Source organism: Mustela lutreola, chromosome 2, assembly GCF_030435805.1.
Source record: "Mustela lutreola isolate mMusLut2 chromosome 2, mMusLut2.pri, whole genome shotgun sequence".
Taxonomy (NCBI): domain Eukaryota; kingdom Metazoa; phylum Chordata; class Mammalia; order Carnivora; family Mustelidae; genus Mustela; species Mustela lutreola.
This window is the reverse complement of record NC_081291.1, coordinates 213718072-213789795: the sequence shown is the minus strand read 5'-3', so window position 1 is coordinate 213789795 and position 71724 is coordinate 213718072. Positions and strand designations below refer to the sequence as shown.

Genomic DNA, 71724 nt, shown 5'->3' with positions numbered 1-71724 from the left:
CAAATAAAGCCACTTTCACAGGTTCCAAGGAATTAGGACCTGGATATCTTTGATCGGGGGGGTGGGGAGTGGGGAGATGGGGGGGGAGGTGGAGGAAGCATTTTCCAGGCTACCACACTATTTCCATCCTACTGCCTGATTAATTCCATGATGTAATTAATACATGATGCTTTTGTGGTCTAAGAGGAGAAACACAGCCTCCATGATGGTCCAGTCATGGAAAGGCTGAGAGGCACAGAAATCATAGACTGTAAGAAAGCCAGTTGTAATGTTTTAGTCTAAATTAAGGCTGCCACTGAGGCATGGTGGTCAGGAAGAGGTGCTAAGAATTGAAATTCTGACTATATAGTAACATGTAAAGGAGAAGGAGGAATGTCATAAATAAACGTTTACCCACTAAGGTTTTTTGAGCCCAGACTCAAAGAGGATCCATTCTAAAGATTCTAAGTGGGCACACAGCCAAAGGCAATTGTTTTAGAGCAGCTAGAACCTTCTAACAAGAGTGTTGAGGGAGACTGCAGCACCAGAATGAGCCAAGAGTCTTTTATGAGCTCTTGAGAAACAAGAAGAACAAAGAGGGGCAAGCCCATTGTTCTGGATAGAAGGTGTATTGTAAGTGGAGACCCAACAGGAAGCAGAACTATTCACCTGCTATTTCTATTTCTGGCTCACCATCACAGAGAGTGGGTCAGACAGGAAAGGACAGATGGGACTACGTGCTTCCAGGCAAGTCCAAAGCCAGAGATGGGTGTAGCGAAGGGGCTGTTGGAATGAGCCCCCTCTGAGACTAGAAGACTTTGCAAACCCACCTACAGAGCCAGCTCCTGTGATTCATCTGAGAAATTTGGGGATGTGGGGCTCCTGGAGAAGGGCTGGTGTGGAGGCTGGGGTGGTGAGGACAAAGGAAACTGCAGATCAGGGTCCTCATATCATTAAATTCTCTGGTTTGATGCATAATGCAGAGAATCCATTAACCATGGCCCAGAGAATAAGTATGAGTTTAAAGAGACTTGCTGGAGATGGAGACTTTGAGTTGAGAAAGCACTCATGAGATTTATCCAATACTGATATATTGAGCCAGCTGGACAGCCAGCCATACTTGTCTTTCGGTGTTTATCCTCTGCCCTTTCCTCTCCCTGGTCCATCTGTGCAGGTGTGAGCCAGTGGTTGAGTTCAACAGGGTGGGCCATTTGAGCTCTTCTTGTTTGCCTCTCAAAGATGAAGTTACCATTCCCGTGAAGAAGGAGAGGGTGGTCAGTGGGGTCTTGCTGGTAATAGGTTTAACCTCATTAACCTTATGAGGCACAGTTCAGAGAGACTTAGAAAGTATGAAATTGCTTTAGAAAACAAGCTGGCAGTTCATCAAACAGCCAAACAGAAAATTATCATATGACCCAGCAATTCCGCTCTTCTGTATCTGCCCGAGAGCACAGAAAACACATGTTCACACAAAAATCTATACACAAAGGTTCACAATGGCTTTATTCATGGGGGTCAAAAAGTGGAAGTGACTCCCATGTTTACCAGCTGGTGAATGGATAAGCACCATGTGGTCTATCCATATAATAAATGGTGACCAAGCAATAAATGGCAATAAAGACAAATGAAGCTTGGCTACACACTGTATGGCATGGGTGACTCTTGGGAACATTCTTTTAAGTGAAAGAAGCCAGTCATGGGGTGCCTGCATGGTTCAGTCGGTTAAGCGCCTGACTTCTGCCCAGGTCATGATCTCGGGGTCCTGGGATTGAGCCCCACATAAAGGCTCTGTGCTCAGTGTGAAGTCTGCTGGTCCCTCTCCCTCTGTCCTTTGCCCCACTCATGCTGTCTCTGTCTTTGTCTCAAATAAATACATAAAATCTTTTTTTTTTAAAAGCCAGTCACAAAGGCTTACAGACTGTATGGATTCCACATATGTTAAATGCCCAGAACAAGCAAATCCACTGACATCTAAAGCAGATTAGTAGTTCTCAAGGGCTGAAAGGGGAAGGAGGAATGGGAGGGACTGCTGAATGGGTAGAGAACCTCTTTTTGGGGAGATGAAAATGTTCCTCAAGTGGATGGTGGTGACAGCTGCCTAACTTTGCGAATACACTGAAAACGTTTGCCTAGTCTGCTTCAAATGGGCCCATTGTGTGGTAGCTGAATTACATCTCAGGAAAGATGCTATTATTATTAGTTTTTAAAGTACTGAAGTTGCACTTTACACAGGATGCTGGGCAGGACGGAAGAGGGCCATGAACTCCCTTGAGGTTAAAAGGAGCACTTCCTGTGTTTTTTGCACTGATATTAGTACTGCATGTCTCTGTGGCTTCTTGGAGGCCCTCCTGGGCTGTGATCAGCCACAAAACCATCCTCCAGTTTCAGATTGGAAGCATTCAAATATGAGCATTCCCTGATTTTATTTGGCAAATGCAATCTGTTGTCACTTTTTAAGACTGTGTTAATTTCTGGAAGGTTAGAAAAAGAAAGGCAAAACAGCGATTTTTGTTTAACTTAAGTTTTCTTCCACAGTTATTTGATCTACCCTTATTCTATCTCTGCATTTGTTTCTTCCTCACCTTTTGGTGAGAAAGAGAATCTGAGAAATTAGATGTGATTTCCTATGACGGAAGCTGCAAGCAGACACCTAGTGATGGAGGTAGCCTCAGGAGCCCATCTTGACAGGAACAGGCAAAGCCAGTCTTTGAGGGAAAAAACAAACCTGGGGGCATAGGAACCCTTTAACTCTCACATCTGCCTCTAAGGATGATCAGAGAATTCAATGAGCACTGAGAACATTGGACCAAACTCTGGATCTAGAAACACCTTGATGCTGGGCTTCTCTAAATAGCTAGCCAGCTATTTCAAAAGCTCATTCCAAAAAATACTCCATGATTGGTCCTTGGGCTCCAAGATGGCTTTTAACATGAAAACGGAGTTTGCCATTAAGGGGCTGATTCCCAATGGGCTCTTCCACTGCCAGCTAAAGTAGAGGCTACCTTTTAGTGATGAGAAACCAAAATATTAAGAATGGGGAATGGATGGAGATGCAGTAACATTCTGAGTAATTCTTGATGTATGGTTGGGTCTGAAAAGCAACTTCAGCTCAATTAAGGAGTAGTCAGGATTGCCTTACAGAATAGAACCCTTTTTTCTTTTAGCTGGGAATTTTTCACTGGATTTGTTGCTCTCTTTCCTGTGTTTTAGTGGTGTTTTGTGAACTTACTGAATCTGAGCAGAATCTGCTCTGTTTGATCTATACATGTTAATGACTCTTGTTACCATCCACGTGTGCCATTGTTGCATGTTCTAGAAGGCTGCAGTCTACCATTTTGTGTTAGCTATTGATTCAATAGACATTTCTTAGCACTAGGCTCTGTGACAGGTGTTGGCCCAGGGAAAGGGGTAGCAGCACCCACAACTGCTTCCCAGATGGCCTGTGGTGAGCATGTCAGAAGCCTGAAGCAGTGCTGGGGGAAGGGGAAGATGTCGGCCACAAAAATACTTCCCAGAGATGCTTACAACCCCGGGTGACCTCTGACTTTCCTAGAAAAGCACAGGATGGTGGGTGGACCGTGTTAGCTGGGCATTAAAAGCAAGAGTGCCTCCTTTGAAGGCTGGAGAACAGGAAGACCCAGGGAGTGCCATTAGCAGGTACTCACAAGCTACTGTTAAGTAACAAAAACCCAACCAAGTAAATTTGAAGATCTTACTAGCTTTATTCGATGATTCGTGAATGTTGCCGCATCCCATCTAGAAAGTAGAAGAGTGCTCTGAGATGTACCAAATGGAAGGATTTTTTGGAAAGAGGGTAGGGCACAAAAATTATTAGCAGGAGCAAAGAACTGTTCCATGCAAAGCTTTCCCTTGAGGGAAGAGCAAGGGGTCTTATCAAGCAGATGACCGCATCTTCCCTTGGGGGATGGAAGGGGAGCCCTGTGGCAGACTCCTTGGCACTCAGGGAAACACCTGTGACTGACCAGTTAAGACTGCATTTCTAGGGGCAGTCGAAACTGCAATTAGATTATGTATCAAGCACCAGTTTGGCGACTTGGTCTCAGAGGCACCATTTTGGGCCCGCTCATGGTTGTCTTCTGGACGGCAGCATAAACACTCAAAGAGAGCCATGGTTCTCCATTTTGGTTGCCCACTAGAATCACGTGGGGGAGCTTTAAAAAGAGTGATGCCTGAATCCCTCCCCCGGAGAGCCGGAATTAATGGGTCAGGGCAAGGCCAGGACACTGGCTTTTCTAATGTTCCCCAGGTGGCTACAATGGGCACCCACAGATGTGAGAAGGGAACCAGAATGCCTTGGTAGCTAAGGGCATCAGGAGAGGGGCCCCATGAGGATGTGTGGTGAGTTCCTTTCCCATCAGGCTAGACTCCCACGAAGAGTCTCCAAGAGGAAGGACCTGGAAGAGGGGAAGTTGGCTCAGCTGACTGCCCTTGGAGGGACCCTTCATGTTTCTGCCAGAGTCTTAGCGGTGACCCCCAAGATGATCTGCTGAATCCACTCTTGTCCCAGAAGTTTTGGACATTTTCCACATAAGTGGGGTCCTTGCCTTTCTTCATAGCTGCCAAGTTTGTAGGCTCTGCAGGCAGTTGCCCACATCCTCCTCAGTATGGCAGGCCTCCAGACATTCCACGAGGCAGCAGGATCCACCCTATCACTCTTCACAGATCCGGGATGAGCTCCTTTTGTTACAAGGTTTCAGAGGTTCCTGCTGAAGGAACCTCACAAAGAATAGGTGAGATAATGAATCACAAAGCTCGGTACCCAGCACAAAGTTAATAGATGATAATGCTGTCAATGTTGTTACTTAATGGAAGAAAAAAAAAAAAGGCGACCCGCCCTCAGGGGCGGGGGGAGTGGTTGTGAAGTGTCTGCCTTCGACTCTGGTCATGATCTCAGGGTCTTGGGATCAAGTCCTGAGTGGGGCGGGGGTGGGGGGGTCGGTGGGGGGGTGGGGGTGGGTAGGTCCCTGCTCAGCGGGGAGTCTGCTTCTCCCTCTCCCTCTGTCCCTTCCCACCGCCGCTCGTGTTCTCTCTCTCTCTTTCTCAAATAAATAAATAAAATAAAATAAAATAAAAAGAGAAGTTTCCAGCACATTTGAAAGGAAGATACCTCAAACGGTTCCATCATGTAGAGAAAGGGCTTTAGACGGCTCTGGGGAGAAAAACCTCTGAGTGCCGAAGCAGACAAAGCAAGAAGGCAACTGAGAAGGAATCAACTTGACAGTTAGCTGGGACAAGGGTTGGTGGCCTCATGTCCTTGCCAGTGTCCCTGCATGTGGTGTGGATGCCATTAGCCCTCCTGTTTTCGTGTGGCTCTGTGACTCAGCCCCGAAGCCTCTGCAGGGACACAGGCTCAGCCTGTTCCACTCACCACCAGTGTGGACACTACATACCAGGGTGTGGTGTTCTCGATCTCCCTCCTGTTTGGGGGCTACCTCTCAGCCCAGGCAGCATCCCCTCAAAGAAGTCCCCCAACAGCATCCCCCTGCCAAGGGGCAGTGGAAATGTCACCTAATAGGAAGATACCAGGACAGAGCCATTTATAACATTAGAGCAGCAAAACAAATATGAAAACCCCTGCACAGGTTTTTTTTTTTTTTTTCTGAGACAAAAATCCATTACCAACTCATTTTGAGAAAAATCCTATGTATTTTGAATGCATATGGGAATTGAAAAGTGTTGGAATGAGGACTATTTGTAAGCATCTGTATATTTATTACAATTTCCCCCAACTAGTTATTGTGAGAAGTTTTCCCAAAGATTTATTTATTTGTAAGAGAGAGAGAGAGAGAGAGAGAGAGAGAATCCTGGAGCTCCCCAGGAGCTCTGAGCGCAGAGCCCGAAGCAGGGCTCAATTCCACCACCCTGAGATCAGGACCTGAGCTGAAGTCAAGAGTTGGATGCTTAGCCGACTGAGATATCCAGACGCCCCTATCTTGAAAACTTTTTAAGCTTTAAGAAGTTGAATGTCTAGATACCCTGCATTTAGAATCATTATTAACACTTTGTCACAGGTACTTCCTCTCTGTCTCTCTCTCTCTCTCTACACACACACACACACACACACACACACATTTTTAACATCCCTGACATTTAGATTTTGTCTGACAATCAATACTGAGGCAACTTCCATCCTAATATTTATTTCCTTCGTTCGTTCGTTCCTTCCTCCCTCTCTTTCTTTATTCCTCTCTCTCTTTCTTCCTTTCTTTGCTAACTTTTTTTAAAGTAGGATCCACACTGGGTGTGGCTTGAACTCTCCACCTGAGATCAAGACCAGAGCCGAGATCAAGAGATAGATGCTTAACCAACTGAGCCCCCCCAGGAGACCCTCTTTCCCTCTTTCTCTTTTCTCTGTTCAAATATTAATGGTTCCTCTTACAACTGATGGCATTTTAGAGTCAGCAGACAACAGAATTGGTGATGTGCCCAGCACAGCGTCTGGCTCATTGTCGGTGCCATACAAGTGGTGGCCATTATTACTGTCTTAATAGGACAGTGGATTTGGCAGGCTCTCCTTGTGGTTCTACCCATTTTGATCTATTTTGAAGCTGTGCCACGAAGTGTGTGCTTGGTTAGAACTGTTTTACCTTCCTGATGAATCGAAACTTCTACACAGATGCTCTGTGCCTTAACGTCTTCTTTCTTTGATGTTAATGTAATGAAATCCGCTTTCTTCATGAGAATTTGCCTGGCATATACTTTGCCCTCTTTTAAAAAAATTTCCAGTTTTTCTAGATCTGTATGTTTTCTCTGGGTCTCTTAGAAACAGTTAGAATTTTACCATCATTTAAAAAAATATACTCTGACAATTTTATCTTTTACTGGATCGCTTAGTCCATTGACTTGTTGATCTATTTCTATTATATTACTTATGTTTCCCATTTGTTCTGCCTTTTATTTTTTAAGGTCCCTTCTTTTTGGTCAGAGTAATCTCTTGAATGAGTCATTTTCCTTATTCTGCTTTTTCCTTTTGGTACAGTTTCCCAACCTCTCCCCTATTGATATTTTGGGCTGAGTAATTCTCTGTTGCATGTTGGCTTTCTTGTGCATCATTGATTGGCTGCTTTGCAGCCTCACAGCTTCTTTACCCCAGAGACCAGTAACACCCCTCCAGTTCTGATAACCACAAATGTTTCCAGACATTGTCTCATGTCCCCTGGGGTCAAAACTGTTTCCCTTCCTTGACCCAGATGGAAACCACTTCTCTAGTGATGAGGTGACTCTAGGAATCTGTATATGCTTAACTTATCCATGTCTCAAATGAATCAGTGTCTTTATTCTTCTCTGAAACACAGCAGGAACATGAAGTCACTTTCCCTACAGTTCTTCCCCTCTGTGTTTCAGTTGTTGCATTGATAACCCAGAATAGATTATTACTGTCGTATATAGTCAATATTTGTTTATATTAACTCACGTATTTACCAGGTTCTCTCCTCTTTTCTTCTTAGTTATCGTAACTTCCACATGGGAAGGGTATCCTTCAGCCTAAAACACACCCTTTAGATCTTTATCTGATCAAGACCTTTTGATGTCAAATGCTCTCAACTTTTGTTTGTCTAAGTCTTTTTGTCCCTTTTCCTGAAGGGATACACATTTTGTAGGATATACAGGTCTAAGTTGACTGAGAATTTTTAAATGATTTTATTTATTTATTTGGCAAAGAGAGAGGGGGAGAGAGAGAGAGAGAGCACACAAGCAGGGGGAATGACAGGCAGAGGAAGAGGAGGAAGCAAGCTCCCCACTGAGGAGGGAGCCTGACACAGGACTCGATCCCAGGACCCCAGGATCATGACTTGAGCCAAAGGCAGATGCTTAACCAACTGAGCCACCCAGGTGCCCCTGACTGAGATTTTTGATGCACTTAGAACTTATTTTTATCCACTTTGGGTTTCTGTTACTGCTGAGAAATCATCCATAAATTTAATTGTTCTTCCTTCGAAGGTAATCTATCTTCTCTGTTTTTGATGTCTGGTAGTTTTACCATGATGTGGTTTCTCCTTATTTGTCCAGCTTGGGATTTGCTGGGATTCCTGAGTTGGTAGACTGGTGTCTTAAACAACTGTTGTCTTTTCAAATATTCAAAGTGGCATCCTCATTTCTCACCTGTCTTCTGAGATTGTGATCAGACATGTAATAAATCCTCTCACTCTATACATCATATGTCTTATATATTAACCTCTCACATTTTCTTTTTTTTTTTTTTTCCTCTCACATTTTCTTATCCTATGTTTCTCTATATTGCCTCCTTGATGTTCACTTCAGATCTACCCTTCTAGTGGTTAATTTTATATGTTAACTTGGCTGGGCCATAGTACTCAGGTATTTGATCAGATGCATCTGAATATTGCTGTGGAAATATTTTTCAGATGAAATTTACATTTCAATCGTAGACTTTGAGTAAAGTAGATTATCCTCCATAATGTGGATGGGCCTTATCCAATCAGTTGAAGGCTTTAAAAGCAAAAAGACAGAGGTATTCATGGAAGAGGTAATCCTTTCTTAAGGCTGCTTTTGGACTCAACTAAATGTCAGCTCTTCCCTGGGTCTCTAGCCTATCAGTCTGCCTTATGTATTTTGGACTCATAAACCTCCATAATCTTATGAGCCGATTTGTTAAAACCAATCTCTCTCTACATATAAGTCCACACATCCTATTGGTTTTGTTTCTCTGAACCCAGACAAATACACTCTCCCTCCTGCCCAATTTTCTTATTCTCTCTTCAGCTGTGTCTAATTGGTGGTTCAACCCATCTTTTGACTTGTACATTTCAGTAATTAGAGTTTTCATTTCTACAGGTCTATTTGCACCCCACCGCCCAAATCTATTTGGCAATTTCTCAGTCTGTAGCAGATTGTAATGATTGCTCCCAGTGATTCTCTCTCTTCCTTGTAAGAGAATTCTACATTCCTCCATTTGTCACTACATGACTTGCAGTTCCTCCCCAGGGGAGGAGTACTTCCTCATTCATTGACATTGGCCTTGACCATATCTTTGACCAAAGGAATATGGCCAGAAATGGCAGGTCCACGCCCAAGCAGAAGCTCTAAAAACTATTGTGGGGGCTGACATTTCTCTCACCATTTAGCATGCCCTTCAGCCTTGATCCTAGAATGAGGAGGTCACTGGGATTAGAACAGACTGACAGTTGACCTTCAGCCACACGCAAAATGAGTGAGAAACAAATCTTTGCTCTTAGTCACTGAGATTTGGGATTCATGTGCTGCCACAATAAAGTGGAATGATCCAGCCTCTTGTGCCTTCCTGACATTATCAGTGCCCCTTACATGCATTTAACTCTGTTAAGCATGCTGTATATTCTGTGCACAGCAGGGTCCCAAGTCTTGGTGGGTCTGACTTAGTTGCTTGTTGTTTCTGCTGGCTCTTGCTCTTGAGGCTTTCCCTTTGGGTTTTGTGATTTCTAACAGTGAACTCTGAAGTTTTCGTTGACCACTCAGACAGTGTGATTTTGGGCTGCACACCTTTCATTTGAGACAATAACTTCTCAGGAAGGATATATTTTGCCATTTCACTCTGAAAACACAACCAAAACCAAAAAGGTGCCCTTGTAGTCCCAGCTAGGGATGTGTGGTAGGCTGAATAATAACCCTCCAAGATTCCAGGTCCTAATCCCTGACACCTGTGAACATGTTTATTTGGAAATAAGGTCTTTGCAGATGTGCTTAAACTGAGGGTCTCAAGATGGCGAAAATTTTCTGGATTATCTTGGTGGGGCTTACATGCAACCATAAATGTCCTCAGAGGAGCGAGGCAGAGGGAGACACACACAGAGGGTCGAGAAGGTCTTGTGAACACAGAAGCAGAGACTAGTGTGAGGTTGCCACCCACCAAGGGACAGTCAGAGTTTGGAAGAAGAAGGAACACATTGTCTCCAAAAAACTCTGAAGACTTTTCAAACACCTTGAATTCAGCCGGGTGATACTGATTTTGGATTTTTGGCCTCTTGAACTGTGGGAGAATATGTTTCTGTTAAGTCATCACGTGTGTGGTACTTTGTGAGGGCAGCCCTAGGAAACAAATATGGTCGCAGGATGGGATTCATTTATTCCTAGTAGTCCTTACACAGAGGGGATGGCTCTTTGAATTTTCAGATTTATGAAGAGGGCTCCTTGAGACCCTGCCTTAGGTGAGAACTGGTCTTTGTCTTCTGTACCCTCAGAACTTGTGAGAGACTGATACCCACAGGGTTTGTCAAATGCCCTCAAGGTGAATCGTGACACTTGGTCAGCTTCTGTAGATTTTGGCCTCTGGATATTCCTTCCTTCCTTGTTAGGAAATAACTACAATTTTTTTTTTTTAAGCATTACTCCAACATTTCAGTTGATTTCATCTAAGGGTCAGGAAGGTTGTCTAGTCAGCCATGTTGTGGAAAACGGAAGTCAAATCGGCATTCCTTATCATCAAGATTGCCAAAGGATAGATGTGTCCATTATTTACTGTGCTGAAGGCAAGAGCAGATCGCATCATTAAAGAGGTGGTTAAGAGATGAAAGGAGTACTTAGGGGGATGGGGAATACAAGGAGAGGGGGCTGCTTCTCAGCACTAAGAAAATGTCTGTCAGCAGTGGGAGTTGGGGAGGGTGGGCAGTGTGAGGGGAGCAGACAACAGTGCATTTCTCAGTGTGTTTTGAATCTTTGGTCGCTGAGGTGATCCTGGTTCCACCCTTACCACACAAAATACCTGGGGTCTTTCCCAGTAGGGCAAGGCATCAGTTGCCAGCTCTCGGCAGGGGAGGACCCATAGTTTTCTCTCCCTTTGTCTTCGCACCTCGTGTCTCCGATCCTCGGTAGGAGGCTGTTAGTCCCTCAGGCTCCAGTTAGCCAATCTTGGGCTTCAACTCCTTTTCCCTAAACCCTTCAGGACCTCCCACCTCTGAAGGGAAGGTGTTTCTGTCAACTCCTTCAAGTAGGAAACCAAGCAGAGAGATGTCTCATGCCCACCTTCCTCCTGCATGTGCTTTTTTAGGCCTGGGAAATCCACATCCATGCCGTTCCACTCTTGGTGGCCTGCTCAGAGTTTTATTTTTAATATTTAAAGATTTTATTTATTTGAGAGAGAGAAAGAGGGAGGTAGGGAAAGGGAGAGTGTGTGCACACGGACACATGAGTGGGGAGAGGGGAAAAAGAGGCACAGGCAGGAGAAGCAGACCCCCTGCTGAGCAGAGGGCCGAATGCAGGACTCGATCCCAGGACCCCAAGATCAAGAACTGACCCACAGGCAGACACTTAACTGATGGAGCCACCCAGGGGTGGCTCAAGGTTTTAGATGCAAAGATGAGAACTGATCGGGGCTGATACAAGCAGAAAAGGAGTTTGGAGATGGACATGGAGAGGAGCTCACAGATTCTCTAGAAGAGTTGGAGGGAAATAGCTTCAGTGGGGATCCAAGCAGGAGCAATGTTCAAATCAGACCCCTTCTGGTGGGGACGTCAATGTGCTGGTGTGAGCCCCGGTTGGCCATTGGCTACTTCTCCCCAAGCTCCTGCTTCTGCTGCTGGTGCCCACCTTCTAAGTCAAAGCTGGGCTGGAGCCTCTAGGCCAGCAGTGAGGGGTCTGGGAAATGAGAATGCAACATTTGGAGCCCCCAGAGAGAGGGAGAGTTTCACATCTGCAAGGGGGGAGATTCCTCAGACACACGCAGGAGAGTCAGGTGCGAGGGGAGCAAAAGAATGCTGAGAGTCCACAGCGGGGAGAGGGTGGGTGATGGGGTGTCTCTTTTCTTCTCTCCTGAGCCAGATGCCTCCCCAAGTTGAGTGCCCCTCCCACGTCGATGCGTGTTTAGGAAGTAAGAGCTTAACTGGGGAAGAGAATCAATTTCTCTCCCCTGTCTCAAGATGAGCCCCAGACCCCAATTAAGATGTCTGGGGGCACAAAAAATTGAAAATATGGTGATCCCTCCCTCACAGTGTTACTGAAAATAATTTAAAAATACTGAAATGTAAAATGAGTGCAAGGAAGGTCAACGATCTTCTCGTCTCCAGCCCTACCCCCACCCGGCCTTTCCCCCACTTCCTGAGCCCATGACATTTCATTTTAAGAATGTCAAGTCATTCCAAGAAGTATTTTCCCCCATTTTTGTGGCCTTTGAGGAATCTGTTTTATTGGGCAATCTGACACAGAGGAAGGGACACTGGTTGCTGACCAGTGTGTGGGGTTAAGGTCATACCCATGAGATTGTATTGCTGATATGAAGAGCTACCGTTTGTTGAGTGCCTACTGAGTGCCTACTGGAGACAGCACTTTTTTTTTTTTTTTTAAAGATTTTATTTATTTACTTGACAGAGAGAGACACAGAGAGGGAGCACAAGCAAGGGGCTTGGAGAGGGAGAAGAGGCTTCCTGCTGAGCAGGGAGCCCAATGCAGGGTTTAATCCCGGGACTTTCGCCATCAAGATCTGAGCTGAAGGCAGACGCTTAATGACAGCCACCCAGAAGCCAATTTTTTTTTTTTTTTTTAAAGATTTATATATTTTAGAAAGAGACAGAGAGAGCATGAAGGGGGAGGGGCAGAGGGAGATCAAGAGAGTGAATGCTCAGGCAGACTCCGCCCTGAGCGTGGAGCCCAGCATAGGGCTCGATCCCATGGCCCTGAGATCATGACCCCAGCCGACTGAGCCACCCAGGCGCCCCCGGGGGTGGTGCTTTTCATGGAATATGACTAATCCTTAGGTCTTTTGATTTCCATGTCCAGATGAGGAAGCTGAAGGATCACACGCTAGCAGGTGCCTGAGTGGAACCCAAGGCTTCCTGGACTGATCGCTCCCAGATACCATTAGACCCCCCCCCCCCCCCCAGTCACACACCGTCCTCCCCTGTGTGACGGAGGAAAGGACCAAGGAATACCTGTGGAATGGACACAGGAAATAGCAAATGAGAGCCTCACGCACTATCTGCCAAGTACCCAAACGTGGCACCGTTCATGCATACAGATGAACTAGAGAATAAAACTGTACTAGAGCACCAGCACTATAAAGAACATGTACAGGTAGCAAAATAAATCCAGTCCAAGTATCCCTGAGAATCCCAAAAATTCGTTCGCCACCGTGACTTGAGGCTGCTTTCCGGATCCGTCTCTTGGCCATCTGGCTGGATTTTGCCGCATCTCGTTTTTTTATCCCTCATTTTAAGTATTTTTGTTTCTTCTAATTAAAAATTGTTCCTCATAGTAGTGAGCAGAAGAGGCTGGAAATTATACTCCTCAGTGATCAAGAATTTTTTTTTTTTAATCGTCGAGGCCTTTATAAAGCAACACATTTCCACCGTGGAGTGTTTTTTTTGCCAAGCGAGCCTTTAAAATCTAGCTCTTTGGTTGTTCAGATCTTGTCCTGGAATCTGAGAGTTTTAGATGTGGGGTTTGCTCAGGTGGTTTCCCGCTGACCCTCACAGGTGGGCGAGAGGAGGAGGGGGGTGCTGTACCCCTCGGTGTGCACTCCCTCCTCGGGGACCAGCTCGGAGGACCCCTGCCCAGATGGGGCCTCGGGGGGGCTGCCATCGCCAGGATTCTGCCTGCTGTTTTCCGAGACTTGTGTAATGACACTCAGTTTGTCGAAGATTTCATTCTCATCAGCGGGCGGGAAGGAGAAAATCAGAAGCGTACTGTGATGAGGATGGCCTAAAAACTGTGAGGGGGATAAAAAAAAGAAAAGAAAAAAACCCACAGAGTCAGTGATCAAAATTTCCCCATTCCTTTTTCTGGGCTTACACAGATTTCATATGGAACTCCTGGCTGGAGAAGGCTGGTGTAAAGCATGTGACAATCACAGCATCAGAGTTCCTCAAAAGTTTAAAAATAGAATGGCCATACAGTGCAAAATTTCACTTCTGAATACATCCCCAGAAGAACAGAAAGCTGGGTCTCAAAGAAAGAACCGGAAGGTAAGGGCAACGCAGGTGTCCGTCAGTGCTGGCATGGACAAGGAAAATGTGACCTATCCATACTGTGGAAAACTATTCAGCCTTGAAAAAGAATGGATTTCTGACACCTGCTACGCAGGGTGTTATGCTAGGTGGAGTAAGTTAGACATGAAGGGACGAATGTTGTATGACTCTACTTAACGTGAGGTCCCACAAGGAGTCAAATTCACGGACAGAAAGTAGGAAGGATGGGGGGGCTGCAGAGGGGGAGAGGGGGAGTTCTTGTTTAATGGGGACAGACTCTATTTGGGATGATGGAAAAGTTCCGGCGATGGACAGCGGCGCTGGCTGCCCACCAGTGTAACCCAGCGTGAAGGCACTTAACACCACGGAACTACGCACTTAAAAATGGTCGAGATGGCAAATTTTACGTTCTGTGTGTTTTACCACAATTTCTAAAAATTCAACCATGAATCTTCATCTCAGACCACCCTCTGATGATGCAATCAGGTCCCCCTCTGATAATTTTTCTTGTAAACTGGGAGGGACATTTTTTTAGACCGATCCCAATGCTGTGGCATAAATGTGGCCCGAGCGTCACCTCCTCTAGGAAGCAGCACGTTGCAGGCATGGGATGAATACGTCTTGGAAAAAGAACAGAATCTCCCACGTGTCCTCCGGCTGGTTTAAGGGTCCTCTTTGGGGCTCGCCAGCACCCGATGGGTCCGTAACCCTCAGCCCTGCACCGTGGAGAGCCACGAGTCACGTGTGGCTTACTCACCACCTAAAATGTGGCTAGTCAGAATCCAGATTCCGAAGGCTTTGTAGGAAAAGAGAAGGTCAGTATTTCAAGTATTAAAAAGGCTATTCATTACGTATTGAAATGATTATTTTGTATATACTGGGTTATATAAAATATATCATTAATGTTAATTTCGTCTTCCCTTATTTACTTAAAAAAAAAAACAGACATGGCTACTAGCCAATTTAAAACACACGTGGCTCGTGCTAAGTTTCTGTCTAGTGCATTTTATGGGTACGGCCTTGTCAGTTTCCCTCCCCGGAGCTGGGGGTTGGGGGTTGGTTACGGGCCAGAACCTGAGTCTAACCATCTGGGTCTCTCCCGCTCTTTGAACCATGAAAGATGCCCAGCTGTGTTTCCCCGAACATCTGCTGACTTCAAGTTTGCCAATTTCCCTCCTTGGAGCTCCACCAGTGTCTTCAGGACAAGGTGGAGACAGTCTCAGGGCACTGTGTCTTTCCTTCTCCCCTCCGCTGCTGACTTGTAGCTTCACCCCGACAGTCTGCTGCCCTCGTAATGTCATCTCCACACTCAGCCCTTTGATGGGACTTCATTTAAGCCGTTGGCAGTGGCACTGCCCCTGGTGTGGACCTGTCAGGATTTCCACCTCCCACCTTCTGGGTCTCCAGCAGCTGATGGAAGGGGGGGTGGTGGCAAGAGGAATTAGGTCCAAAGGAGGACACTGGGGGCAGAAGGAACTTCCCCAAATCCTTGGGTCCAGTGGATTCGTAAGAATGGACTAGAGCCATTCTCGATTCTCCAGGGCAAGGGGACAGGAAAGAAGAACAGAGGAAGACGTGTTGTAAGTCTCAGGAAAGCAAGGACCAGGCTGGTCTCCGGGTGGGAGACACACACACACACACACACACACACACACACACACACACACACAGTCTCAATATATCCTATTGGATAAACCTCCCTATGGCTTCAGTGCAAAGTCTCCATCCCCACTAAGTCTCCCAGAACTTTCAAGTATTCTCTGGGCCATGGTGAGGGGACCCTTACATCGTGCATCAGGCTAGTGAATTTCATGATGCAATGATCTCAGTCTACATAGTTTCCTGGCGCCTCCCTCGTTCTCACCACCCCCCTACCCCAACTCTCCCCTTCTCCAGCACCTGCCGGCATTTCTCAGATCGATCACAGTGGCTGGCTCTGCAGGTGGGTCTGCAAAGTCTTCTAGCCTCCGAGGGGGCTCATTCCAGCCACCCCTTCGCTGTGCCCATCTCTGGCTTTGACTTGCCTGGACGCACGTAGTCCCATCTGTCCTTTCCTGTCTGACCCGTCTCTGTGATGGCGAGCCAGAAGCAGAAACAGCAAGTGACTTGCTGTGCTTCCTGCCCCATCTCAAGAGACTAGCTGTGTTTCCTGCTCCATCGCCACTTAAAACACTTTCCACCCAAACAATGGGCCTTTCCCCCTTTGTTCCCCCTGCTTCTCAAGAGCTCACAGAGGCCTCCTGGCTCATTCTGGCACCGCCATCCTGGTGAACACCTCCTGTTAAAAGGTCCCTAGCCACTCAGAAACACTTGCCTGGGGTCACGTGTCTCACTTGCCACCCACCGTGGCTGCTGCATGGCCCAGACCAGCCCTCACTGTGGAGGTGCTTGTGCCCTAGCCTCTGGGGACCCTGGGGCTGGCCTGGCTTGCAGCAGAGTAGTCTCAGAAACTGTGCTATAGAGAAGAGAGGGGCCTTGACCGTGCAACTGTGTCCTTCCCGGTGGTAGTCTATAGCCCCCAACTGGGTGGTCTGGGGACCAGGCCTGGCATCAGCTATCATGACAATGTGACCACAGGACCAGAAGGGATAGAAGTGACAAGGCTGTGGATGGGCACATGCATCTTGGAGCGTGGGACACTCCCTGGGACGCAGGGACCTGCTGTATCAGCAAAGTTGTAGGGGCTCCGTGGGGGAGGCGAGCTGGACGTCCTCTCCAAGGTAAAGAACCAACGATGCCCCCCCCACCCCCAAGAACTAGCGTGACGCTAGGTGGGCCTCATGGGTCTGGAGGCAGCATGTTCTGCCCTGGGAATGCAACTCACAGAGTGACACAGGACAGCTGCCACGGGCAGGAGAGGGCCCTGCAGAAGGTATGGGCCACGGAGCAGGGTGCCCTAGCCACATCTCGTGGCTGGTTGGTGCAGGGCTATGAAGGCCCAGCATGATCCGCCAATGATGACACATCAATTGAATGTGAACTGGCTACGTGCTGTGGCAGGTCCCCAAAGGGTCTGTGATGGGAAAAGATGCTGGCTGGAGTATCCGTCAAATCCTAAAAGTTGAATCACGGTGCAGATCACTACAGTTTGGGGACTAGGTGAGGCCATCACACAGCAGGGAATTAGACCCTGTTGGAAAAACAGCTCCAGGGAACTGGGAGAGACAGTCCAGGACACTGGGAGCCTGGGCCACCCAGAAGTGAGTCACCCTCATAAGGCCTGCTGAACCCACCGGGTCCTACAGCGAGGTCTCAGGAGACATAGGCATGGGGCCCAGCCTCCCACACTATGCACTCCTGTGGTACCAGCACGTCTGCCTCTGTTCACACCATGACCACAGGGGTGGGGGGCGGGCAGTTGAGGGAGTGGGAAAAGGTCAAACATGGTTCATGGGAAGTTGGGCACAGCACATGTGCGCAAACCCAAAATGGCCTGTGGTAGCACCAGGGGCTGAACTGGACGGCCCTGAATGGCAGTGGAGAGGAGGAAGCCCTCCACTGGTGCTCTTCTTGTGTTGGAAGAAAAGTGGCCCAAGATTGGGCTCCTCCTGAACTCACAGGCAGAGGTTAATGGCTAGGCTGGTGCGGTCAGGGGACCCGAAGAAGAGAGACGGGAGGGTCAGGGAAGAGGAAGTCTGTGGGAGAGGCCTGTGTGTGGACTCAGGGAAGCGGCTCTGTGTTTCTGTGTCATTTCTGAACTCCGAGACGGCCCCGGGGCCCCCGGGGCCAGTCAGACCTCAGTGGTTCTGACCAAGGGCCTGTGGAACCGGGACGGCATATCATTCCTCAAACAAGCTTCAGCTCCAGCCAAGGGGCTCTGCTGCCTCTCCCAGGGTCGCCAACTCAGAATGTGACTTATTTGGAGATAGCGTCTTTACAGAGGTAATCGAGGTAATCGAGGTAAAATGAACTCCTTCGGCCTCAAATCCAATATGGCTGGTGTCATGGTCATATGAGCAGGGTCAGCAAACTATGGTGAAACCCAGGAATTCAGCGTGGTTTTAAGAGTTTTAAATGCCTACATTTAAGCGGTTTTATAAGTACTTATACAGTATCTTGATTTTGCCTCTTGGGCTACGAGGCCTAAAATATTTGCTCTATCTGGCCCTTCAGGGGAGAGTTAGCCGACTGCCGGTCTAGAGGGTTCCCAGAGGGAGGGCCTTTCCCACAGGAGTCCTGGTAGACTTTAAGTTCTGGTCGTCCCCTCTCACGTCAAGAGCTGGCTGGCAAGGAAAGGCCTCCTCTCCAGCACCGGCCCATCCCAGGCCTACCTCCTTCAGGTGCTGCGGCAGGCAGTTCCCCGGGCAGAAGGCGTGTTTGGTCTTCTTGTACAAACACCACAGCAGGGCCGAGCAGCCGAGCAGCAAGACGGCCGCGCACAAGGACGCTGCCAGGACCACGGCCACAGTCCAGGGTGGGGTTGTCTCTGTGGGGACAGCAAGGGGTGGGGTGCTGCGTTAGGCTGCAGTCAAGGACACCTGGGTCACCCGACCTCCACACTCCGTCACCATGGCAATCCGGTGGGAATCCCTGAAAACGGGGCCAGACGCCCATCTCAGGAGGGGCCGGTGAGGAGGAAACACGGGACACCTGCTCAAGGATCCAGGGGTTTCCAGCAAGTGCCCCCTCACCAATCCACCACCCCCTTCCTTTTTCCAGCTTTGGTTTCGGGCATGACTGCTGACATACCCGAGGAGAACACTTAGCAGGGGCTCTGAGCAATGAGCCTCCCCAGGTTTCTGGAGAAGCCTCTGCTGCCTTGACGCAGGAAACGGGACCCCAGAGCCCCAAGGAAATGCATGCGCTGTGGGGCTTTGTACTGAGAAGGGCAAAAGCTCTTGGCATGACACCACCATCCGAGCCCTCCGGCCACTCAGACACCCGCCCGAACTCCAGTGTGGCCTCTAGTGGCCTTGCGGCTGGCACGACCTAGCACCCACCGTGGGTTTCTGTCTGGAAAATGTCACAAAAGAACTCGCCGCCTCTTCTGCCAACACCTGGCCTTCCTTTCCTAGAGCCTTTGCTATCCAAAGCTCATGCCTGTGAATCCTTCCTCCGCCCCTTCAAGATGCACCTGTGTCTCCTAAAACCCAGGGCTACCTTTCTCAAGGACCTGCAGCCATTCCTCTAAATTGCGATCTTCGTGAAGGAGACCCCCTGTCCCCCAGCCTTGGCGGGAAGGGGGAGCCTGACTTGATAAACACCAGTTGGCATTCGACGCCGATGGAGCAGCGTGGACGCTGCCCTAGGCCCCTCTCAGCTGCTACGTGATGTGTCCGTTCCCCGAGCCCCTCTTCTCTGCCCCTCTCTTGCTCGTCCTTTAAAACACCCGGGTAGCTCTTTCCCTCCTGCAAGTCCTTACTGAATAAAATCTGTTTTTACTGCTCTACCCGCCAGCTTTGTCTCTGACCCGGGCGTTTGTGGTCCCGGCTCCCCTCATTCAGCACCAGGCGCCTTCTCCTGCTGCCCGGGGCCACCCACCCTCCCAACGCCAGGAGCCTGGCAACCGGCACCACCCTCCCGATTAAAACCCAAAGCTTCTGGGGCCCAGAGAGGACAAGCCAATGAACCCTGCCCTTTAAGAGTGAGTCTTTTTAGAAGGGAGTCATTTTATTTGCGGAGAAAATGTCGATTCCTACTTGCCCAGGGCAGACCGAAGTTCGCCGGGGCTGGGTTGGCTGCCGGCCCCCCAAGCCCCGCACTGAGCAGTGCGCGCCCACAGGCGTTGCATGTCTGAACCCATGTGGTGTTTGTGGTGGGGGGCTGGGAAGCAGGGGTTGGGATGGGCCTGCCCTCCTCCCTCGCCCCTCCTTGTTTCCATTCATGCTGGCAGTGGTCTGGTCATCACCATCTTTCCGGCCTGGGCCCTGAGCTCAAGGGACCTCCTCCCAGACCCCCTGCAAAGTCACCTCACTTGCTAGAATTGAGGAGGGGCACCTGCCAGCCTATATTTTCAGCACATTCAACCCAAATGTGTCTGTTCTTGGTGAACGCAGGGTCACAAGGTGAGCGAGCCAGACGGAGGGGCCCCCCCACTCAGCGGACAAGGATTAAGCCCCTGAGCCCACCACGGTCACTGACACTATGCTGAGTCCCTGGAGGGCAGTGCTCGGTCCCCTTGTGGTCGAGGCAGGATGTGTTGCCATCGCTGGTTTAAGGATGCTTGACAGGTACACCTGGTCAATGGCAACAAAGTTCAGACGATGCCTTTGTGAGTTACCCCAAGAGAGAACGGGTCATTGCTTCATAAGGGCTGGGCCTTAGGGGAGGACCTAGGTGGATGACCTAGAGCTCCCCAGAAAGCTCTCTGACTTCCTTCAGTTCCACTTGACGGTGTGGCCCGGAGGACTGCCTCTCCCTGTTTTCACCCGCAGGGAAATTGTGCTCACCTGGGGAATGAGTCCAGGGGCAGTAAATTACGGGAAAGGTAACCTCCTCTGTCCCCATTCATTTACCAGCTGAGTGACACTGGCCAAGTTGCTTCACCTCTCTGAACCTTGCTTTTCCAGTCTGTGAAAGGGGCAGATCCTTACAAGGCTCTCACGGAAAAATGGGTTGTGAGGTTCAAACGAGATAGCTATGTCTACACAAACCTAAAATGTTTGACAAAAGCAGGTTTTCCATGGGTTATGCTTTCCTTTTATAAAATGCTTGGGTTTTGTCAGTTCCTGGGTGATCGTTTAGAGTCACAAAATATTTGAAATATTTCTCTCATAGGCCAAATTGTAGCTCTCAAAGCATGTCTTGTGACATAAAGGTCTCAGGACCATTAGGGATCCTTCACAATGTGACTTTAAGAATGTCATTACTAATAATGACGGAGCCACCCAGGCACCCCACAAAAAGGATAATTCTAAGACCAGGGATTCTCATGATTCAAGCAGCTTGGGGGCTCCCAAGGTACAGAATTCTTTTTTTTTTTTTTTAAAGATTTTATTTATTCCTTTGACAGAGACAGATCAGAAGTAGGCAGAGAGGAAGGCAGAGAGAGGAGGAAGCAGGCTCCCTGCCAAGCAGAGAGCCCGATGCGGGACTCGATTCCAGGACCCTGAGATCATGACCTGAGCTGAAGGCAGAGGCTTTAACCCACTGAGCCACCCAGGCGCCCCAAGGTACAGAATTCTGATTTAAGTAAGAATGATTCAAGAGAGGACTAAAATGAGAAAAACAAAAACAAACAAAAAACAAAACAAAACAAAACCAGAGAGGAATGCTGTAGAAATAACGTGTGGCCTGGAAAATAATGCAGCCCACGAAGGGAGGGCTTTCCATTATTTAAAGGCATTGCAGAGAGGCTCGGCCAGCCCAGACGCGGGCAGGTCCCCTAGGACACTGACCTTGGCCTTCCAGATGATGCGAGGCACTGAACTGGGGGCCACAGAAAAAGAGAATGACAGAGAAGTCCCTCCAGGAGGACAGCATGGTTTTCTGTGTGGCTCTGTAGCCCTGAGAAAATGTGCTACTACGATTACAGAAGATTCACGTGCCTGTGTCCGTGAGACGGGAAAGAATCCCGGATTCAGGCAAACACTTAGTGCATTTACAAAGCAAGGAAGCGACAATAACATAATTCAGAGGGGTGCCTGGGTGGCTCAGTGGGTTAAGCCACTGTCTTCGGCTCAGGTCATGATCTCAGGGTCCTGGGATCAAGCCCCGCATCGGGCTCTCTGCTCAGCAGGGAGCCTGCTTCCCCCTCTCTCTCTCTGTCCACCTCTCTGCCTACTTGTGATCTCTATCAAATGAATAAATAAAATCTTTAAAACAAACAAACAAAAAAACATGATTCAGAAAACTCCAGGCCAGTGACCTTGAAGCGGATCTCCAGAAAAAATGACAAACATCCTGGAACAGATAATTAAGTGGCTAATTACCAACACATAAAAAGGATAAGGATGATAACCGAAAACAACATTAGGGCTTTGAGAAGAAATGAGCTCAAAATGGCTGCTTTCCCCCTTTTTTTTTGGACAGGGAGGATTTGTTGTGAGAGTATGGCATATGAGGGGCTGGTTTTTCCCAGGCTGTGATCCTTGGAATGCTGATCCTCAAAAAGGGTATTGAGACATCAGATATGCTAACGGGGCTCATATACGGGGGGATTTTTCCGAGAGGCCCCATCATTTCTAAGCACACCTGATTACGGGGCTCTTATTTCGAGAAATATCCAGACATCGTCTCGAACACAGTTGACACAGCTTTGCACTTGGCACTGGCTGTGTCCATTTTAGCTGGTATTTATCAGTTTTTTTACATTTACATTTACAGCGACTTTTCGGACAAAAAACCAGCACCGCTTATATAAAAGTCTGCTCTCTTCTGATGGGTCAGGGATCAGCAAGCAAGCAGCTGAACAGTATAATGGAAGCTGTATCCTGGAGCACAAAGCAACGATGGGTAAAGATCCTCAAGCTCTTTCTGGCAAACGAGACGAGACAGAGCAAAGCTGGGTGAGAAATACTTCAATAACAAAAAGCAACACTCAGGAACTTGCTAAGTGGAAATGACGAATCAGTGGAATCGGAGCGTTGCAATTTTCGTCGAACTGCACTGTGACACAGAGGACGAAAAGTTTTGTTCCCTCTGGAAGGAATTTCTGCAGCCCCCAGGTCTTGCTTCCAGGAGGGCCTCAGTAATGAAAAATGGCCAGGAGTGGGCCTGCGTGTATTCATCCTTCCACGGTCTGAGCTGGCTGAGTCTCCCGAGGATGTCTTTAAATAATAAAAAAGCCTGTTGTGGGGTGCCTGGGTGGCTCAGTCGGTTAAGTGTCTGCCTTCAGTTCAGGTCTTGATCCCAGGGTCCTGGGATCGAGTCCCACATCGGGCTCCCTGCTCACCAGAGAGCCTGCTTGTCCCTCTCCCTCTGCAGCTCTGCCTACTTGTGCTCTCTATCTCTCTGACAAATAAATAAATAAAATCTTAAAAAAAAAAAAAAAGCCTGTTGTGTGGGTGCAGACATCCAGGGGGCAAGACCGTATCGTCCTGTGTGCAAATGCAGTATGTCTGTATGTAAATGATCGCACTGTATGGCCAATGGTACTCTGCCCACCTCTCTCTTCTTTTCCTCCTTCTCTCTCTCTCTCTTTTTTTAAGAAATAGGGAGCAGGGGCACCTCGGGGCACTCAGTCTGTTAAACGTCTGCCTTCAGCTCAGGTCATGATCCCAGGGTCCTGGGATCAAGTCCCACATCCAGCTTTCTGCTCAGTGAGGCACCGGCTTCTCCCTCTACCTCTGCCTCCTGCTCTACCTACTTGTGCTCTCTCTCTTTCTCTTTCTTTGCCAAATAAATAAATAAATAATCTTAAAAAAAAAAAAAAAAAGAACTAGGGAGGACTATGAGCAATTGTGTTGAGGTCTTGGAAGCCAAGACAAGTGGCCCTTGGCGGGGACAGTGATCAAGGCCTCTAAGCTCTCCCTCATATGTCTGAGGGGCTGGAGACATGCAGCCCAGCGAAGGGAGTCTTCTGGGTAGTGTGGTGGGGCTCGACCTTGCTGGTGATCTTGGAGGACTGATAAGACTTGCACCAGGAGAGCTGAGCGGACAGAATGAGCACAGCGCGGATGAGTGAGAGGAGGTAGAGCCCAATGAATGGAAAACACGTCCATCCATCCCTTTGGTCTAAGAGGGAACGAGCTGCCTCAGAAGGGGGTGGTCTCCTTCCAGCAGGAAGTTGATCAGTGAGAGCCGACCTGGCTTGCAGCTGGAGCCAGATGGGTTTCTGTCTAAGGGACCTTCCAACGCTCACCCTGGGTGGGGGTCTCCGGAACGATCTGAAAGGCTCGGAGGAGGCAGAATTACAGGTGGTGCGTCTCAAGACTCACCGTTGTCGGCTGTTCGCTCACACACAGGCTGGCTCCATTCCCCACTTTTGTTCCGATCAGGAAGAAACCCTTGAACTCGAACACAGTAAGTCGTCCATGGCTCAAGATCTCTGAGGATCTCAAAGTCATATTGACAGGTCTTCGGCCACTAGGAACAAAGACAAAAGTAAAAACAGGCCTCTGTACCTCCTCTCCCCGCCCAACCTTCCCAGTTATGATCTTTACTTTGGGCTCAAAATAGGAAGCTAAAGGAAGCAGGTGTTCCTCCCCGTTCATCTCCAGGGACCCTGAGATGACTCTGGTCTTCACAGACCACTTCGTTTCCTGAACTCTCTGGTTTAGATGCCATACAAGCCACCCCACTCCCTTTTGAAAAAGAATCAGGTTGTTCAGGTTGAGTTGGGTCCCCTCCCCCATTCATATGTGGAAGTCCTAATTAGTATTTGGAAAGGGACTTAGTTGGAGGGAATCATGTGAAAACGGGCTTGTGAGGATGAGCCCTAAACCAACATGGCTGGTGTCCTGGTGGGAAGAGGAGATCTGGACACGGACACATAACCCCCATAAAGACGAGGTGGAAATGGGGTTGTTGCTTCCAAGAGCCAAGAAGCCAAGAACTGCCAGGGACCCGGGAGCTAGGAGACAGGCATGGAACAGAGCCTTGCTCACAGCCCTTGGAAGGACTCTCGCTGCTGAACCCTGGATCTCAGATTTTGAGCCTCCGCGACCTTGAGACAACATGCTTTTGTTGGGTTTGGGGAAATCTGGTATAGCAGCCCCAGAATGGTGACTCCGGACCCTTAGCGTGGGGCTCCATGTGATTTTCCTCCTAGGTCAAAGGCAGGTTTCTGACCCTGGCAGCCCAGCTTTCTTCTTTGAATTGCTTTTCCACGTGAGCCCCTGAAATGTCCTCATCTGGCAGGATCCAGTCTCCTCTGCAAGGAACCCGCCACGGACTCCCTGACTCAGCTTAGTGGGAACCTAAGCCATCCTCACTGATGATCTGTTCCTGAGTTTGGAAAACCAAAACAGTTCCCGGCAAAGTAAAGGGAACTAGAAGAGTATATGCACCCACGTTTCCATCATGGTTCTTGGTTCTATTTTCTGATAGAAGGGTCCTATTTAAAATGTGTTACATGAGGGGCGCCTGGGTGGCTCAGTTGGTTAAGCGTCTGCCTTCGGCTCAGGTCATGATCTCAGGGTCCTGGGATAGGGTCCTGCATCAGCCTCACTGCTCAGCAGGGAGCCTGCTTCTCCCTCTCCCTCTGCTGCTACCCCCCTGCTCATGATCACTCGCAAATAAATAAATAAAATCTTCAAAAAATAAAATATGTTAGGTGAATAGGAATTTCAATGGAAAATGAGCACAAGCTTTTTTTTTTTTTTTTTTTACTTTAGTAATTGGTTATTTTCCTTTTGGCGTTGGGTTTGTTGACAGCTTGTCTCTCTCTATTCCTTTATTGTAGGAGAAAGCCAAGCTCATTGACAACAAGAATTTGATTATACCATTGACTGCATGAAGAGTATGGTATAACTTCCAATAATTAAAAATAAAAAAAATCCTGGCTTTCATTCCTAGGGACCCAATGCCCCTACAACCTTGCAGTGCTATTTTGTGCAGAGATTAAACTCAGGGTTGATCCACACTGGCAGGCAAGGAAGGACAGACGTGAAAAGCCCTGTTCAAGTCCCCTCTGATTGCCTTTCTAGCCAGCTTTCACACCCTGGAGAATTTCTGATTTTATTTGCTCACATGCTCCCATCAGGAAGAAACAGCATTTCCTGAAGCCTTTTATGCTACGAGTTTACGAACTGGATACGGCAGCCTTTTAACACTGCATTCTAGAAGGGAACCCTATTGTCTTACTCTTTGCAGGCTGTTGTAACAGAACACCACAGAGCAGGCGGCTTCTAAATAAACATGTAATTTCTCACAGCTCTCGAGGCTGAGGGTCCAACACCAAGGCACCAGCACACCTGGGGTCTAGGGAGGGTGGCTTCCTGATTCTGAGCCAGCCGTCTACACGCTGTGTCCTTGGCACAAGGACCTGCCAAGGGATCTCTCTGGGGTCCCTTTTATAAGGCTGCTAATCCCATGCCTCCCAAAGGCCCCAACTCCTAACACCTGCACATTGGGGATTAGGTTCCCACATGTGAACTTGGTGGGGGACACAAACATTCAGTCCAGAGTGAATTTAAACCAGTCCTGGTGACTTTGCAGACACTCGAGAGGGAGGACCTGGGAAGCAGGTGGCCTTTCCAACACTTGGCATGCCACAACAAAGTCTTCCACACGACGGGCACAAGTGACAGGACCAATGTGTCACCAGATGCCTATCCTGTGGGCACATTCTAGATAAGAAGCTAAAGGTTAACTGGGTGTTGCCTTTCAGGTTTGGTGTGGGAGGCACTCAGGCATGGTAGGCTATGGAGACAGAGCCTTAATAAAAGTACACAGCTAACCTTTGAGTGGGTCAAACCTGTCTTACCTTTGCATCCCAGAGCTTAGCGGAGATACCTTTTGTAAGTGACTATAAAACTCATCGTTCTTTATTGTTTTCTAGGCACACCCCCCCAGGGCTTGACTATAAGCTAAATCATCTATTTTGTGAAGGAGGCTGATATCCTGCATCATTTAATGGAGGCTTTTGGAGGGGGTGATTAATTTGAGATTTTGGGGGCCTCTGCAGTAGGTACACATACACTTATCACATCATTCCTATGACAACACACAAGGGTGACACTATCCTCCCCAACTCTTGAGAATGAAGTGACAGAACCAACATTTAATATAGAGGAGGTAACATACATGTAACTTAACTTAACTTACGTAACATACATGGATGTATCTATGCACCATAGATGGCATTCAGCTCGGAAGCACTATGTATAAGGAAAAGCTTCACCATGGATGAATAAAAACAGCCCAATTGTGTCTATATAAGGGGAAGGAAAACCCCTGTATCAACCACAAATGTTGTTCAGGTAAAGGGTCAAGTTTATTTTTTTCATTATGTCATTAAATCCCCCAAATCCTGGGAAGTAGGTAATTATTTCCACTTTATTAATGAAGTGGGTTAAAAAAAAAGATTTTATTTATTTATTTATTTATTTATTTATTTATTTTAGAGAGAGAGAGAGAAGGAGAGAGCATGCATGCATGTAGGGGTAGGGGTAGAGAGAGAGGGAGCATCTCAAGTAGACTCTGTGCTGAGTATGGAGCCCAACATGGGGCTTGATCCCTCGACCCTGAGATCATGACTTGAGCTGAAACCAAGAGTCAGATGCTTAACTGACTGAGCCGCCCAGGTCCCCCTCCAAGTGGGTTATTATGCCCATCTCGTAGACATGAGGAAGCTGAGGCTGAGAATGTGATTAAAGTCACAGTGGCAGAAGCGACATTCCAACAGGGTCTGACTCCTAGCTCAGGAAAAATCCCCTGAAGAGGAGGAGAGCAAGGGGGAATAGTGGGGTCAGTGTGATACTGTTCATCCAGCATCCAGGGGAGGGGCTGCCTTGACCATGGGCTTGGCTGTTCTGTGGTGTTCATGAGGCATAGTGGTTTATACCATAAAACAGCAGTCATGCAGCTTGTCACCTGATTCAGTGGACCCCAAATTCTGCCAGCCAAATGTTGAGTCAGCTCTACCCACCTTCTCCTACAACTTCCCTTCAGGGAGGGAAAGGCCTGCTCTCACAGCTAAACACACTGGAAGTCTGCTCTGTGTATTTCCTATGGGGCCTGGGAAGCACGAGACAAATACCAGGTATACGTCAGACTGGAAAGCTTCTGGCACTCAGAGGATCTGGTCTTAAATCCTCTGGAACGTAAGGTGCTACCACCTTGTGAGATCCTGACTGGATGGCTTCCTAGCCTCCTTTCTCCATTGTCATGGCCTCAGACTAACACTAGGCAAAGAAGGGGAGCCTATGTCTGAAATGCATATGATTTGCTGAGCTTACCTTTTCATCAGAACCATTTTTCCAATATTGCACGTTATAAACCCATGAGTTATAAATATTCCTCATGGTCCATGTCTCAGGCTCATTCTCCATTTTAGGGGCTAAGAAACGCATGTGTAAAGAATTAGAAAGTACTTCTACTTGCATTTCAGGTGGTCCGATCATGGCTAAGAGGAAGAGAACAAAGCAAAATGACAGTCAAAAGTCACGCTTTAAAAACATCAACATTTATTTTTCATAATTGGGCAGACCTACTGGTTGACTGAAGCACCCTGCTCTTTGTTGTAATTTTGCTATGACATTGATTGATGTGGTCAAGGAGGGTAGCTGGAGTTTGTTTCTTAAACAAACAAACAAACAAACCTTGATAGTCTTTTATTTTATTAATCAAGTTTAGCCCATTTATATTTATTGTGATTTCTGATATATTTGTAATTATTCCAACTACATTATTTTGTGTTTCCTACACAGGTGTGTGTGTGTGTGTGTGTGTGTGTGTGTGTGTGTTTCCTCTTTTTTCTTTCTATTGGGTTGAATTTTCTTTATCTCTTTTGCTGGGTTGGAAGCTATAGATGGTAATTCTACTACTTTTAGTGCCTAACATACATAATCATATATACTTTCCAATAAAGTCTGTAGCTGTTTCTGCCCAATGCTCTTTTACCGGATATTCATGTGGCTAGTCCCTTTGCTTTATTCGGGTCTCAGTTCAAATATCACCTCCTCAGAGAGACTCTTTTACGGCCCTATGTAAAGAGCAGCTCCCAACACATCCTACCCCAGAACCTTGCTTTATTTTCTTGAGAGCCACAGTCACATCTGTCATAAAATATGTATCTGTTGGTTTCCCTGTCTTCCCCTCCATTAGAGTGTAAGCTTCATGAGGGCTGAGATTCCATCTTGCTATTATAACTTCTGCACTAAGAATCTGCCTGTCTTATAGTAGATGCTCAATAATAATTGCACAATGAACAATAAATATCTCTGGGTGACTGCTGTTTGAGTTATATCCTGTTTTCTTCTCTGACTGCTGTTATTATTACTTTTTTCTGAAGTTGCTAATGGGCCTGCTTCCAGCATTCTGCCTTGTCTTTAATCTGCTGGTAGCTAAAAACCAGATAAGAATATTTATTAGATACCTTTTCAAAGTAAGTATAAACAGATTCTATGTGACTTCTTGCAGCACTTTCCTGTCATATGAACTTCAAGAGGCAAGGATCCAAAGTAGGGTAGCTGTTGCTAACAGCATGAGCACAGGGGCTTGGCTTGGAATCTTTACTGGGCCACTCCTTATCTGTGTGACCTTTGGGCAAGCTGCTTATCTATACGGTATTAATTTCTAAAGGGAATTTCTGCAGATGGGCCCAACATAGGAATTGGAACCAGGCAGGCCCTGGTAAGTCACTTAGCAACTACAGGAGCAGAAACCTGTACTATGTTTTGGAAAATTGACTACTGTGAAGCTGCTAGTATTCTTTTAATGTTGATTTTTCTTAGCTTTTGTAAAGATACCTTTAGAAAAGATAAAACACTTTGAGAATCTCTGACTCCAGAAATAAGAGTTTTGTTGTCCAAGCCTGGGACAGAATTGGGAAAGAATGGAAGGATATCCTAGCTGCAGGCACCACCAGGAAAGGCGGAACTGTAGGAGCCATGAGGGCCCAGAGCCAGAAGCGGTATAAAGACCCTGCCCCACACAGACACAATCCTCGCAGCCCTTCTCCGGAGCTTCTCCTTGGAAGGATGCCCTCGAGCTTTGTTCATGAGGTTCTTGTCCCCCCTTATCCTCTTCCTGTCTCAATTGCTATCAGGTGGTTTAATCAGTTTCTAATTCCTGATGTTCTAATTATGTTCACCTCATGACCTCTGGTGAGCCCCCAGGACCCCCCAGATCTAACCTGGGAACATTCTGTTGGGTGCTTACCAGCCAGCCTGACCCAACGCATCTACCATTAGCTGAATCCATTGCTCTGTCCTTCATTCTGAGCAGGCTGGCTGTCTGTACCTGATCTTCCTGTCTCTACCCCTGCCCTGAATAACCTTTATTCTTCGGCCTGTCATGTCACATTCCCTTCCGGCCAATGTGCTACATCCATCCTTCCGGTTCTTCTTATTAACAACATTGGCCTCAACTCATTCTTACCCACAAGGCATTAATGTTAATAGAGTTACATTTAATTATTGTGTTAACTTTATGACCATCCCTTCCTGTCTTTCCAGCCATGACGTCATTATATTCCCTAAGCTCCTTGAGCAAGGCCACCCACTCTGTGGGTGCTCAAAAAAAATTTCTCCATGACCAGGGGGAAAGAAAACCAAGATGCGATGATAGCATCAGGACGAAATGGAAAACAAAGTGGCTTACTGTCATCCAATGGACAGAAAGTGATGTTTATCCAGTCAGAATGCTCATTGGCAAATTCAGCCCTGACTCTCAAGGTGTGATCACCATACTTGGAAAGACTTGAGAAATCACATTCCGTCAAGGTAGTCCTCGTGCACATATCTTGGAATTTCTTATAACTGTAAAACCAGAAAAATAAAACCATGAAAGTTCTCACTTCAGTCCCTCTGGGGCTCATGGGTGCTTTATAAATCCCTACTACCAAAGGTTAATGGAGGATAACTCGAGAAATATAAACCGAATTCTTATTTGTCACTTCTGAGGAATAGCATGTGTTATTTATGTGAGCACTTCCTCAATTGTGCTTCATGGGATTTTAGTGATTCTTGAGATATCATAAGTTGTTTAAAAAATAATCTGCCCCTGGGTGCCTGAGCGGCTCAATCAGTTAAGCCTCTGACTCTTGATTTTGGCTCACATCATGATCTCAGGGTCCTGAGATCGAGCCCCAGTTGGGCTCCCTGCTCAGTGGGAAGTCTGCTTCTCCCTCTCACTCTCAAATAAATAAATAAAATCTTAGAAAAAAAAAATCTGTCTGTGGTCAAACGATTTGGGGCAGAAACTAGTTTAAACATAAAGAAGAGTCTATCTTCATAACAGAACTTCCTCAGCAACATTTGTATCCTAGTGAACACATGTCTCTTCAAAATGGGCTTGAGTCTTCAATATATTCGACCAATAAAGCTTCCATCCTTGATGATGCTATTTATGAAAGCGGAGGGACACAGTCTGTGAATACTGATATAACACAGATTGGCCAAAATAGGTCTGTTACAAGAATTTCAAACAGTGTCCCAAAAATGATTTCTGCAATTACTCTGGAAAAACTACGCAATGATTCACTCTTTTAATTTTTTTTAATAAACATATAAATGTATGATTAGCCCCAGGGGTACAGGTCTGTGAATCGCCAGGTTTACACACTTCACAGCACTCACCATAGCACAAACCCTCCCCAATGTCCATAACCCCACCCCCCTCTCCCTACCCACCTCCCCTCAGCAACCCTCAGTTTGTTTTGTGAGATTAAGAGTCACTTATGGTTTATCTCCCTCCCGATCCCATCTTGTTTCATTTATTCTTTTATTACCCCCAAACCACCCCCCCACGCCACTGCATCTCCACTTCCTCATATCAGGGAGATCATATGATAGTTGTCTTTCTCCAACTGACTTACTTCCCTAAGCATAATACCCTCTAGTTCCTATCCACATTGTCGCAAATTGCAAGATTTCATTTCTTTTGATGGCTGCATAGTACTCCATTATATATATATACCACATCTTCTTTATCCATTCATCTTGCAACAATTCACTCTCACACAGATTTGTTTTATACAATGGGTTTAGAACAGAGCTGGAGTCCTGACACCCATCCTTGAAGGGAGGGTGGCAGACACGTGAAGTTGAAGAAGGAAAATGATGTCTGAGAAGCCTGACAGGTGTGAGTGACCGCCTCGCGGCCACCTGAGGAGGGCACCCGGGCTCTAGTCTCACAAAAAGGGGGGGTTTTGTCTAACTGGTTCCTCAGTGTATCTTCCTCTGATTTGGCTGTCCTTAGAGGGGATAACAAAGCTGCTGATGATAAAATAGTAACAGCCCACTTGTCAAGCACATAGGTGTCAGGCGGGGCAGGAAGTGTTTTTACCTGTATGACCTCAAGTCCAGGAGAGCAGAACAGGGATCACTCCTATTTTAAAGATGGGGCGCAGGAATGGAGAACCTGAGAAACTTGCCCTACAGAGCTGGGATCAGCTTGACTTCAGAGCCCACAGTCTTAGGTACCACACCATACCTCATCACGTCCTTGGTGATGCCCAGAACAATTTCTGGCTAAAAGTAGGTAGAGATAATTGGGCTCAGACTAGTCTACAATCTCCTCTTTTTTTGTACTATCCCACAAACATTCGTCAATCCAAACTCTTCATGGGCTGCCTAACATCCCACCATTTGGAGACTCCAGAGGTCATAGTATGAAGGGGGGGCTCTCTCTCCTGGGGTCACTTCCTTCATTTAAACTAATGTATCAAATGGCTGGAACATGGAACATTCCAGAAATTGTTTTGCAATAACTTCTCTCTCACCAGGTCATTTTTAGGGCATCTAGACGTATTTTTCTCCCCGTTAAGTAGGTCGTAGAACCCATTCCCCACATTTACATCTCCTTTTCAAAGATGTTTCCACATTCAAATCACCAATCCATTCTCCTGAAGTGTGCCGGCTCTGCTCACCCCACCCCGCACACACATGTAAGAGTCTGTGCTATCCAACCTCTCAAGCTGAATTCCAAACAAATCTTTCACAAGCCACAAAAAACAGCAATCAGATTTTTCAAGATCAAATTTCTTCCCCAGGGACACCCCAGCACACGCTTTGTTTGCCCCAGCATATCCCACGCTCAATCTGGATGTCCGTGCTAGGGACACATGGCACCAGGTTGCTGGGAAGCCACTGGGAACTCGTGCCTACAAGACTGAACATCCCAACCAAAGGCCTCTACTACAAGGGCACAGAATGGAATAACAAAGAATAAATGGGTGTGCAGGGAGAGAGAGATAGGGAGGAGGTTAATTTTGCAGAGTGAAATCTGTAGAGCTGTCAAGACCGCAGAAACAGACATGAAATTATCAAACCAAGGAGTGGTAGAAAATACACAGTGGGGGAAAAATACTGGCCGAATCACCTGTCCTAAGTCCTTGAGGAAACTGACAAATCTGATGAAGGACTATAGGTCAGATGGAAGTCCAGCCCCAACATGAAAGGTGCCAATCTCAGCAGCTACACGGGGTGATGTAAGAGATCATCCTTGCTCTTAGGAAATTCTCCATGAAATATTAAGGGGCAAAGGCCATGATGTAAGACAAAGAGAGACAAAGGAAACACGGCAAACCTTAAAAACCGGTGAATCTGGATATAAGCTATTTGGAAGTTCTTTTGCACTGTACTTGAAATCTTAAAATCTTGAAATCTAATCTTAAAATTAAATCTTAAAATTCTGTTAGTGGGGAATTCCTTAGAACTAAGAAGTGCCCCCAAAAGTTAACAAAGACGATCTTAGTCATCTTTCAATGTCTTCTCTGCTTCGACAGGCCTGGGATGTGTTTGTAAAAGAAATCTGGATGAGAAGGAGTGTGGGGTTAATGGGATCTGGGACTCTATGTTTCTTCCTGCTTCATCGAATTGACTGTCTGTCTTTGTTTCTGAGTCACACTGGAAGCAGGTGTGTTGGTTCATCACCCTTTGGCCTTCTGCTGCTGTTTGCACTTGGTATCAAGGTGTGTCCCCTGCATGTAGCCCGTGGTGTATGATGGCAAATATGAGGGCGGGCTGGCAGAGGGAAAAACAGATAGGCGGGGCCGGTCCTGGGAGATCAGAGCACCCCTTAGATAACCGTCTCGGTGACACTCACCCTTCCTTCGTAAGCCTCTGCTGCTTTCGGAGGCTAGAGCTTTTCACAGTGAGTAGCTAGCTATCCTACCTTCTATTTCAGGACACGGCCACAGAGTAATTGAGCACCCATTATGCAAATTATGTGCACCCCGCAGCGTGTCAGTGTTCTGTTATCATCTGCTGGAGGGGATGGGTGATAGCATGGCAAGGACCCTCCTGTTTTGCATACCTCAGCTTTCCTGGATGCCTCCCACTTGCAAATTGTTGACTTTGAGCAATCCTGCTCTCATAAGTGGAGATGATCTCAGTGACGCTTTTTCTCTTAAAAAACATCAGTTGTTGGGCACCTGGGTGGCTCAGTTGGTTAAGCCACTGCCTTCGGCTCAGGTCATGATCCCTGAAGTCCGGGGATCGAGTCCCCCATCGGGCTTCTCCCTCTGACCTTCTCCCCTCTCATGCTCTCTCTCTCTCTCTCAAATAAATAAACAAATAAATCTTTAAACAAACAAATAAAAAATCAAGTGTGACAAATCCCATATGCTTGTGTGACAACAGGCTACTGCTCTGGCCAATGACATCCATAGCCACGTGATCAAATGTCCGTATCTACCTACCAGTGGCCCTGTGATCATCAAACGATAAGCTATTCCAACAAGAAAAAGTTAAAAAAGATTTTACTTGTCTCTTCAGAGAACAGAACTTTCACAAGAATCTCCCAGACAGAGAGAAAAAGGTCAGCAGGGAAGTTCCCTGTGGGTTGTCACGGTCATGTGGGTAATGGCAGTCAGACTCTTCTTTCCTGTGGTCCGGCCCAGTGACCAGCTCAGGGCCTTCCTCCCAAGAGCACCCCAGACTCACCTGTGGTACTGAGCTGTGAAAGTCAGATTCCCTTTGGGAAAAGCAGGCAACTCCCACTGTAGAATGTTCTTGAAATTAACTGAGTTCATTCTGACGTTTTCAGGAGGTGGCACCATTCCTAATGCTGTAAAAATAAAAGGGAAATATCTGCATCTTTGTTCCTCAAAAAGGTTGCACTAGTAAATGGCTGTATCCAACACTCGGGTCTCCTGTATGGCTCCATGTCTTCTAATGGGCACGTGGGGAAGGAAAAAGACACACATGAGCTGTACTGAGGAGTCTGGATTTTACCTGAAGAACCACGGTGTGGAGGGGGGTCGGTGGTGTTGGAGGCAGGGGTAGGGCAGAGAGCAAGAGTGAAGTGGAGACAGAGCGGGGTGACCAGGATGTAGGTGGTGGGAAGAAGGTGTCAGGGGCGGGTAGATAGATTTCAGGTATATTTCCAGAGCTATAGATTCTAGACTTTCTGGTACATTTGGTGTGGAGAACTTAATATTCATTCCTGGCTTAAGCATCGGAAGCCCTGATTGGGGTTGGGGGCAAGGACACCAAGAGTCCCATTTCTGCTGCATTAGGTTTGAGATGGGGAGAGATATGCGCACAGAAATGTCCCAGACAGCCGGAGAGAGGAGCCTGGTGCATAAGGGAGAGATCTGGGCTAACGGCAGAGATCATTTCTAAACTTTTTTTTTTTTTTTTTTTTAAGATTTTGTTTATTTATTTGACACACAGAGAGAGATCACAAGTAGGCAGAGAGGCAGGCGGAGAGAGAGGAGGAAGCAGGCTCCATGCTGAGCAGAGAGCCCAATGCCAGGTTCAATCCCAAGACCCTGGGATCATGACCTGAGCTGAAGGCAGAGGCTTTAACCAACTGTGTCACCCAGGCGCCTCATTTCTAAACTTTTTAATAGAAAATATCAAACATACAGAAAAGCAGACGGAAGAGTATGACAAACCATCGCCCGCCCAACCCCCGAGGGGACCAACAGAGATTCACATTTGAGTCACCGGCCTATAGCTGGTGTTCAATACCAGGGTTCTGCTGGTCTCCCCTACAGGGATAGCGGAGGGCCCGGGCAAGAACTGGGCTCTACAGAGATCTGGCAGAGGTGAAGGATCCCAGGGAGAAACAGCACGAGAGGTAGGAGGAAAACCAGGACCGAGTGGTATCCTGGAAGGCCGGGGATGAGTTCATCAGAAAGGGAGGAGGGGTCCACCGTGGTTTGAAGCCGGGCAGGAAATTGAGAGGAGGGCAGAAAAGGTTTCGGTGGATTTAGAGCTCCCAAGCCACAGAGCTGTGCTGTTGGGGGGCGGAGCACCTCTGCTGGTGTGCTGAGGACTGAATGGGAGGCCCTTGGTGGCCGGCCCTGGCACCCGATCACTTCCAGTGCGCCTCTGGGGTCCGTTCAGGGGTTACCCGGGGGCCACCGCCGCCGGCGTCCTAGCTCGGCCTCCAGTTCCCAAGCGAACGTCGGGCCGCGGAGCCCGGGAGGCGCGCGGCGCACCGACCGGCCGGCGCCCCGGGGACAGCCCGGCGCCCCCTCCCCGCGGACCCCTCACCTGACATTAGGAGGCAGCCGCCCAGCCAGCTCCGCAGGCTCCGCGGCATGGCCGCGCCGGGAGCCTGGAGGGCGCTCGGGGGGCCGTGCCCCGAAGAGCCTGCGGGTCCTCCCGGCCCCGCGCGGTGGCCGCTTCCTGGTACTGGATGGGCGGGGCTGCGCGAGGCCACGCCCCTCCCGGGGCCCCGCCCCGTCAGGGACCAGGCGCCGCGCGTGTGTGTTGCGGGGGGAGGTTTGCTGGCGGGTGGAGGGGAGATGCGGAGCGAGGGGGACCTTGCTTCCCCCAGCGGGTGGGTGGAAAACGCCAGTAGTAAAACGGTTGGAAAATTGTCCGTAGAGTGCCCCGACTGGGGAGACATCTCCCCTAAAACTAAGTGCATGCCTTTCCGAGTTAAATAAATACACTGCAACTCCCACCCAGAGATTCTACCCGGGGTTGCGGGCGGTGGTGGTTTTTCTTGACACCATTCAATATTCCTCAAGTTTTCTGCCGTGAAAACTTTCTCCAAGTTTTCTCTCCAATCCCCTCTCCCTGCAAATAGCAGGGAGTCCCTCCGTTAGCAAAGACAGTTCCAAAGGATCTTCTTCCCCCCTCTCACTCCCCTAGGGATAAACATCACAAAACCAAGACATTTATGGGGCAAAAGCTTGTTACTTTCACAAGACCGCTTGAGAGAGGTTTAATTTCCTCTTCTGAAGCTTGGGCGGTGGTGAGGTTGGAAATCCCAGAGCAGGGTAATTACACGATGATGTAAGGCGCTGCTTGAGGTGACCACCAGCAACACAGCCCAGAGGATGAATGTTCCCTTACCCCTGCTGGCCGCTGCGCACACAGGGACTTTTGTGTAACCCCAGAAATGTCAGCAGAACCACAAAGCGGCTGCCTTTTCACACTGTCTAATGAGAAACGACTCTGAAGACACTAGCAAGTTTGTATTAAAAAGTATTTATCCTTCACCAACTTCAGACCATTATACAAAATTTAAACACACACATACACATAAGAGCAGCCATAAAAAGGGTATTCCAAAAGATCACTCTGGAAAGCTTTCAAGATATGAGAGATGATTCAAGAGGGCGGAGAATCGGACTCTTCACACGACAAAGTTCCTTTCCTGGGCAATTTCATCAGGTCATTAAATAACTCCGTCTCCTCTCACATCTCTCTCCTTTGATACTTTAGAATGGTTGTAAAAATAATCTCGTCAAAGCCCTTGAATCAAAACTCATAATTGTTGTTGTCCCCCTTGTGAATGGATCTAGAAGAAAGGTCTGAGATGGACTGCTGCTCTTGGGGAGAGGGGAATGAGATAGGAGGTCCCACACCTTTGATTCTCCTTGGGGACCTCTCAGGGTTGTCACATCTCCGCCAGAATCTTCATTCCTGTGTATTTTCTAATATTTCTCTTAGCACCATAGGATCTTGGAGATTACCTAGCCCAATGCCCTTATTTCCTAAATGAAGAACCTGAGGCTCAGAGAGGCTAAGCAAAGTACCCACAGTCACACACGGAAATAGCAGCAGAGTCAGACTCGAGTCCCAGTTCTTGTCTGGTTTGCTACATGATGTTCCAGAACATTCCTTCCCCCATCCCCCCCTCCACAGGAACTTTGGTCACACATAGGACACCTGGAATCAGTGCACACAGCGCTTCTTAAATTGTTAAATAGGACCTCCAGGAATTCTGTGTCTTATTTCCTCTGAAGACCTTGAAACAATTTTGCATTTGTTCTCTCGCTTTTTTTTTTTTTTAATTTTAAAATTTGGCACATGCAAATGTTTCCTATTAGTCACCTGCCTGACGCTGAAGGTATTTACGCATGAGTTTGTCTTCCTCACTCAAACTGAGGAGGGCTGGTCAAGCGTAGGTGACAGAATGTGGTATGTGGCAGGAACCCAAGACTGGGCTGGGTCTTCCCTCCTTCCAACATGGGCTTCTGTTTCTTTGTGGGGCCCTGCCTTCCCTTCCTTCTCTTTTCCTGTCTGCTTTCTGGCTCCTTCCTTGAGCCTGCTGGACTCACTCCTGCTGAGTGTCTTTCTTGTCTCTCCCCATTCCCACCCTGGCTAATTTCATTACTTCTCGGAAATCTCGCAGGGCCCTGGACCACCCCTGAAAACCACTTGGGACGTGTAAACAACGCACTGAAGGATCCGCTGGTCTGGTTCCGACCCCCCTCCCAGATTGGTAATTTGCATGGAATTTGCATAGATGACATCACCAGGCACCTCCAGGAGAAGCTGATTGCAGTCTCCCACACTGGCCCTCAGCCCTCCGGAACTTTGTGGACCACAGAGGAGAAAGTGACTGTGCAGGGAGGGAAACCCTGGAGGTATTGGTCAGTCCACGGTCATTAAATATTTGGGGAATTTACCTCATTATATAGCCATCCCCGATGTCAACATTCGGCTCAGAACTGTCTCTTTTGTCAGAAAGCACATCTTCAGGCCAAGGGCACTCTGCAGAAGGAGTGGGAAAGGGTTGCTGTGTCCCTTCCCCGCCGGTGGCCTGAAAGCTTGGTTCCGGGGTGTGGGAATCCTCTTCTGGAAAACTTGGTAACACTGGAGGGACATCCGAATCGTCATCGAGGGTGCTCACATCGTCATCGAGGGTGCTCACGAATACAGAGCTCAGATTTACATTGAAGACGATTTTGTCCCCAGCCTCTTCCGTGGAGCTGCCGTCCTCGAAAAAGCAGTCCTGTAGCAGTTTCCCTCGCCCGAGGCTGGGCTCTGGTGCCATCGGTGGCTCCCCCTTCGGCTCAGACAGGTTAGGTTCCTCGGTGTCCAGCTCCAGGCAGTCCTGCCCGGTGGGCGAGGAGGCAGAGGTGGGACCCGGGAGCCCCGTCAGCAGCCCGTGCTTGGTATAGCCCCCTGTGCTTGTCAGAGGGGCGGTGGCTTCATCGTTGCTGTCGCTTTCGTCGTCGTAATTGTAATTCCACTCCTTCTTCTTCCGGTTAATATGAATCACCTCCACGAAAGCCACTGCTTCCCATGGTGGCATCTCAGGGACTACCCAGGCTGACAAGTTGTTAAAATTCTTAAAAAGAGAGAGAGAGAGAGAAAGTATCAATTCTGTTTGTTCTTTACTTTCCGACATAATAAAACTCAATGAGAGTAACTGCACAGGGTTGAGAAGGGTGACGATGACATCAGCAACAGCAGGAACAGGGCTAACAGGTGTGTACTGTTTGCTTCATATTTGCGGGGCGCTCGTCCTACTGCTTACGCGTTATAATGCATTTTACCCTCACAACCCGGCCATGAAATAGGCTTACGCTGCTTCTTCCCATTTTACAGCTGAGAAAACAAGGCAGAGAGGTGAAGCAACTCGCCCAAGGTTCATGAGTAGCAGGAGGGGAAGGCTGCATTTCAAGCTAGGTAGGGGGCGCGCCCCAGGAACCAGGCTCTGGCTTTCACTCCTTCCCACCTGCTCCCCTCGCTGCTTCTTCCATGTCAGGGGGGTCGATCCATTTAGATTCTGGATTGCCGAAGTATTCTTAAAGGATGTCAGGGGACTGTGGGAGAGGGGAGATGCTGGGGGTGGGGCGCGATTCCATCGGGGTCCCCTGGACTGGAGGACCTTAATGATGGGGGAAGATCCCCAAACAGGCAAGACTCACATTCTATTCCAGCTCTTCTTGGAAGACAGCACTGCCAGGATACAGCTGAGCTGGGTGAACTCTGGAGAATACAAGGCAGGCTGAGTCTTGCCCTGGAGGTGGATTCTGTCTCTAGGTTAAAACTAACAACGGGGAGGCTAATGGGGAGGAGCAGGTCCACCTGTGATGGTCACTGGCATCGTCCTCCTCTCTATTCTCCTGTGCCCACCTGGGCTGCCCAGTTTGACAAACCTGCTCTTCCCCTACTCTATGCAATCCAGCTTTGGGCTGAATTTTTTCTATTGGGTCGTTCATCTGTTTTCTTATTGATTCATAGGAGGTCTTTATATAATTTGAATGCCAATTATTTGTTGATTATTTATATAATTATGATCATTTGTTACATATATTCTCCCTGAGTTCTTATTGCTTTACATCATCAATGACATCCGATGACAAGAAATTCTAAATGTTAATGTAAAAAAAAAAGAGTATCAATGTTCTTCCTTACGGTTCTGCTTTTTGTGTCTGAGAGAATCTTCCTTACCCCAAGGTCATATAGAATCTCCTGTTTTGTCTTCTAAAACTTGAACAGTTTTGCCTTTCATGTTAGTCTTTAATATACTTGGAACTGACATTTGTGAATGGTGTGAGGTAGAGATCCAACTTCATTTTCTCCCATATGTTTACATTTATTGATCAGCCAATCCTTTCCCCATGGCAATATCTACTCATCATTAGTCATGTTTCCCTATGAGTGGGTCTGGTTCTGGGCTCTCTACTTGACCAAATCTTTGTTAATTAATGCCTTGCAATAAGGTTTTATGATTTTCTCCACAAAAGACCTGTACTGTCTTCTATTAGATTAACTTCTTAAAATGTGTGTGTTTTTTGTTTTTTTATTAATTTGACAGACAGAGATCACAAATAGGGAGAGAGGCAGGCAGAGAGAGAGGGGGAAGCAGGGTCCTGGCTGAGCAGAGAGCCCAAAGCAGGGCTCGATCCCAGGACCCTGGGATCATGACCTGAGCCGAAAGCAGAGGGTTTAACCCACTGAGCCATCCAGGCGCCCCTCCTTAAAATGTTTTAAGAATATTTTTTATTACTAGTGTAATGGTAGTTTTGTTGTTATTTACTAAAAAATTTTCTTTTTAAGATTTTATTTATCCACTGGAAAGAGGCAGAGTGAACAAGCGATCAAGAGAGCACAAGCAGGGGGGAAGGGCAGAGGGAGAGGCAGGCTCCCCACTGAGCAGGGAGCCTGATGTGGGGCTTGATCCCAGGACCCCGAGATCATGACATGAGCGAGCTGAAGGCAGATGCTTAACTGAATGAGCCACCCAGACGCTCCTGTAATGGTATTTTTAAAAACCTGTGATTCCACTTCATTGTAGGATTCCAAGTTCAAGACCAGGCAAAACTAATCTATGCTGTGAGTAATCAGGACAGTGGTTATTCTTGGTGGGTCCTTACTAGAAGGTGTCAGGAGAGATACTCTTGGGTAGGCTGATGATAGTCTCTTTCTTGATTTAGGCACGAGTTACATGGATGCACCGAGTTTGTGAAAATTCACAGAGCTTTACACTATGATTTGTATTGAATTGTATTACAATTGTATTACACTATGATTTGTATTGAATTTCTTGGATGTTGAAAAGTGGTTTCATGTTTATTTTTATAATGACTATTTCGTAGATATCAACTCTGTCAAACTTATTAACCTTAATAGTTGATCTCTAGATTCATGTGAAGTTTTTAACTTCACCAGTTATATCACTTATAAGTTATCATCGTCTCTGCCCTGACTCCTCAGACTTTAAGATCCAGGAGGGCAAGATTTTCCATCTGTTTTGTTCACTTCTGTATCCCTAGTGCCTGGAGCATGTGGACACATGGTAGGTCCTCAGTAAATATTTGTTAAATACAAATGCCAAAAGAAACAAAAAACAAAAACAAAAATACCCCAAAAGAACAAAAGAAGGAAAAAATTTAAAAAATGTAAAAAGATGTCATTAAAAATTTTTTAACATGTGTTGTCGATTAAACACATATACACAAATACACTAGGTGTTGAGTGTTTTGTTTTGCCATTCCTAGAGTTTTTACTTAAACACAGAGTAACGATTTTTTTTAGCCATTTACTTTTTCTTTAAAAAATTTTTTTTCTTATGTTCACTTAGCCACTGTATAGCATATATTATTAGTTTTTGATATAGTGTTCAATGATTCCCTAGTTGCGTATAACACCCAGTGCTCATCCCAACACATGGCCTTCCTTAATACCCATCACCCAGCTACCTCCTTCCCCCCAAACCACCCCTCCTCTGAAACCCTCAGTTTGTTTCCTTGGGTTCAGAGAGAGGGTAACAATTTTTATTTTTAAAAAGATTGTATTTATTTATTTGACAGAGAGATCACAAGTAGGCAAAGAGGCAGGCAGAGAAAGGGGAGGAAGCAGGCTCCCCGCCAAGCAGAGAGCCAGACACAGGACTCGATCCCAGGACCCTGAGACCATGACCTGAGCTGAAGGCAGAGGCTTAACCCACTGAGCCACCCAGGCGCCCGAGGGTAACAATTTTTAATGGAGGAATACTAGAAAGACACAAGCTACTAACACCTCCTCTTAGTACTTGGGTCAACACAATAAATAATGGAGACATTTTATATATTTTATATATATATGCATATATATGTATATATGTCTTTTTAAAAAAAATTATTTATTTTTTTGGATGCATCTTAGGGAGGGGAGGAATCCCAGGGAGACCTGGGGGGAGGACTAGTAACCCAGGCAAAGAATTGATCAAGGAGGAAATGGGTGTGGTGCTAAAGGCCTTTTTATCTCAAGTCTGCAATGAGAAATAGCAGTTAGAGTAGGATTTGCCCAAGACCTCAAGACCAAAGGAATAAACACAGCTCTGACAGGAGGAGGTGGATTAAGGTTGAGATAAGGAGGCAACTGGCTGCTGGCAGAAAAGACTTTGAAAAGTATTTTACACCGTGGGTAAAAAATGTCCGTTCTTGGGGCCCCTGGGTGGCCCAGTGGGTTAAGTGTCTGACTCTTGGTTTCAGCCCAGGTCATGATTTAGGGTCCTGGGATGGAGCCCTGTGCTGGGGAGTCCGCTTGAGATCCTCCCTCTCCCTCTGCCCCTCCCCGCTCTGCACACTTGTGTGTGCGCTCTGCACCCCCCCCTTTCTCAAATAAATACATTAAAAAAAAAAATGTCCGTTCTTGAAAGGCAGGGATCACAGTGTGGGTGAAACACAGTGCAGAGGCATCTAACCTCTCCTAAGGCGCAGCCGAATGCCGGCTGGGCTCAAACACCAGTTGTAACCAAAAATCTCCCAAAGCGCACCCCTCCCCAAGAACAACCCCTCCCCCGACCCGGACCGAACAAATAAGACCAAGAGAAAGAAGAGTATAATTTTATCCACTGCGGAGGAATTTAAATATGTGGTTGTTTAAAAATGAGAAGAAAAAGGTGAAACGAGTTCAAACAGAAACGTGAGATCGTTTTGAACGAAAAACTATAAAACGAAGAGGGAAAGACAGCAACGGGATAGAGAAAGTGATCCATAATTTATGGGCACACGTGTCAAAAGACATGAGGAGGTTTTGGAAAAGTTGTAAGATCAATACCCAGATTTGTCTGAGGGGTTGAAGGTTCTGAGTAGGAAGGGGGCACCCTGGGGAGCACAGATGGAAAAACAAAGACAAACGGGCTGGTTTCACTAATAATTAAAGTAACAGAAATGAGAGCAACTGCGGGCGACCTTTATACACATAAAAATGATTAATCAATGTCAGCAGAGCTTTGGAGAAATGTATCCACCTACACGGTCGCACTTGGCAGCATAAATTAATTCTTTATCTTTTTAAAAGATAAATCCACCTGTGTACATATTCCACTGACATAATCCAAACGGAAAGATGATCTTTCCAAAAAATGTTAATGAAGCACGTTACATTATTCATACAGGCCAAAGAAGAAAAAGAAAAGCAAGGAAAAGAAATCATTGCAAATGCCCAATAGCTGGAAAATGATTAAAGGAAAGATAATACATTAATGAGAATGGAATACCAGGTGATCGTTAAAAATATTATGTGGGCAAAGTATAAACAGAGAACAGAAAATGGAAATACAGAGACATATATATTTGGGTATCATTCAATGATAAAACAGCTTGCTGTTTTTAGAAAATGGGATTTTTTTCTGCTGTGAAAATATTTGAGAGTATAATAAAAATCCTTAAGTTAAAATAAAAAATAAAGAAACTTAAAAAGAGACTACATACCAAAACTTTGGGGAAATTATTTCTTAAGCATATATAACCGACCCGTTTCAGTATTATTATGGTGCTTATGAAGACAGCAGCTATTAAAAACATAGTAATTATTCCTCCAATTCTGGCAGATTCTGATAACCCTGTTGATGGAAAATGAAATGATTTTATTTAGAAATAAATTCAGTAAATGATCACAGATGGGAATAAACACTCATTGGACTGATGGTGGAATGAGTTATCAGACAAGCAAATGTTACTATTATTAAACATAGAATGAAAAGTAATTCAAGTATACATAGTTTCCAAAGATAAAAGCGGCAGATTTAATTTTTCAAATTAAAATGTCTTCCAGCTACTTTCTTTCTTTCTTTCTTTTTTTTTTTTTTAAAGATTTTATTTATTTATTTGAGAGAGAGAGAATACAAGATAGGTTAGGGGCAGGGGGAGAAGGAGAAGCAGACTCCCTGCTGAGCAGGGAGCCCCCCCAACTCCAAGACCCTGAGATCATGATCTGAGCTGAAGGCATATGCTTAACTGACTGAGCCATCCGGTGACTCTGTCTTCCAGGTTTAATGATGGTTCTATGGCTACACTCTCCAACACAATAGCCATGAGCTGCACATGACTCTTTAAATTTAAATTACCAAAACTGAGGGGCACCTGGGTGGCTTGATTCTGGGATCAAGTCCTGCATCGGGTGGGGATGGTGGGGGGGGCGGTTTTCCTTACGCAGCAGGGAGCCCGCATCTCCCTCTGCCTGCTGCTCCCCCTACTTGTGCTCTCTTTCCTCTCTCCTTTTCTCTCTCTGTCAAATAAATAGATAAAACCTCAAAAAAATGAAATTAATTATCAAAGCTGAAGAGAAACTCCACCAAACTCAGTTTTTAGTCATCCTGGCCACATCTCAAATGCTCCATCGCCACCTGTTAGTATTGTTAAAAACAAAACAAAACAAAACAAAACAAAACAAAACAAAACGAAACTCTGGGTCCAAAATGGAGTCACTTATACCTAGTCCATAACACACAGGGTCTCAACACCTAACCTAATTGCATTTTCAACCTCCCCGCCCCCCGGACTGTAATCTTAACTGGTCATTCCAGAATTTCCTGCTCAGCACTGCCAGGCAATCCACCTGATATAATAACTTTCTGTCCCCCAAAGGGAGGTGATTTCACTCGAAAATCCCTTTTTTCGGTGTGACTTCCTTGTCCTGATTTTAAAAACCTTTCCTTTTCTGTAGCCCTCTGGAGCTCCTCTCTATTTATTAGGTGGGATGCTCCCCGATTCCTGATTTCCGAATTGTTCAACAGAGCTCATTAGGTCTTTAAAATGTACTTGAATGTCTGTTATTTACCCTACAGGCAAGGAGAGGTGGAAAAGAAGAGTTTGTCTGAAAGAAACAACAAAACAAAAATCTTTTTAAAAAAATTCCTTTTGGAAAATTTCAACCTTCTGACTGCAAGTGGCTTTTTAAAGTTTTGTTTCTCCATCTCTGCTGCAATGTAAGCTCCACGAGATCAGGGATATTCAATTTTATTTGTGTGTGTGTGTGTGTGTGTGTGTTGTTGTTGTTGTTTTGCTTTTTAAAGATTTTATTTATTTATTTGACAGGCAGAGGTCACAAGTAGGGAGAGAGGCAGGCAGATAGAGACAGAGGAGGAAGCAGGCTCCCCGCTGAGCAGAGAGCCCGATGCGGGGCCCGATCCCAAGACCCCGGGTTCATGACCTGAGCGGAAGGCAGAGGCTTTAACCCACTGAGCCACCCAGGCACCCCTCAATTTTATTTGTTTTGGTCACTGCCATCTCCCCAGCATCTATGAGAGAACCCAGCATACAGTAGGTCCCCAATAAATATTTGTCAAATGGATGGACACAGCTTTCCCTCAAGGCCTTCCTGAAGGAGCCAACCAGGTAATTTAGGACTTGACCGGAAGGGAGACATTTTTCTAGATCTCTGGTCTAAACTCCACCCAGATGAGTACTCCCCTAAGACAGCAGTGTTCACCCCCAAGGCTGAGGAAGTGAACACCTGTCCCAGGAGGTGTGTCAAGAATCTCCCACCATCTGAACCTGTCTGGTTCCCAGGTTGGGCTAGTTGAACGTAGTTCAGATGACAAGTCTCCACAGTGAGGAGTCCATGTTATGTGAGCCTACTTGGTTCCTGAGTTTCAGACAATAAGAATTGAGACATCCAATATTTGGATTGTGAAGGACACCTGTACTTGTGCTGTCTTGGGTAACGATACAAGAAGGGAGGCTGATTTAATATGCAAAATGATGTGCTCGCACCATGTAAAGACAAAATGACATGACAACATGCTATTGCATGACTGTTTCTTAGCGGGTAAAACAGAAAATTCAGGGGAGAAACTGAGTCATCACAAAGCATGTCAACCCCCAAAGAATGTGTGCCTTTGGTCTCAGACTTAACTTCATCTTCCAGGTGGGGACTGAGTTCCTGCAAACCACCGTCTGTCATGTCATACTACTAATTTGTGTGTTTACTGGTGAGATTGTGATTCACAATAATAATAATAAAAAAATCTATTTGGTCTTTGTCCCCAGTTCCTGGCATAGGGTTCTGAAATTTCCTAGGAATTTCCTAAGTGATAAGAGCAGGGAAGGTGAAGCAGTGTCTTTTGTTGTTCATATCCAAGCCCCTTTTGACCACACTTGAGTTTACTGTTAAGGAGATGACTTTGGAAAGCCCCTAACTAAGGATGGAGGCTGGTTGCCAGGAGAACCAACTGGTGATTAGAAGGTTCGAACTTTCAACCCTACCCCTGGACCTCTGGGGGCAAGAGAGGGACTGGAGGTTGAATTAATTGCCAGTGGCAAAGGATTTAATCAGTCTTACCTTTGTAATGAACTCTGCATAAAACCCTTAAAAGACAGGGTTCTAAGGGCTTCTGGGTTGGGAAGTTGGGGGGGTGGGGGTGGCATGCTCACTTTAAGAGGACAGAGAAGCTCCCTGCCCTTCCCCCTCATACCTGGCCCTATGCAGCTCCCCCCCCAGGCTGTGCCTGGGACATATCCTTTTGGAATCCACCAGGAACCCAGTAAAGAAATTGTTTTCCTGAGTTCTGGGAGTCATTCTAGTGAATGATCAAACCCAGGGAGAGGGCTGTGATTATCTCTAATTTACAGCTGGTCAGTATGACACCCAGGTGACAACTTTGATCGCAACTCGCATTTGCAGTGGCAGTGGGACAGTCTTGTGAGATCGGGTCTCTACCTCCAGGTAGAGAGTGTTGAGATTGAGTGAAATCGTAAGACCCTGAACTGGTCTTACATTGTAAGACCCTGAATTGGTCATCCAAGAGGATGACTTGGAGTGCAGAAAACCCCCACACCAATGGAATACGCAAGTATTCCATGAGGAGAGGAGAAAATAGTTTCTCCAGTCCATTAGTTTCATTTGTTTATAAGGTCATGGTATAATACAAATACAAATAAAAAAATAATAATACAATAAATCATCTGGTCTTTGCCCCTAGTTCTTGGCACAAAATACCAGTTTCAGGAGTGTCTTTCGGGGACCAAATCTGAGTTTATGCTGACGAGACAAGGCAAGGCAGGGTGCTGGAGAGCTCCAGGATGGGGGCTGGTCACCAGAAAAACCAACCTGGTGATTAGAAAGTGGAAACTTCTAGTCTCACTGACCTTAGGAAAGGGAGAGGGGCTGCCGATGGCATTTAGTCGCTAATGGATGATGGTTTAATCAATCACGCCTACGTAATGAAACCCAGTACAAACTCTGGTCAGCAGAGCTTAGAGAGGTTCCAAGTCGGTGGACACATGGAAGTATTGGGAGGTTGACACCGCATGACTCCGAGGGGACAGGAGCTCCTGCCCTATTTAAATGTGAAGGGAGGTCATGGGAACCTCTGGATTTGTAGCCGGGCTGGACAGAAGTTTGGGTGGCCTGCACCAACTCCAGAGAGTGTCGGAAATGAACCAAATCGGTGGACAGTGAGCTGATGTTGGCGATTCGGTATGAGGACATAAGTATGTAACTTCACTTGGAGTTCACGTTTTTGTAAGAGCTACAGGCATAAAGAATTTATACGCAAGTTTAGATTTGACTGACACTCTAATAATGATCGAAGCTAACGCGTTTTCCCTTTAAAGATACATTAAAGGAGATATTTTTTCCTTTAAAATTGGTCTGTGTGTCATCTGACCCTGAGGAACACAGGAGAGTAAAATCACAAGGAGGAACTTCATGTGTCAGGCAGTGTGGACCGTAGGTCACTTAACCCACAAATAAGCCACACCCTTGACTGTTCCTTCCTCTCGTCTCACCTTAGGGTCTGAACTCTGGTAAATGAGCACGTTAAAGAAACTCTAATGGGGGCTGGGAAATTCTGAAAGGCTTCCTTGGTGGAGATGTTCACTTTTGGCAAAACAATCAGGGAACTTGTTACTTCCTGGGCTAATCAGCGGCAGCGAACTTTCCTAAGTCTGATTGGTCTCACTCAAATTTCTCCATTTGGGGGAAGGCTTGGGAACTATGCTATTTACTGTTCTGATGCCTTTGCAACAGGACTTCTCCGTCTTCCTCAGGAACTATCTCAGCCACACTAGTGAGTATTCCTTCCATGTGCGAACAATAGCTCACCTTCCTGTGAGGCAGGCCACATGGATGAGCCACACCCAACCTCCGTAATTTGACCCTTTGATACCTCTGCCTCTAATTGCTTCCAGAATCCCTCCCTCCTCCAGCCCTTGGCTTGAGTAATGGCCAAGCTAAGGGTGCCCAGAACTGAATTTCATCCTGACTCCCTGAAATTGAAGCATTTCCATTTCAGGAGGACTTGACTTTATAAAGGTAGACACGGAACTGTCCCTCTGGTATGGTACCTTAAAGGGGACTCCATCACTTGGCTGCGACTGACCAAGAGAACACATCACTGTGATGGGCTTTCAGGGGAAGAGATAACTTCCATACTCCACGACTTTCAGATTCTTCTCATTAAATATGTTTTCCCACAGAGCAAAAGCCACACATGAATTTTTAAAAACTTTTACCTGTGTCGCGTGCAGGTTGAAGGAGGGTACATTTTATTGGTGATCTGCGTATTGCTTCCAGATTTCTAGGCATAAAATAAACAGATACGCAGTAGTTTGTGTTTGGAAGTAATTTGTCGATGACGTAAGTGAAATTTCCAATGACGTGTTCATCTAGTGCGGGGTTATGCTGTGAAAAGAAGCCAAAAATCAGGAAGATTTTGAGGGAGAATTTTGTTTAGAGGCAGGTCTAAACAGTGTCTTTGGGGATTTGTTTTCAAATCTTAAACTGCCCTAAAATAAAAATATACTGGCTTGATGGGAAAAATACTGGCTTGATGGGAAAAATGATTTTTTAAATTATTAGGGACCAGGAATTGATCGTTCAACACACACTTTCAAACCACGAAATCTGGTCTAGAAACTTCATTTTATAAATGAGTAGAAAAAGTTTCAACAAGGAATAGATTTCCATGATGTCATTTTACAAGATTATTTTGTCTTGCATTGAGATAACCCAGCAAAAATGAGAAAATAAAAAAAGATTGTCTTTTTTCATTAATGATATGTATCTACCCTTCAGAAGTGCTTTCATATGCATTAATGAATGGGATTTTTAAAATGGTCTGCAAAGTTGGCATTATCTGCATTCTCCAGATGATGAAACTACCGCTCAGAGTGGTTAGGTAACTTTCCAAAGCCACACAGCTTGTCTGTGGCAGATCTGTGGGTGCTGTTTAATTTCTTATCTTTTCCCTTAAAACACCTTGCCTCGTCCTTCTCACGTAGTTCTGTTTCATTTTGGAATTAAAGAGATGATACGAAGGTTGTTCTTCCAAGAAAAAACAACTTCTGTGTAAAGTTTTATAGTTTTCAAAATACTAGCAGTTCTATGAATTAGGATTTCCAGCAGTTCAAATATGGCCTTCTGTAGTAATGTTCTTTTGCAAGTTTCTGCTTAGAAGGAGGAAGAAATAAGAAAAGAAAGAAAGGAAGAGAGAAAGAAAGAAAGAGTGGGTGAGCCTTAAAGAACTAAAATCCCATGCATGGCCAACAAGCAATGAAGAAGAAAAGGGGGAGAGAAGTAGAAACTTCCTGGAAGAGGAATAGCCAACCGTAGCTGAGAAGATCTAGGTCCCACACCTGGTGTTGCCATTATGTGATCTTGATGAAGTGTGAGATACTTGCTTCCTGTTTCCCTAAGCAGGCAGACATGCCCCTGAGCCTGACTATTTTGTCCCACCGTGCTTTGGATGCCCAGTCCCGCTCCAAGCCAAGGCCAACCCCTTCTTGTGCTCATTGATCCTCATCTCCTCTACAATGTCGCTCTGCCAGTCCCCTGGGACATTCCATCTGCACATGAACGTCCTGTAACTTCTTCCATTTTAAAGTGTTCCTCCCTTGACCCCAATTTCCATCACAGAGTATCTCTTCTTCTCTTGATAGAAAAACTCCTTAGAAGAATTAGCTCACCTCACTTTCTCCAATTTCTCACTCCCTTCTCTTTCTGGAATCTATTCCTACCAGATCCTCACCCCAACATTCCACCGAAGTCACTCTTATCAAGGTCACCGGGACTTCCATGCGGCGAAATCCAATCATCAATCCATAGTCTTCCTCTAATGTGTCCTATTTATAGCATTTGACCCAGTAGATTACTTTCTCCTTCCAGAACTTTCTTCTCTCAGCCACCAGGACATCACTCTCACCTACTTCTCCTCCTACACTGCTGGTTGCTCCTTCCCAGCAAAGAGTTTGCTGTTTCCTCATTTGCTAGATCTCTACATTTTTGAGTCCTCTGGGACTCTGACTTTGGACATCTTCTCTCTGCATATCTGCCTCTGGATGATTTTGTCTCTTCTCAAGGTATTAATACACACCAAGAAACTAAAGACTCCTGTGGACATCTCTCCAGCTAGAAGCTCTCTCTTGAACTCCAGACTTGGAGCCTTCAACTCCTGCTCAATATCTCCTCCTGGATGCCTTGTGGGCATCTCAAAATGGACATATACAATTCCAAGCTATTGAGATCCAACCATCTACCTCCTCTGTCCGTAATCTACCCTATTTTAATGAATGGAAGCTCCATCTATCCAGGTGCTCCTGTCTTTTTCTTCACCATACCGCACATCCAACCCATGCAAAAATACTGTCAGCTCCACTTGCAATACATATGCAGAATTTGACCACTTCTCTTTATTGCGGAGAAGTCCAAGCCACCACCAGCTGTCACCTGGCTTCCACCAGGAGCCTCTTTTTCTTGATCTAATTTAGTCCAAAGACTATTTATTTAATGAAGAAGATGCGAAACACCACCATTTTCCCCTTACAGTGTTGTCAATATCCTAATAAGCATGGCACTCTTATTTTAGAAATAATAATCTCAAACAGAATTAATAGCTCATGGGTTGAATATAAATTAGATGTAACTGGATTATGAGCTTTAAAGAAACTTGATACAGTCTCTGAGCTACATGAGCTTACTTCTTCCCTCTGTTATTTTTGTACCCTTCTCCTAATCAAAGGATTAGGGTGTTGATTATAATTCAAGTCGATATTAAAGGGAAAATTATAATTGTATAATTTGCTACTTCCTACTGAGAAGTAGCCATCATAATAGCCTCTTAACTGATCTTCCAAATTCTACCTTTGGCCCCTATGATCTACTCCTCAATACACCAGGCAGGATAACCCTGGAAAAGCCTCGGGTCCTCCAGCATCTTCATGACACTCTGAAGCCCCACAAGATCTGAGCCCCATTGTCTCCATGACCTCACCTCCTTCTATTTTCCTGTCTTGGTCACTCTATTCCAGCTCCCCGCTGTTTCTCAAATCCACTGGGTCCGCTCCAGTACCTCAGGACCTTTGACTTCTGGTGCCCTCTACCTGAAAAGAATGTGCCCCTGTATCCTGCAGGTTGGTGTCATGTACAAGGGTTTACACTTGGCAAAGGGCTATGCCCATGTAAGTTGCTCAAGCAGAGGCCACCTTCATTCATTCTTCCATTTAGAATTTTGCCCCAGTTTATACTGAAATTAGTCTGTTCTCTTGGTCTACACCACACTCCTTTCTCTTTCCTGTGTGTCCCCTGATGTGTGTGCGATTTATTCTTCGAAGGAAGACCACACCACTAGGCTAAGTCAACATATTTCCACAATGAATGAACTATGGAGACTTCTTCTCTTAAGCCAGGCCCCATTGCTTCAGCCTCTTTACCCTTCATTGTTCTAGTCATTACAAATGTCTTTTTTTTAAAAAGAAAAACATATTCATGGCCAACTCAGAACTGTTTTGACCACTTACCTTCTTGACAATCTCCTCTGACTGTTCTTCGATGATAAGTGATAGGTGAAACTGTAATAGTTCTTCTAGTATCTTGGGAAGGACGGGTGGAAAATTCACATTGACGTTAATGTGGTCGGTAAAGTTAACAATATCAAACTCTGGTGGCTCCAAAGATACTGTTCAGAAAACAAAATCAGAAACAAATCCCAATATCTAACCGTACTGTTCCCAGTGCTGTAACATAACCTGATTTCTTGACAGCTATCTTTTCTTTAGCCTGCCTAGGGTTCTTGTTGAGGCATGGGTTGTCTTTGTTTTATTTTATTTTTATTTTTTTAGATTTTATTTACTTATTTGACAGAGAGAGAGAGATCACAAGAGAGGCAGGCAGAGAGAAAGGGAGAAGCAACCTTCCTGCTGAGCAGAGAGCCCAATGCGGAGCTGGACCCCTGGCCCCTGGGGTCATGACCTGAGCCAAAGGCAGAGGCTTAACCCTCTGAGCCACCCAGGCGCCCCATGTCTTTGTTTTATTGGTGAAAAACTGAGAACAATAACAGTGATGTGATTTGCTTAATGGAGAAATGGAGGGCAGGTTTGGGGATGGAAGTCAGTCTTTCCTGATTTTCAGGCTGTATTCTAAACACGAAAGTACAAATGACTTCTTTTCGTATTGTAATAATATCCAACTGTTGCAGAAATAGCAGAAAACACAGTAGACAACTGTCCCTGAATGTGGTTAATCATTGTTTGTCTACTGTGTGTCTACTGTGTATATGTATATAAACTGAACTAGTGTAGACACACACACGCATCTAAACTAAAATTAAATCATTCTTACCCGCAGTTTTGCATGGAATATATTGCACTTAACTCATCTCATAAACATATTAATGCCTATTTATCTCCATTGAGGGCTGGCCAAAAGGCTTGTGGATTGGGTTTCTGTACAGCCTGCCAGCTCAGGGTGTTTTTAGTTCTGAAAGGGTTGTAAAACAGTGAAAGAAGAATTGGTGATACAGTGTATGATGTGTGACCCGTAAAGTCTGAAGTATTTCTTTCTTGGCCTTTTACAGAAAGCTGGATGACCCCGATACTCATTGTGAATTTTCGTGGTTGCTTCTGTTCTGCTAAGTGCAGAGAGCCCGATGCGTGGCTCGATCCCAGGACCCTGAGATCATGACCTGAGCCGAAGGCAGAGGCTTAACCCACTGAGCCACCCAGGTGCTCCTGTGCTTTTCTTTTCTTTTTTTTTTTTTTTTATACACACAGATATGTATATTTCTACACACACATAAACATACACACACTATTCCAGTGAATTGCCCATTCAGGATGTTTGTGACTGTGTGGATTCGGTCGTTTTCCCTTTGGTAAGCATGTATGCGTGAGTGCACACCCACACAGCCTTTAATAGGGAGCTGAAATCGAATCTTTCTCTTGGAAACCGGTTGCACAGTAGGACACTGAGGAAATGCTGGAGTCTGGCTGAGGACCATTGACCCTGCGACTGTTAAGGCAAGTGCCATAGGGAGCTGACTGCAGTCACAGGGGAAGAAGAGAGAGGCAGACCCACTCTTGGGCTCTGGTCTTCTCTGAGACCGGGCACTGGTGTAGGTAAGAGCTACTGGGTTATGATCTGGGGGAGAGGTTGCAGTATTAAGGAACACATTGGCCCAAAGAGTTGAGACAGCTCAGACACAGGCCATCTGGACCTCACTCTACTTCCCGTCGGGTTCTGAAATATACTAGAAAGTAGCGGCCATTGCTGCCAGGATGCCTGCCTCACTCGGGCACAGAGGAATCCTCTCCAAAGTATGGATCATCATCCCACTTTTTGGCTACAAAAACTGAAGCTCGGAGAGGCCAAGTAAATACTTCACAGTTCCAGAGCTAGGAAAAGTGTCAGGGTCAGGCATGCCCTGAGTCTGAGCCACGCTTTGCCGACCTTTCTGCTTCACGATCGAAGCAAATATTGATGATGACGGAGATGATAAAGGGAGATCTACTCACTGTCTGCTGCCAGGAAGAAATCGGTGAAGCACGTGACCAGCGTCGTGTTCCCTCTGAACCCGTCAACCGTGACGGCGTATGTCTCGGGCAGGACCTCCCACACATCCGTTAGGTCACAGAATGATGCTGTGATATTTGAACAGTGCTCCACAATCTTCACACCGTCTGGTCTACTTTGAAAGGAAAATAAAGGACAAAAGGAGAATTTCAGTGTTTATGTGATAAGAACCCACTAACTGTACGCCCAGCTTCTTTGCTGTGTTATGGCTCTGCCCAAGTATCACTGTATCAAGTTGTCTTCCTTAACCACCTTATTTAAAATGGAAATGCACCTTACCCCACAGTGTCCACCCATTCTCTCCTAATCCCTCTCGCCCGGGTTTATTTTTCTGCACACTGTTTACCAGCACCTACCACATTATGTCTTTATTTGTTGATTGAAATCCATGCCTACTTTCAGAGTATCTGCTCTAGGCCTTAGGAGGTCAAGGACTTGGGTTCACGGTTCAACCCCTGGCATGCAGGAGATACTAAGTAAATATTTGCAGGATGAATGAATGAGCAAACCCTTATGCTGTTGTGGGAGGGGCCCCAGATGTCCCTTGCCCACACAACAATCACGAGCGTCCTCCCTGAAACCCTCTGTCCCTCCGAGGATCACATGGTCCAGTCCCAAGTCAGCCCATGCTATGTAGGGACAGCAGAGACATCTGATTTCTTGAGCTTCAGAAAGGTAAGTGGGTGGCACACGTGACCGCCTAACGCAGAGAGAAACTAAGACTTTGGCAGGCAGCAGAGAGACTTGCAAGAGGCCTTCTACTGGGTCAGTGAGGGGTAGTAACAGCTGTTAGCCAAATAAAGAGCAAATAAAAGAACACTGGGAGGGGCGACTGGATCAAAGCAACCACTTAGAAGGGTGACATCAGACATCGGAAGAAGAGAGCCATTGAGGGCTCTTTCCATTATGTTATTCATCTTTGGACACTCGGCTCAGAGAAGCTGAGCTCTGTGCCCCAAGATGACGGCCCATCAGTGATCAAGCCAGACTGTAGACCTGGGCCTCTCCTGGTCTGGGCCAGACAGCTTTCTGATGTGCCACACGGTTCCCCGAGTAAAGAAACATGAACCCAATATCAATACGGTCGCCAGGTCTTTGGACTCCTGTCCTCAGAAAATAGCGTATTCATTTATTCATTGACTGTCCAATGAGTTAGAGAAATAATTGTGAAAACCATACACAGTGATTATTTTGCTTCTGCGGCTCTGACCTGTAGAGATGATTATAAATACAAGTTTTGTCAAAACCAGTTTGAAACTGTTAAAGTACTCAATTTAATTAAAAGCGGACTTGGACTTTGAGAGCTCTGAACTCAGAGAGAGAGTTCTAACACAAGAAAGATCACGACCCTTCCCCATCCCCATCCCCCAGTTAATATAAAGAGAATGTATTTAGCAAGGAAAAAATGAAATGCTAAACCAACCTTATAACCGTGTACTGTAATGTATAGCGATCTGGTACAATCGAACGGTTTTTCAATTCCCAAGATAAGATGACCCGGAAATTGCGTAATGTCACCTTGAAAGTGCAAGATTTGTCTGACAAATCTAGAGGAAACAGGAGGAAAAAAAAAAGAAACGCTGAAATCTGGAACCCAAGATTGTCCAATCGGTCCCTTGGGATCTGGAGCCCACACGGTCTTGGGAACACCGGAAGGACACGGTTTTAGTGTGAGACATGAGAAATGAAGTAACATAACTAATTCATGAGCAACACGTCATTAGGGCAAGGATCCGTGTCCACCTAATTCTCTCAACTCAACTCCAATGCCTCCTGTAGTCCCCCTAAGCGGCTCGGCACACTGCCTACTTTCCCTCCTCTGAACTTCCCATCGCACTTACTCTCCAGTTACGGAAGTAAGGGACAGACAATGAGCGCTCAGACTGGCCCTTTCCAGGCACTTAATCTGAGCAAAAATGCTGAAGTCGGTGCCAGGAAGAGACCCATTCTACAGACTGTGAAACCGAGCAGATGGGTTATATAGTGTTTCGCAGCTAGGATGAGGCGGTAGCAAGAGAGACTTGAAAGCTACACTGGTCAAATTCCGTTTAAATTTAAGTCTTTTCGGGGTGCAGCGGGTAGGGAGAGGGAGGTGTTACGTGTTATGGACACTGGGGAGGGTATGTGCTATGGTGAGTGCTGTGAAATGTGTAAGCCTGATGATTCACAGGACTGTTCCCCTGGGGCAAATAATACATTATAGGTTAATAAAAAAAAAAAAAAATTCAAGTCTTTTTTTTCCAAATTCAATTTTTATGATCCTCTAAGTTGCCTGTGGTTCAGACTTAGGACTTTGCTTCTTGGCTGGAAACCCTTCCTCTCCTGTGCTCAGCCCAAGCTTGGACACAGAGTCAATGCACAGTGACATTATATGGACAGATTTATAGATGTAGGCAAGATGTTTGGTTTAAAACAATTATTTTCCTTTATCTGGCACCAGGTACCAGACAGCATGTGGAAGAACGAAATGAAGGGGAAATTATTCGGATCATTTCCTGTTTGACATGGTCTGTACCTCCTTGTTCTTCGATTAAGGGGCTTGAAATTGCATATTCTTTTAAGGAGTTTTAAAATGACTTCTGGTGTTCTCTCTCTCCCTCTCTCTCTCTCTCTTTTTTTGGGGGGGTGCATTAATTTCTTATAAGTGTTTTGAGGGACAAATGTACAAATCTGGCTAATTTTTGCCCCTTTGACAGAGGAAAGAAAAGAGTATTTGAGAAAATCAAAGAAAAGCGATACAAACCACGTGGGCAACAGATCTGGGATCAGAGATCAAATTCCCCACATTTTAAACTTCTGGATAGTCGCCCCAGTACCCTGACCCTTCCACAAAATTCAGTCAAGCCAAGAAAATCTCTTACCAGGCAGCGAAGATAACACACCAGACAGGAGGCTGATACACACTAGGAAGAAGAAGAAAAAAATTAGACAAGCAAAAACACTCTCTGCAGGCTCAATGTGTAATTCTAGCGCTGAGTCTGGCATTCTTTTGGACATGTCTTTTTTTTTTAAATTAATTAACTAATTAATTAATTTTTGTTTTATTTCTTTCTTTGACAGAGAGATCACAAGTAGGCAGAGAGGCAGGCACAGAGAAAGGGAGATGCAGGCTCCCGCAGAGCAGAGAGCCAGATGGGGGCTCAATCTCAGGACTCTGGGATCATGACCTGAGCTGAAGGCAGAGGCTTTAACCCACTGAGTCACCCAGGCACCCCTGGACACATGTCTTAACCCTGGATTGAGACTTCCTTGTGCTTAAAAAAAATATCCTCAAGCAAATGGTTCTTGGAAGATCGATGTTGCTATCGGTGGGTCACGGTTCAACCGTTTCAACCTGAGTGAATCCAAAATAAGATCTGTCTGGGAATTGCTGCGAATAACAGGGCTGATGGGTTGGGAGAGAGTGCTGAGACACAGCTAGCTATGTGTCTGGAAGAAGTCTCAGAATACGAATGTGCATGTTGTCAGCTGATACAGTTTGAAGGTTAAGACTTGTCAAGGGTGGCATAGGAAGAAAATTGCCAGTGATGGGAGCTGGGGATTCTCCATTGCTTTCTGGCTGTCACAGTGACTTGCAGGAGAGGTTACAGGCAAGGGCAGCTCTGCACAGGGGAGAAGTGTCCCCCTCATGGATCCCCTACAGGTAAGTTCTAGAAGAGATGACACAGTGACACTGAAATAGAATCAAAAGAAAGGTAGAGAAAGAGCAGCATTGGACTATAGGGAAAAAAGTCAAGAATAAATGAAGCCCAGAAACCAAAGTTCAAGGCTGACTTTTCAGTCTGGTGACCGAGAGGAGATAAGGGGGTTTGGCCTTGTCCTCCGTAGGGGAGTAGAGTGAGAAACTCCGCCCTGGATTAGAACGAGGGAATTAAGAGGAATTCCTCTTCAAAGTGCCTAGGAGGGTACTCTCCATCATTATGGAGTCATTCTTGTTTCTTTTCCTAAAATGAATAGTAGGGTGGAAACTCAAGACCCTGAATCCAGGCTTCCTGTCTATGTTCCATCTGGCTCTTGGCATTGGACAGGCTGATGCTGGGCCCCTGGTCGGGGACATCCATTTGCTACTGCCCAGCAGGGCTCCGGGGCATGGTGACTTGGCTGGCTTGCTCCTACAAGAGCTCCGACAAAAGTTAACACTCACCCACGAGACACAGATTCCGTGATCTAAGTGGGGAAGCATTCTGGCTCCAAAGCATCTTGGTTATTGACTCTTTTCTTTACGTTCACATCTGAAAGGAAATCAGCATTAGGTGATTCCCCACGCTGAAGCATGGAATTAAATGACAAAGATCAAGATGGACAAAAACAGGACAGCGAGGGTTTCCGCGTCCAGGCTTCCACTGCCCTCCTGGGAGCTGGACCTGGTACCAATTCCTGGTCTACCAGGGAGAAGTTTTATCTATTTATTTTTATTTTGAAGATTTTATTTATTTATTTGAGAGAGAGATGGAGCGAGCGGGAGCACCAGCAGGGCGGAGAGGGAAAAGCAGGCTTCCCATTGGGCAAGGAGCCGGAGGTGGGGCTCAATCCCAGGAGTCAGGGATTGAGAGCTGAGTCCAAGGAAGACGCTTTACCAACTAAGCCACCCAGAGGCCCCCAGGGACAGGTTTTAAATTTAACTTTGGAATAGGCGATGGGATTATCTGTTTCCAGAAACACACAGAAGTAAATAGCAAAGGGTCTTGCTTCCTTCAGAAAACTACTTTTATTCATTCTCTGGTGAGTCCTTCAGAATATCTCTATGCACCAGCAAAATCAAATATATATTATTTCTCCCTCCCCCTTTTTTTTTAACACAAGAGATGGGATGTACAATCCTTGTCCTACTTCTGCTTTTTCTACTTGAAGATACATAGTTGGGAGATCTTTCTACATCAGCACTCAAGAGAATTTCTTTTTTTTTTTTTCTTTCTTTCTTTTTTTTTTAAACCAGTTAAGCTGTCCAGTTTATGGACACACTACCATGGAGGGAATTAGGCTCCACGAGAGATGTCTGAGTTGCTCCCGGTCTTTTCTGCAACAGATTATCTTGGACACGTGTCCTTCCACATGTGTGCGAGTCTAAGTGTAGGAAAACTTCCCAGGAGTAGGATGGCAGGCAAAAGGTGATGCCGCTCAGGGTCTCAGCAGGAAAAAGATATTCGAATGAGGACATTGGACAAAGACTTTAATCAGTTACAAATGCGTGAGCAGGATGTAGGCAAACAGTAAGGAAGAAAGTAGTACCTGGAGCTAACAGCTGCGGGGCTGTGACCCTCCTGGGCTGGGGCGCAAATGGAAGGTGCTAGAATCTGGTAGTAGAAAATCCTGCGGGAATCCAATGTGATAGTAGTGCAGGGGGGCGGCATGTGATGGGAGGGTGAGTAGCCCTCACGGTCTTTCTTCCGTCCTCTTACTTGGGGCTCATCCCTGGCTGATTCCAGTCGGAAGGACCAGGGTGCTGGTGACTGTGCCTGTGCAAGACAGGATCGCAGGACAAAGTAAGGGGTGAATGTGGGGAGGCTGGGTCTGGGGGCGTCGATGATGGACACCTGACCCAGAGGGGCGCTGCACTCGTAATTCAAATAGAAACGGCCACCCTCTTGCCCTGGTGGCTGTGTGACGTACACAGCCACCTGTGATGTGTGACAATTTTTCCTTTGGCCACAAGCTCTTCAGGGAGGCTTCATCAAGTTCTTAGACTTGTTACTTACTTTATTCTTTTTAAAGTTATTTACTTATTTATTTCAGAGACAGACAGAGCATGAGCAGGGCAAGTGGCAGGCAGAGGAAGAGGGAGAAGCAGGCTCCCCGCTAAGCAGAAAGCCTGATGTGGGGCTCGATCCCAGGATCCTGGGATCATGACCTGAGCTGAAGGCAGACTATTAACAATTGAGCCACTCATACGCCCCACCCCTGGACTTTTTCAAATCAGATTCATAAATAAAAATGATCTTCAGACGAATATAAATTTGCATTTCTCTTATTCTGAGTTGAGTATCCATTTTTTATACACGTAAGAGGTATTTGCATTTTCTTTCTTGTTAACTCTATCTTTGCTCATTTTTCTACTGAGTTGTAGCTTTTTTTCTTATTGGTTTGTTTGTCAGAACTTTTAATTATGAGCTAAACTGGCCCTTTGTCTTTGATACAAATCACATCTTTCCCCCTCTGTTGTCACCTTGCCCTTTGATTTGCTCATGTCGGCCTTATTTATTTTTTATTTTATTTGTAAGTTTTAAAAAATATGAATCAGAAAACTGATTCTTTCCTTTAAAAAATATTTTATTTATTTATTTGTCAGGGAGATAGAGAGAGAGCACAAACAGAGGGAGTAGCAGGCAGAGGGAGAAGCAGAGCTGAGCAAGGAGCCTGATGAGGGAGTTGATCCCAGGAACTTGGGATCACGACCTAGGTTGACCCATGTCCCTCATCCTGGCTTAAAAAAGAAAAAATCATTATGTTTTCAGATTTAAAGCTTCCTTGGCATTTGCCTTTTGAGTCATAGTCCGAAATCGTTCCATGGAGAGAAATTCTTCGTGAGTTTTATGGAAACACTCCCCCCCACCCCGCCCCGGGCAATGGATCGTGTTCCTTTTCTGCCTCAGGGCTTTTGCCTCTACCCAAGCAACTGGGCTTTACCAATTCTGGGTATTCTCTCCCCCCACCCCCCAACACTGTAGCAGCATCAGGCCCCAAGTTGGAACTGAATAAGGACCACAGAACACCAGACTTGAGTTGAAGTTCAAAACAAATTTAAAATGTCCTCTGGACTGCCAGGGTATCACGTCCCACCCAAGGTACTGTCCTGGAGGAATCCAAGAGATTCCAGGTTAAAACTGCCATCCCTGCTGAAGACATACCCAGGCTCCTCTGCCTCCAGCTATCCCGCCATATCGTGCCCATTTCGAAGGTCTACAGAGAGCACTGTGATGTGTGACGCGATCTCCCACCCTCACTGCCGGCGGAGGGTCTGCACGGGTATGGACATTCCCTAAGATGCTGGGCGCACCTAGAGTATAGAATGCCACGGGCGGGGAGGGGGGTGGTGGTGACACTACCTTGCACTGACCATCTGCCCTGTGGCCCCTTGCCCCTCTTTCTTGTCTTTTTTTTTTTTTTTTTTTTAAAGATTTTATTTATTTGACAGATCACAAGTAGGCAGAGAGGCAGGCACGGAGAGAGGAGGAAGCAGGCTCCCCGCTGGGCAGAGAGCCCGATTGGGGGCTTGATCCCAGGACCCTGAGATCATGACCTGAGCCGAAGGCAGAGGCTTAACCCACTGAGCCACCCAGGCACCCCCACCCCTTTGTCTTTTCTTGATGGTGGTAAAATCTTCACCTTTGTTCTACAGAACACTTGGTTTCTTCCACAGCGGACACCCACACACAACTACACAATTAAAAGTCCCTCATCCTCTGTGGGCCAGGGGATGTCTCCTCCCCTTCTTTGTTTCTGATGACCCATACCCCAATTCCAGCCTAATGTCCAGTAATGAGATTCCTGGTTGTTTGGAAAATCTAATTTCCTGTCTCTTGGCATCCTGCCCGCAGTTGTTTAATGAGGCGCCTGGAAACCCTCCCTGACTACCAATCAGCTTTCCTAAAGCAAAGCTATTGTCCGTCTCTTCTCTGTAGCCAGCCAGGGCTGGCTTCGCTCCTTCCCCCACCTCGCGTCCTGGGTCCCCCAGGTGGAAGGGATCCACACTTGTTTTACTGCTCTCCCGAGGCTGTCCTGAAATTCTTAGTCATTTTGTCTTTGAACTTGGGTTTTGTTAGTGAAGTCTGATGGGACAGCGGGACACACGGGGAGCTGGTAGCCTCAGCTCACACTTGGTCTCGCCCCCCTGCCCCCGCTGGAGGTGGTCCCAGGCCCATGGCTGGCCTCTCCCTCTACCCTGGGGACCGCTGATGCACTTAGTGTGGTGGTGCAGCTACGTCACATCGCCTGAGTGGCAGCTGCTCCCCCTCCAGGCTGGCAGTAACCCCCCTGGGGGGGTGCAGCTAGCTGGACCAGTAGGGGTGAGCATCGAGGTCAGCCTTGATCCAGGTACCTAGCATGTCCATGGGCAGGGGTTTAAAGACCTTCGGACATTGCTTCTATGTGGTGGGTTGAGATAGAAGGTCCTCCAGTGGGAGGGATTTGGGGCTGAGCTTCTCCAGAACCCGTCCCGGACCTGCGGGGTGGGGTATCTAGCAGGAGGGGGATCCCAGCATTCCTCAGGCCCCAGTGCATGTGTGCCCAGAGTCGCGAGGGGTGGGGTGGCATTGGGCACCTGCGGGGAGCTGCACTGGCCGGGACCGTACCCCCGGCATGAGGGAATGCTTCTGGGGCTGTGTGCCTGGGGGGACCCCTCTTCTCCTTCCTGAGTCTGGCCTGCGTTCGCTCCTACCAGCTAGTTCGAGGTACCCTCGAGGTACCCTGTAAGATGCCAATTGTGTAATTCAATGATTCCCAATGGGAATGAAATGCTCTTAGATCTGGCTTTGCACAGTATAAAGTCGAATGGGAAAATTCCTGCTAATAATGTAATTTTTTTTTTTTAATTCAGGAAGACATCAAACAGTAAATACAAAAGCCACAAGTTGAGAGACAGAGACAATGAGAGAAAAGAAAAAGCTTTATAGTTTAAGGCCTTCAGTGGTACTTCTTGCTCTGTAAACATAGGGGTCCTGCATTTCTGTTTTGCTCTGGGCTCCCCACAATCTGCAGCTTGTTGTCACCTAACAAGGCATCAAGCGCCTTGGGTTGAATTCAAGGTTGTCCTCAGCCTTCGAAGTTTTCCCAGGAGCCACTGTCCTGCACAGGTGCCCAGCTCAGGCTGTCCCTCACCCTGCTCTGGCTCTCCCCTCCATTCCTCTGGGAGCACCCTAGCCTCTGACCTCTCAACACGGCTGGTTTTCAGGGCCCCACTCAAGTGGACATTGTGGGGTGAAGAGACTCTTCCCTGAATTCCAGCTCCTCTTAAATAGCCAGCCAGCCAGCCAGCCCTCAAGGAGCCTCCTGGTCCTCTGGTGGAGAACATAAGGGTTTTTCCTTCCATCTGGCCTGATGCCTGGCATAGCATTGGTCGTCAATGAGTAATGAATGGATTAGATTTGGAAATACTGCACAAATGCAATTACGTAATTTTTTCCCCTGGAAATTAGGGAAAAAGTAGAAAGAAGCAAGTAACAAGCATCCTATTTCTACCACCCAGCATCAACCATTGCTAATATCGCGGCATGTTTGTTTCCAGTTGATGTTTCAAATGTCTGTCTTGCTTCTGTAGCACTTCTTTCGTGTGCTCATTAGAAAAATTAAGAATGTATAAAAGTACAAATTCCAGCATCCAGATATTTCCATTATTTACAGGTGAACATAATCCCAGAGATCTTTCTATGCATGAGTATACACACACATACGTACACACACACACAGCACTTCCGTCTAAATTTAACTGTACTTGGGGGAAAAAAGTCTGAAGGAAAGACCAAAGGAATTGTTGCAATTTGAATTATTTTTCTCTTTAGGAAAGAATAACTTTCTAAGATAGTCCACTAATGTTTAAAAAAAAAAAAAGTTACGGAAGAAATTCGGAAGGTTGGGGTTTTATATGTTCACAGCATCTTTTGCGTTAAATCATATTTATTGACCCAGGCTTTCAAACTAGAGAACTTTACTATTCCCCTTTTCCTCCCATTTTCCTCCCTACCTCCTTATATCTTTTTTTCCTTTATTGTTTTTTTGTGTCTAAACTGATAGAACAATCACCTTTTATTCTACCTACAATTGTCAAAGCTGTTTGGTATTAATTCCACATTTAGATAAATACCCACGAACACTCCTTTCAAGCATGAGTTCTCTATGCTTGGGTTCTTTCTTTATTTTTTCATTCCTTTTTTCAATTTTATTTATTTATTTATTTATTTATTATTATCATTATTTTTATTCTTTTATTTTAACTCTTACTTTGCTAATTCACTGGATTCTTCTAATCCAGCAGTTTTTTCCCCAAAGAGGGCTCACTGGGTCTTGAATTCCTTTGGCTCTTTCATATTTGAGAAGACCTGCCAATTGACTTTTACCTCGAATGACGTCTTAGCTGGATAAAATGTCTTCCTGGGGACAGTGTCCTCCATTCAGAACACTTCTTAGCAACCCCATACTCTCGGTAGACAGTCTGAGGTCAGCTTGACTTTGTTCGCCCCTCTTTTGTTTACTTCTTTTTGGATTCCTAAATAATTCTTTTTTTTTTTTTTTTAATTTTTTAAATTGCTTTCGACCTCTTGGTGCTGGGCATTCCCATATGGAAATTTCCTGGAAGGTGGCAATTTCCCGGAAAATGTTCTTTTGGCCTACAGACCATTTTTTTCATCATTTCAAGAAAATTTCTCTTCTCTTATCTTTATATGCTTTTTTAATCCCATTTGTGGGTTTCCTACATCAGGAACCCCAGTTATCCAAATGCTTGGTCATGCTTTATCTTCCACATCAGAGTCTTACTAACTGACTTGATCTTTCTTTTCATTAGCATTCACTGACTTGAATCAAGCCTTTCCTCTATTAAAAATGCTTTTACTTTCTGCAGTATCTATTCATACTTCTGACTTCTGTGATCATGTTTCCATGATGCTCAATTTATCCCCTAAAGTCTGCGATCTCCCATTCCAGCCCAGTTTAAAATATTATAGTCTCTGAGTTTATCCTTTTGAAGTCATATTTTTATCAGGTTGTAGAATATAAGGCTATTGGAAGAAATTTTATCCTAACCCAGGAGTAATAGTAATTTTGTAGTAAGACTCTTGGCAAGCTATGTTGGTTTTTTTCCCCCTTCTTACCACTCCCCTCCCCCACCACTTCCAGTCACCTTGCTGGCACTTAGGTGGCTTTGTCTTCTGTTACTGTGATACAGCAGTGAAATCTTAACCTCCTTGTCTCCTTAACTTCCACACCTGTTTCCAGCTTGTTCTGTAAGGACTGGGCTGTTTCCTGAGCCCACAGGACTGGCCCTGGGATCAGGTGAGCTCAGTCAAGGGAGAGAGAGATGTCAGGCTACCCCAGCCCTGCTTTTTCCTGGAAGATTCTGTTCATTGTCTCTGGAGGAGAGGTAAGAGAGAGTCCACCACTGGGCCTCTGGCTGGTTCTCCGGATTCTGGCACTGGCTTTTGCTGCTCCCACTCGCCCAGCTGACTTTCCCCATCTCACGTCCTCTGACCACTGCTCCTCTCTCAAAGAACTAGAAGGTCAAGTACAGTCAAGGCACTGTTATCTTCTTTCCTGTGTATTAGGCTTTTTACAATCGTTGTTGACTTACTGGTATAGTTTCTGGTGGTCAGGTACAACTCAAATTTTAAGTATATTTAAAGATGTTATTTATTTATTTGAGAGAGAGGGAGGGCGGGCCCCAGGGAGAGGAAGAGGGAGAGAATCCCATGGAGAGTCTGTGCTGAGCTTGAAGCTCCAGATGAGGCTTGATCTCAGGACCCTGAGATTAGGACCTGACCTGAAACCAAGACTTAGATGCTCAACCCACAGAGCCACCAGGGGCCCCAAATTTTAACTATATTAAAGAAAAAACCCTCAAAATTAAAACAGCAAGACAAAGACAATGCTTAAGATTCTCTCTCCCGTGTCCCCGGGCTTACGGGGAAACTAAGTGTCCTCATTTTCCTGCCTGCTCTGGAGAAAACGTTTAGTGGCTCTCAACTACTCCCACCTCTCCCTTTTTCTTCCTCCCTCCTCTTGAATTCTCAGTCAATTTCTGGACTCTCACTTCAGCTCTCCAGCTCTCTCAAAGAACTAGTTTTCCTTTATACTTCTTGAATTATTTTTTAAAAGATTTTTAAAAATTTATTTATTTGACAGAGAGAGAGAGAGTGACAGCAGGAACACAGCAAGGGGAGTGGGAGAGAGAGAAGCAGGCTCCCCACTGAGCAGGCAGCCCCATATGGGGCTGGATCCCAGCACCCTGGGATCAGGATCTGAGCGGAAGGCAGACACTTAAGGACTGAGCCACCCAGGCGCCCCAGAATTGCATACCAATCAGTTTCACTCTCGGAAGGAATGAAGAATCCTCAGGGAAAATACTGTCAGGCTCCGCTTCTGCTCAGATTACATTTTACAGATTATAAACCGCACATTTCTTTCTTACATCCAAACAGCTCTGAAATCAGAATGTGTGTTTTTCTCACTTGATTACATAATATACAAGTGCGTCTTAGACTCCATGACATTGTAGTTTTGGTGACATATGATGACGGAGAGTCAAAGAAGATAGAGGCCATGTTCTTCAATCATTTGAAGGTTTATAAATGTAACAGGAAAATGAGTTAGTTCAGCTCTGAGCGCAAGTGGGAGGGATGAAATATATATTTTAATAAACGTTTTACTCCTAATACTATCTCCCGGGATGTGGTTCTAATTTTGTTTTAAGATTTTATTTATTTATTTATTTGTCAGAATGAGAGGGGGAAGAGCACAAGTGGGAGAGTGGGATTTGATCCCAGGACTCGGGGATCATGACCTGAGCTGAAGGTAGATGCTTAACCTAGTGAGCCACTCAAGCGTCCCTCTAATTTTTTTTTTTTTTTTAGACTAATTACCATTTGTCAAATCACAGGAACCAAATTTCAGGGAGATTTTAACTTTTCAATAAATACATGAAGAACTTCAGAGGAAATATGGGTAAGAATAAAAGAGCCAGGCAGATTTTTTGATGTTTTAAAGTGGAAAGCCAGCTTGTGAACAAGAGAACTTAAAAGTTCAAGCCTTTTCCTGGAACAAACAGGTCAAACCTTATCAAGGAAGCCCATACCGCTAGGAGAGTTTAAAAGATGTTTTCTTTAGTGCAGATTTTGGTGTGACCTCCGCTTCCGCCCATTTGGTTCCCTAAACCTGAACTGCAAGTGGCGGGTACTTAGAAACCGTGCCAAGGTGTGGGACAGGGGACGGCCTGGGCGTCGCAGCCCCCAGGCTCAGTGAGTAGGACGCCGGCGGAGCGGGGCCCGACTCCAGGTTCCCAGAGCGCGGCTCTGCACGTCCCCGCACAGCGGGCTCAGATCGGACCCCTCTGGCCTGTTACACTATCTTCTAGACCTCCTCCCAAACAAATGCAAGGAAGTCAAACAAATACTAAAAGAAAGAAATGAGGGGCGCCTGGGCGGCGCAGCCCCTGCTGAGCTCAGGTCATGATCCCAGGTTCCTGAGATCGAACCCCAACTGCGGCTCCCTGCTCCCTGGGGAGCCTGCTTCCCCTTATCTCTCTGCCTGCCGCTCCCCCTGCTTGTGCTCTCTTTCTCTCTCTGTCAAATGGGTAAATAAAATCTTAAAAATAAATAAATAAATAGAAAAAAAAAATGACCTGGGATTCCTAGCGTTGTTCAATAAAGCCACCGCTCACCACCTACGCCTGCCGATGGATGGAACTGGTGACAGCTTTGAACAGGCTGATTTCTCCCGGTGGAAACTCCAGTCTCGACTGGCACCCGGTTCCCCTCGTGCCCCGGCCCGGGAGCAGGGCCGCTCTTCGGTCTCCCCGCCCTCTCCCCTCAACCCGCCCCTCTGCCTCCTAGCGAGGCGTCTGGAAGGGCGCCGGACACCCCAGCCGCCGTCGCCCCTTGGGGACCCTCTCCGCACGCCCGCCAAGGCTGGTGAACTCCGGGCGTTCCCGCGGAGGGCCGGCCGCGGACCCCGACCCCGAGGCCCGAGCCGGTAGCCCCGTTTTGCAAGGCCCAGGGGATCTTGAGGCATTTGACTCTCACACTCGTGGCGGCTCACATCTCGCAGCCGCCGGTGCCCGGGTGTCCCGGGCATCGCTGGTGGGAACGGGGGGGAGGGGGCGCGGGACCGGGTGCAAAGACCGAGAGCTCCCGGGGCGGCGAGGAGCGGAGCACGCGGGGGACAGCCGGGGACAGCGGAGGACGCCCGGGCCGCCCCGCCCTGCGGCCGGGGGAGGGCGGGGGAGGCGGGGGACGGGGGTCGGGGGGAGTGTGGGGGGCGGAGGGAGTGTGGGGAGCGGGAGGGCGGGAGCCCAGCGGGGAGGGAGCCGCGCGGGCGGAGGCGGAGTCCGCGGGAGGCTCGGAGCCTGCGGGGGATTCCGGGAAGCGGGCGCGGGGAGGCGGCGTTTGCCGAGAGGTCAGGCGCCCTAGCTGTCCCCACGCCCCGACCCCGTCAGCCCTTTACCTCGGCAAGGTCGCTTCGCCGCTGCCCGCAGGGGTGCTCGGCTCCGGGCCGCCGCCTGCGCCCCCGCCGTTCCGCCTCCGGCTGGGGCGCCCACGGCCCGGATACGCGCTGCGGGCGGCCCCGGCCTTGGCGGCAGGCGCGGGCGGGCGGAGCGGGCGGTGGGCCCCGGGGCGGACCGCAGACTCCGCCGGGGGACGACACCAGGGCGATCCGCGGGACTTTCTCCCCGCGGGGTGGCTGGAGTGCGCGACGGGGGTGCGCGCGCTGAGCGCCGGCCTCCGGCAGCTGGTGGACAGCCCGGGCGCGGGCCGGGGGCGGAGCCCCGACTCGTTCCTCTACTGACGTTGATCGAGCCGCCTCTTACCACTCCCCTCGCACCCTCCCCTCGGGAGCTCCGTAGGGGAAGGGACCCGGGGTTTGGGCTTTTTGTTTACTGCGGGGTCCTCAGGGGCTGGAACAGCGCGTGGCGTCTGGAACCACGCCGAGTACCTTTCATGCATTCAGTAAAAATACACTGAATGAATGAATGAATGAGCGAATGGGTTCTCTCCTGGCTCCCCCACTTACGAGTTCTATAAAACGCTCTGATTCTAATTCTCCAGTCAATAAAACGGGGATAAATATAGCCACCACTGAGTTGGTACCAAAGGCTTGGTACAGTTCCAGGTTCCGGCAGGCCTTCGCAAGTGCGGTCAACTCACTTCCCCCTCCTTACCTGTGGGTCTTTCCCTCCGTCTGTTCAGGGCAGGTAAAGAGGGAGGACAGATAGTCCCTCAATATTTTATTTGTTGTTTATATCCTGTCAATTTCCAAAATGTATGTGTATTTTAAACGTTAAGGCTACTCATATGGGAATGTTAAAAATCCTTTCGAAAGAGAAGGAAAAGAAATACACTAAACCCTGAATTATTCTCATTGAGCATTCAATCTCACCGTCAGCTTTCCCGCCTCTGAGGAAGAGGGGGAGAGGATGTTTCGTACTTTTTGTAGCTAGAAAAGGGAACATTTTCATACATTCAGTCAACTAGTATTTGCTGACCCCTCTTTACAACAGGCACAGAGATGATCATAAGAGGATGTCTGTCGGCTTCCTGTCTTTCAGAGAAGCAGAATTTCCAGCAGTCCTGTAAGACCTGACGGGAAATCATCACCGGGTTCGTGTCCTCATAAAAGACATTCAACACTGATAATATCTTCAGCAGCAGTTTTGGAGAAGCTGCAGAAATAGTCCTTGACAGTGGGAGAAAGCCAATACTCCATCGTATGCGTCCTTAAAAAAAATTTTTTTTTTTAATTTTTAAAAAATAAACATATAATGTATTACTAGCCCCAGGACTACTGGTCTGTGAATCGCCAGGTTTGCACACTTCATAGCACTCACCATAGCACATGCCCTCCCCAATGTCCATAACCCCACCACCCTCTCCCAACCAACCCCCCTCCCCCCAGCAACCCTCAGTTTGTTTTGTGAGATTAAGAGTCTCTTATGGTTTGTCTCCCTCCCCATCCCATCTTGTTTCATTTATTCTTTTACTACCCCCAAACCTCCCACGTTGCCTCTCCACTTCCTCATATCAAGGAGATCATATGACAATTGTCTTTCTCCTATTGACTTATTTCACTAAGCATAATATCCTCTAGTTCCATCCACGTCATTGCAAATGGCAGGATTTCATTTCTTTTGATGGCTGCATAGTATTCCATTATATATATATATATATATATATATATATATATATATATATATATATATATCTCACATCTTCTTTATTCATTCATCTGTTGATGGACATCTAGGTTCTTTCCATAGTTTGCCTATTGTGGTCATTGCTGCTATAAATATTTGGGTGCATGCACCCCTTCGGATCACTGCAAAGTATCTTTAGGGTAAATACTCAGTAGTTGTATGCATCCTTTTATATAAGTAAATAAAACGAAGGATGCAAATGGAAATACAACAGATAGAAATAGATTAAAATGATAACAAGGATTAATTGCAGATTGGGTTATCAGAGGTGATTTTTATTTTCTTCTTTTTTACTTTCCAAATTTCTAAGTATTTTTACTTGCATGATGAGGGAAAAGATTTTAAAAAATAAACACAGTATGTTCCACGATGTCAGGAGCTTAGAAATTGTTACTCCATGTCCCACAAGAGAAATTCCGAACCAACTGAAAATCTCTCCTTAGGTCCACCAGTGAATAGGGGTCCCAGGGAAAATTGTAGCCTGAAACTGGAGAGACAGGCTGATGTAGACAATCAGTGTACAGGGAGTGGAAATCTCTGAAACCTTAAGAAAACTTAAACTGCTTTCGACTCACTGCTGAAGACTGAGCATGGACTAACTCGAGAATTAAAAACTCCTGGGAGCCTAGTCTTAGTGGGGTCCTCCGGTTTCTTGATCTTTCCACCAGGTGCTCTGCCAGCTTCTCCTGGTGAACATGAAATTCCTCTCCTGTTTGGGAGGAAGAGACTAACCATTTTGGAATACACCCAGAATGTTCTGTATGAAAGCCTGCCTTCAAAGGGAACCAGTCATTCTACCAGAACCCAATCTGATCCTGCTCAAGAGGAATTAGACAGCTCAGTCCCCTTGAACCTTCCTGTCTATCATCATAGGAGAGAAAATAAAGGGGTAGGGATTCCAAGAAACTCCTCTGTAGGTCACAGTCCAGTCTCAGACCCATCAGAAAGGAAAACAAGCCTTGAGATTTAATCATAGTATCATGGAATGTTTCCCCTTCACAGTATGTCACCACCACATCCACACAACTCTAGAACAGTAACAGTAGATTACAACTCTATTTAAGAGGGAGTTTCTAGGGAAACCCAAAAACCACAGGGGAGGCAAAAATGAAGACACTAGATCAAATAAAATTCTCTGACAAGTACAGAAAACGCCAAACACAGACTTTTAGCCAGGTAAACATAGCATCTCACACTAAAAGGGTTATTTAGGTCAGCTCCTGTTATCTGATACATCCTGTCTGGCTTTCAGTGAAAAGTACAAAGCTTGCTAAAAGGCCGGGAAAAAACACAATCTGAAGAAGCAAAATAAGTTTGAGAACAAGGCTAAGATGTGGCAGGGAATTGGGAATGATGAAACTAGGAATTTAAAAGCCATGTGATTAATATAGTAAGGGTTCTTTATTATCATAGAAAGATATTTGATCTTTATTTTTAATCCCAGACCCTAAATCCCTTATAATTTCCTGAGTGGTAGGGTGAGAGGAATGTGTTTGTTCCACTGAAGTGACACTAAGAGGCCCAAGGTAGTTTTAGGATGGGTCACCAGAAAGACCAAGCCTTGTCACAAATGAAGTCTGGAACTTTCAACTCAGCCCCCGCAACCTCTGAGGAAGGGAGAAGGGCTGAAGATTGCGTTAATAATCATCATTATTACATGATGAAACCTCCACCATAGCCCATCAGTGACAGG

At 46.5% G+C, this 71724-nt stretch overlaps 1 protein-coding gene and 1 long non-coding RNA gene across 2 annotated transcripts; one reads left to right on the top strand and one right to left on the bottom strand.

Annotated features, from left to right (window-relative positions):
- Positions 1-12975: 12975 nt before the first annotated feature.
- Positions 12976-68598, bottom strand: LOC131825321 (interleukin-10 receptor subunit beta-like). Its single transcript, XM_059164621.1, is given in 15 exon segments — positions 12976-13393; positions 13395-13636; positions 18167-18321; positions 23714-23861; positions 27677-27843; positions 30042-30199; positions 34328-34451; positions 48808-48976; positions 52090-52247; positions 54082-54254; positions 55563-55686; positions 57001-57042; positions 58284-58371; positions 59369-59595; positions 68285-68598. Coding segments are annotated over 13 exon segments (1794 nt in total). The 5' UTR covers positions 58339-58371; positions 59369-59595; positions 68285-68598; the 3' UTR covers positions 12976-13314.
- LOC131825322 (uncharacterized) lies at positions 67725-69612 on the top strand. The gene is made up of 2 exons (XR_009351200.1): positions 67725-67813; positions 69387-69612. It is a non-coding gene; the product is annotated as an uncharacterized LOC131825322 (long non-coding RNA).
- Positions 69613-71724: the final 2112 nt, after the last annotated feature.